This window comes from Quercus suber, unplaced genomic scaffold (genome assembly GCF_002906115.3).
Source record: "Quercus suber isolate HL8 unplaced genomic scaffold, Cork oak 2.0 scaffold_890, whole genome shotgun sequence".
Taxonomy (NCBI): Eukaryota; Viridiplantae; Streptophyta; class Magnoliopsida; order Fagales; family Fagaceae; genus Quercus; species Quercus suber.
This window is the reverse complement of record NW_027070316.1, coordinates 76,408-148,496: the sequence shown is the minus strand read 5'-3', so window position 1 is coordinate 148,496 and position 72,089 is coordinate 76,408. Positions and strand designations below refer to the sequence as shown.

General features: G+C 36.0%; 3 protein-coding genes across 10 annotated transcripts; 1 reads left to right on the top strand and 2 right to left on the bottom strand.

The window, feature by feature from the left end:
* Positions 1–33,049: 33,049 nt before the first annotated feature.
* Positions 33,050–48,928, bottom strand: LOC112000316 (zinc finger BED domain-containing protein RICESLEEPER 1). Of its 3 annotated transcripts, none has more exons than XM_065768122.1 (4): positions 48,703–48,928; positions 33,540–35,537; positions 33,377–33,441; positions 33,050–33,262 (listed from the first exon to the last, which is right to left on the bottom strand). In XM_065768122.1, exons 1-3 carry the CDS (start codon positions 48,911–48,913, stop codon positions 33,386–33,388), a joined length of 2,265 nt encoding a protein of 754 aa, XP_065624194.1. In that variant the 5' UTR covers positions 48,914–48,928; the 3' UTR covers positions 33,050–33,262; positions 33,377–33,385. The 3 variants fall into 3 exon arrangements, with proteins under 3 accessions (XP_065624194.1, XP_065624195.1, XP_023888185.2); XM_065768123.1 differs by adding an exon at positions 39,404–39,484 and having other exon boundaries at positions 33,050–33,441; positions 48,703–48,816; XM_024032417.2 differs by having other exon boundaries at positions 33,050–33,441.
* An 84-nt stretch (positions 48,929–49,012) lies between these two features.
* Positions 49,013–58,654, top strand: LOC112000334 (NADH kinase). The gene is given in 8 exon segments (XM_024032444.2): positions 49,013–49,202; positions 56,463–56,649; positions 56,652–56,707; positions 56,857–56,937; positions 57,573–57,724; positions 57,834–57,853; positions 57,856–58,149; positions 58,152–58,654. Coding segments are annotated over 8 exon segments (957 nt in total). The 5' UTR covers positions 49,013–49,118; the 3' UTR covers positions 58,235–58,654.
* Positions 58,655–61,710: 3,056 nt separating this feature from the next.
* On the bottom strand, positions 61,711–67,068 carry LOC112000329 (E3 ubiquitin-protein ligase CCNB1IP1 homolog). Of its 6 annotated transcripts, XM_065768130.1 has the most exons (12): positions 66,758–67,068; positions 66,582–66,652; positions 66,399–66,472; positions 66,066–66,132; positions 64,534–64,608; positions 64,374–64,446; positions 63,993–64,038; positions 63,792–63,822; positions 63,431–63,690; positions 63,167–63,326; positions 62,181–62,451; positions 61,711–62,103 (listed from the first exon to the last, which is right to left on the bottom strand). In XM_065768130.1, exons 5-12 carry the CDS (start codon positions 64,601–64,603, stop codon positions 62,097–62,099), a joined length of 918 nt encoding a protein of 305 aa, XP_065624202.1. In that variant the 5' UTR covers positions 64,604–64,608; positions 66,066–66,132; positions 66,399–66,472; positions 66,582–66,652; positions 66,758–67,068; the 3' UTR covers positions 61,711–62,096. The 6 variants fall into 6 exon arrangements, with proteins under 6 accessions (XP_065624202.1, XP_065624201.1, XP_065624199.1 ...); XM_065768129.1 differs by lacking the exon at positions 66,582–66,652; XM_065768127.1 differs by lacking the exons at positions 66,066–66,132; positions 66,399–66,472; positions 66,582–66,652; positions 66,758–67,068 and having other exon boundaries at positions 64,534–64,615.
* Positions 67,069–72,089: the final 5,021 nt, after the last annotated feature.

The following is a 72,089-nucleotide window of genomic DNA, read 5'->3' as shown; positions in this document are numbered from 1 at the left end:
ATGATCAAGGTAACCATCTTGACGGCGTAATCTTTGTGAGTAACAAGCCTCTAGATGGGGTTGGGAGCAACGGGTCATTTCCTCATCATTAGACCCTTCCAACTCCATGATGAGGGGAAGGAGGCGATAGAGCCTTCTATTGTTACTCCCCAATTAGTGGACCCGTCTCTTTCTTCGATAGACGATCATCTATGGCGTTGGGTTTTCTCTTAAGTGTGGTTCTGGGGCCCACGTTAAGAGCTGATCCTGACACCTGCTTCTACTACTTATGAGTGACAGCTGCTTTCCTCACGAAAGCTTTCTGCCTGCCTATGTCCATCTTTGAAAAAGCAATAAGGTGAGTTATGCGGATAGGAGGAGTAAAAACAGAAGTAGATGGACAAAGGAACTTATGGTGACGGGATGAAGCGTGCAACCGTCAGGCTGTGGGCGTTAGCTTTAAACCACCATAAAATGCATGAAAGGTGTCGAGGGTGACTAGATCCTTCCTCTTCCTTTCTTCAGAGGAATCGCCTAAACTCTCTTAAGGAAATTCTACTGTTCGTCAGTTATCTCGGGACAGACTTGAGCTAAAAGACAAAAAGAGCAGAAAGTTAGGTACACAATTGAGGCTGACGGGGCAACAAAAAGGACACCGATGACTCACCAGACTCTTTGACAACACCCTAATTATTGTCAAACTTGATAGGCATGCTATCCCACTCTTCAGGCCTGCACACCTATTTCGTCCTCTTAACGAAGAAATACCTATTTTTCCCATTTCTATTAAAGTTTGGCAAGTCAGACACTAATCTAAATGACGACTTCCTAGCCAAAAAAAATGGTAATAAAAGTCGAAGTGATTTGTTGTAAGGCTTATAATAATAAAAGAACACGTCAAGCGCAAGCTAATAGTTCCCTCTACTTAGTTGACCCCATATCACCCTGGCACTTATAAAGATGCTCTAGGTGTTCGGGGCGATCTGGCTGATGAATACGTCGAGGTAGTTGGCAAGCTGACGGTGCAACTCCTTCAACAGTAATCTCAACCTAGCAGTAAACACAGCGTCATACATTCCCACGTCTATCGTCTTCCCTTGAATAACATCTGCAATATTTCATTATGCAACACTGATGCTTGAGGTGGTAGATAATTTGCAGTTGGTTCATTGTGATAACTTTTTTTTTCTCCCTCCAATCTTTCTCTTATCAATTTTTTTTCTTCCTCAGGTCAAAGCTGATTGATTGTGTTACGTGGAATCTACAACTGTATAGGAACCTTGCTCTTCTATAGTTTTAGAGTTAAGATGAGGACAGGTTCCATGTGCTTTTCCATCTTGTAAGTTCCTAGATGCAGAATCCCCACATTAGCTACTTTTTGGAGGGAAAGCTTCCACAAATTGAGTAGGAATAACAAAAATAGTTCTAGCTTTAGGCTACTTGGATCTAATATCTATGGGCTTGAGAGAGGTTACAATAGGAAATGGACTCGAAGTCTTGTATTTACAAATGCAGAGGAAGGAAATAAAACCACCTAGCAAAGCAAACCAAGCAACATTGGGCACGAAATTTTAGATTGAGTGGTTTCAAAAAGTGATACATTTAGTGTAAATAAGACAGAGATTAGTCAATTCCACAATACTGAATACTGTGAATCATAAGATTTACTTCCTATAGATTATTGAAATAAAACAAAAAAATATATATGACTACACAATAGAGAAATATAAGAGAAAAATTGATTACCTTCAAAAGAATAATCTATGGTATGATTGTTTTTATTGTGTATGTCTTAGTGTTTTGGATTTAAGTACTTATAGATGATTTACTTTTATTTATTTATTGTATGAATAGATGATTACATAATAATGGGTGAAAAGTTTCATAAATTCCATAACTTGGGTGTGCATATAATCTAATATATTTTTTTTGTTTATCACTACAAGGGTTGTTGTTAACAGATTTTCTCTATATCATTACAACTTTTTGGGGATTGTGAGCTTTCTCATTCTCCTTTTTTGTTTGGCAATTGAAATTTAGGGCCAAGATTAAGATTTGATGTCGTTTTTATGGGTTATGCCTTATGAATTGGTTTGGTTTTAGAATTTGAGATTCCTGTCTACTATTGATTATGCATTTTATTTGTTGTAGGTGGAATTTTGTTTTGTTTATATGTTGTGGCATGATTATTCACTACAACTTTTTCTTTTTTCTTTTGCAATTAAAAAGTTGGATTCAATGTCCCTTTTAAGGGCTATTATTTGACTAATATTTTTCTGACTTTCTGTTTCATAAAATACAACCATTTTTCTCTTTTAAACTTTTGGTTGTAAAATTTTCTCTAATCTCATGGTTTAATTCTAAATGTTCAATATGTGTGTAAAACATCTATGAATGTTCATACCCCCAATTTACAAATTACCAATACAAGCTTATAATTAAACAATGTATGTGCGGAATATGAAAATAAGCTAGAACAAAATTGGTAAAACAATCTACACTGAAACTAATCACAACCATAGCAATAATTAAAAGGCAAAGATTAAGGGAAGAGAGATGCAAACACAAAGACAACACATCGATGTGTTATTAAAGAGGAAACCGAAGTCCTCGACATAAGTTGGGATACATGAATGGTAGAAGACCCTCCAAGCCTAATCTACCTAGTGCACCTAAGCCTTCTAAGTTTCTTGCTCCAATAGGGTTACGCCGAATCTTGTCTTCTCTAGCTTACCAGATCTGGCAATCGCCCATTGTATCAACCAAAATGAATTGGTCCCTTCTTAACTGCTTCCCAAGCACCAAAAAGCCTCTCACAGATATGGGTATGGTGAGATAAGGATTTGGCTAATGTACTTCTCAAGGATGTAACAATGGAGAGGGTGAGAGTAAAGGAATTTGGCGAATCAAAAGATGAAGATTGTGAATGAGTTAATCTTGTTTTTCCTTAGGGTTTCTCTCTCAAAATTCTCTTTGGAAGCTCTCAACAATACGTGGGTATAAGGGTATTTATAGTGGGCTGTGTATGGAATGTGAAGAGTCAGTTTTGTAACAAATAGGGTGTTCTGACGACTTTAGCTTGTGACTGGAATGAGTTGCGAGTTTGAGTCGCGAGCTAACAGCCTGGCCAGACTGGAAGTTTTGTCCTGTAGTGCAACAGCTGGCGTGACTCTTCAGCTCCCCTACATGCTTCACATGTGTGCCACCTTTGGCAATTCGCCAGTTGCGAGCCAATCGAGGCCCTTCTTAAGTGCACACCCTTGAGCTTTTCTCCACACTCTCTCACACACTACCCTTACATGATTCTCACCTAAATACAGGGTTTCTAGATGCTAAATTACAAGCAAATTTGGCATAGAATAAAGCTAACAAAATGATTGAATAAATTCAACCTTACAATCTCCCCCTTTGGTTATTTCATGACAAAATCCTAAAAGAAACTCTAGACTTAACATGTGAGTTGGGAACAGTTGAACAAAACTCACACACGCCTAACTCTAGAATCTATGAAGCTCTTGAACCATACGAACAAGTATTTCCTGAAAACAACAACACAATACGATCATTGTACATAGAAAACTTGAAATGCATATAGAGCAAGCACAATGTGATCAAGCAAATAGGAATGAAACAATAAAGCATGGCTAGACCAAAAATAAACAATCACTATAAATAGTGACCACAATGAACATTCACATAAGGAATGAACATCCGAACATGCAAGCTAATAAGCTCAATGCAAAGTATCATTTGCATATCCAACACTTAACCGATACAACAACACAAGGAAATTATATCAAGGATATAAAATCCAACAAAGACATAAGAGTGATGTACTTAAAGAAATGCATGACATTAACAACAAGTACTAAGCTACAAAGCATGGGTACAAAATACAAGTACTGAATAAACAATTGAAATATATAAAACAAAGAACCAAAAACTTTAAATAGTACCAAAAGCTTTAAAACAGTAGGACAATGTAAATACCAAGAGTTAAAAAAAAATATAAACACGTAATCTGAAAAACAGAACAAGCCAAAGTAAAGTATGTGTGTATGTATCGGTTTCCTTCTTTTCACACAACTCCCCCTTTCAATATTCACACTTCCCATTCTTGTGTTGCTCTCCCCCTTGCTGTATTCTATCTCCAAACTATACAACGAGTTTGCTCTCCCCCTTTTTGGCACGAATAGCTAAAGGTTGTCCTTGAGTTTTTGTTGAATAGCATCTAACTATGTCTCAATGACTGTGAGACGCATTTGAACTTGATTGTTGGTGGAGTAGAGAACCTTTTCAAATCAAGAACTTCATACAGATCCTCAATCAAAGTGCTTATCCTGTCGGCTTGAGAGCTAGGATGTACAGGTTGAGTGCTACTTGTTTGCTTGAAGAGATATCATGGATAATGGTCGAAGACGTGCCAGTATTGTTCCATCTGTTGGTGGACGAACACCTTCAAGAACCATGATCTTCATGAGAAGACTACAAAAATGAAGACATGTTCGTGCTGCCATTCAAGCTGCTGTTTTCCCAATGGTCTGAAAAATGTGGGCATAGATGTCAATCAGAACTTTGGTGATGAGATCACATAGGAATTGAGCTTGGCCAAGGTTAATGAATAAAGTGTTCGAGAATGGATAAAGGTTGAAGAACATGATCAATTTGAGAGTCATCAGATCAGGTGCAAACTTTGCAATTCCAATGGACGTGCCTTTGGACGAAATCTCATGATCTAGCCTAAGAATTTGAAGAATATCTTGTACCTTAGGAAGTCTATCATCATATGGAGTGAGGTATACATTTGCTGGTCTATTGATTCGAAGAACCTTTGCAATGTAGTCTAGATTGATGCTGAACTCCTTTCCTTGTACCTAATACTTTAACTCAACTCTGATGTATGAACTCCTTAACCAATTCATTAATTGGGTCCTCGAAGTTCCCAAACAGATCAGCCCAATCTTTTGCTTCAAAGATCCTAGGGATAAATGTTGTTCTCAAGGTATCAAATTTTACAACCCTTTCTACCACAATAGGAGCATCTTCAAAAATGCTTGAGAAAGTCTGTGAATCGAGGGGAGTCCTGAATCTCTCATTGTTAGAAGCTTGAGACAAATGTCGAGTTCGTTTTGAAACAGGGGATAAGGGAACATCAGTTACAAGCTCTTTTCCTCGAGAGGAACGACAAGACATCTGCAAAATAACATACACACACTAGAGAACCAAGTGTAAAACCACAAAACACAAACACAAACTTGATTAGATCCAAGTTAGTCCATGAAATAAACACACATTTTTATTTAGAAAGACATATCACTCAAACATGGTACATGAACCAAGTGTGCAGCATTTAAGCAAGTATTTAAGCATGAGCAACACTGGTGTGTGTGGTGTGCAAAAGTGATGAATGTGCAGGCACAACTAAGCATAATGTAATCTATGAAATCCATAAAAACACATGTAACTGTCTTTGAGACAATTTACTATGAGCATGATCTGCACAACACAGTAATATCATGATATACTACTTAAAAAATGAGAAGCATACACAAAAACATGTATATCAAGCATCATATTCTCAAAGTCAACAATATCCATTTAACAAACTTAATCAAAATATCCAAACCATATTCAAAACTCATCAAAAACTCAAAATCCAAGAATTTAAGGATTATAAACATGAAATACTTTGAGAAAGATGAAGAACCCATACCTTTTCTTGAAGTTTGATGAAGAGATGATGAAGAAAATGATGGATTATTAAGTGAAACGCAGTGAGTTTGTGAAGAGATGAACAGACAAGATAATGAATAGTCAAAATGTTTGAGGAAAAATTGAAAAGATTTTAAAAACTGTCCTTAAAGTGCAAAACACGCGATTTTCGCGACTAAGTTAAGTTGCGAACAAGTCGCCAAACACCTATGAGACAAAAATCAAAAAATTTGTCTAAATATTTTTCATGACTGGAAGGTCCACTTACGAGGTAGTCATGAAGAGAGCCACGAAACTTCTAAGTACACCTTACGACTAGAGCTTCCACTCGTGAACAAGTTGCCAAACCGAGTCGCGTGAAATCTAAAAAACTAGTTTTTTTTTTTTTGAAAAATTTTCTAAGTCTTTTTCACGACTGAGACTTGACCCTCCAGTGAGTCGCGAAAACCTACTATGTAAGCTCACGACTGGGGCATGCGACTGGCTTAACCTGCGAGGCAAGTTGTCAGAATAGGGCTGCATAGTTTTTGAAATTTTTGACATTTTTCAAACCAAAATACTCTCCAAAAACGATTAAAACACTCAAAAATCTTTTTGTGTTTGATCAACATATAATTGAGCATGTGCAACACATTTAATCAAGTACAATCACACAAATGAATAAGTCATTCATTGAACATAGACATGTGTAATGTGTGTGAGTATAAAAAATGAGATACTCCTTAGTCTAATGTGAAGCTTCAATGATCAATTCAACCAAGACATTCACAATTAGCACTAGGAAAAGTAACCTATCTCAATTATATAAATATGCATATATGACCTCCCACAAAACTTGATAACATAACTTTGAAGTTTTTCATTTGACTCCATATATATCATATCATTTGATCTTTTTGAATCATTACATCTCATTTTGAGATCGATGCCTGAAATTTTAGACATTTCAATTTGATGAGTAAACCTTTGGCTTTTTGGGCATTATACATTTTATTTTAAATCACTTTCCCTTTTTCTTAGTCAAATACTAGTATGTGCAATGACTTTTGTAGCTCATTATCTCTTTTCATTTTGAGATTTACATTTGTTGAGCTCTTTAAGCAAAAATAAAAATAAAAAAATAAAAGAGTAGGAAGGTATATAGACACAAGTCTATGCAAGTTTCAAGTTCAACAAAACCATTGACTAATCATTCATGACAAGTTTGAAGATCTATTTACAACAGTCACATAGATGTCAAGATTTTTCCCACAATGATAAGAGTGCAAAAAGAACAAGTTACGCTCGTAAATACACAAAGCCATTAGCACAAAGGTACAAGGCAAAACATGCTAGTGACAATAAACAATAATATTGATCAAACATTTTGGATTTCTACTTTTTATATGTTTTTGGATTTTTGACACAAAAGCAATTAAAGATTGATAAAAAAAAAAAATGTAAAAACATTCAAAGCAAATAGCAAACAAACACAATTTTCAACACATGCTGGAACAATCACAAAAAGCATACAACCAATTAAAATCACAAAACATAGGAAGTATTAATGCATGGTGTTAGGTTCTAAGTACTTAGGAACTAATGCATTAGAACTCTAATCTGTATTGTTGGCAAACCATGATCAAAACAAGTTTTTAGTCTTGTTTTAGACTTACTCAAAGTATGTGTTTTATGTAAACTTGGAATCGAGCTACTGTAGAATTCATTGTGCAATTCGATTTGGCTCGATCGATCGAGAATTAGACTCGACCGATTGAAAGTCGGGCAAAATGTTTTTTCTATAGAATTTCCAACTCAGCCCTAAGCCCATATGACGTGTCGGGTTTTATGTTTTGCCCTAGGTATAAAAGGGAAACCCTAGCCACGTTTTTGAGGTTGCTCTATTTGTTGTGTGTGTGAATCTCTTGTGAGATTTGAGAGGTGGTTGCCTTCACACATGCTTAGGATTATCAAAAAGGAGATTTCATTAAGAGTTTGATGATCATTCAGTTGCTGCACTAAAGAGCTTAAAGATACACAAGCGAGAGTGCTTGTACTTGCTGGAGAATCCAAGAAAGAAGGAGTCTGTGGTCTCGAAGTTTTCACGTGGTTGTGTCAGTAAGTTTTCTACATGAGATAGCAATAGGATGTTAGTGGTCTAAGTCGCTATTATAAAACTTCGATTCTTTCATAGTGGATTTAGTTTTACCTTGAGGATAGCTAGGTTGAATCCTCCCCAGGTTTTTTACCGATTTGGTTTTCCTGGGTCATCATATCTTTGTGTTCTTTATATTCCACACTTTACATTGATATGATTATATAATTGTGTTACCTAGATCTAGAATTTGGACTAAGTAATAACTTGGCTTGTCAACTAGATTAATCCAATTGTGTTTTAAGGGATCTAAAAACAAAAAAAGTGGTATCAGAGCAGGTAGCTCTCTTGTTGTAGATCTTTTGATCTCTGAGCTAATCCTTGACCACTGTTATTATGGAATACAGACACTCTCTTGTTATTCCACCTCACTTTGATGGAAATAATTATACTTATTAGAAAGTATGGATGAAAAAATTCCTGAAATCAATTGATGAAAGAGTCTGGAACTCCGTTGAATACAGATGGGAGAAGCCCACTACTCCTGTTAGTGAGTGGCAAACTTCTCAAAAAGAAGCAGTCGCGTTCAATAGCAAAGCTATGAATGCTATCTTTAACACTGTTTCTATGGAGGAATTTAAGAGAATCTCTAATGTTGAGGTTGCTCACACTGCTTGGAATATCCTCCAGACTGTGCACGAAGGCACAAAGGTTGTCAAAATTAATAAGTTGCAGCAATTAACATCTAGATTTGAGAGCATTAGGATGTTTAATGATGAATCCTTTGATGAATTTTATCCTAAACTTAATGACATTGTTAATTCTACATACAACTTGCGTAAAATCTATGATCAACCTAAAATTGTTAGGAAGACTCTTAGATCTTTAATTGAAGATTTTAGACCCAAAGTGACTGCTATCAATGAAAGCAAGGATGTGAACTCCATCCCTATTGATGAACTTTAGGATCTCTTCAGTCCTATGAGTTGGACCTACCCAAAACTAGCAAAGCCAAATCAATGGCTCTTAAGTCAGTTGATGATATTGATGTTGGTGGATTTGATGATGACCTCTCTGCTACAGAGATTGCTTACCTTGCCAAAAATTTTAGGAATTTCCTTAGAAACAACAACAGAAGGGCAAGAGGTAAGAACACTGCTGAACCTAGAAATTTTAGAAAGAATGATCCCACTAAGGTTAACAACACTGAAAAACCTAGAGAAAAAGTAGGTCAATCTTCTAATAATTCTATGAGTCCTCAATGTTTCGGATGTCAAGGATATGGTCATATGAAATCTGAATATTCTACATACTTGAGGTCTAAGGGTAAGGCTATGGCTGTAACCCTTAGTGATAATGAAGTTTCCGATGATGAGTCTAGTTCTAATGAGGATGAAAACTTTATTACTTTCGCTACTACTGTTGTAGTCAATAAAAGCTTGTCTGTTAAAGAGAACCTTTTTTATGGGGAACTCTCTGAGGATGCAGATCTTCAAGAAGCTTATAATAAACTTTACAAAGTTGCTGCAAATGATGCAATGAATGTTGATCTTGGCTTGAAGAAAATTGCATCTCTTGAGCTTGATAAGAAAAATTTACTTGTCAAACTGTTTGATGCTAATGAACTTTTGAACAATGTGAAAACTGAGAATATGCTTTTACTTGATAAAGTTAAGAATTTGGAACTTGAACTATCTGTTGCTAGAGAACAATCTATTAGGTCTGCAAGTTCCAAACTTGGTCACATGCTGAGTGTTCAAAAGTCTCCCTCTGACAAAACTGGCTTAGGTTTTGTAGAAAGCATCTCTGTACCTGAACCCTATTTCACAAACTTTATTCCTTCTTCTTCCTCTGAACCCCCTATGAGTGAGGTTGTGAGTGAGACTATTAAACCTATAGAAGTCACACCTCCTAGGAAGATTAGGGTTGATCTGAAAGAGTCTAAACCTAAGGAGTCTACCCTTTCTAAGGACAAGTTGTATGGTAAGCCTACTTGGGTTTGTCATTTTTGTGAAAATTCTGGGCACATTCGTTCAAACTATTTCAAGTTGCAAGCTGCTAAGCAAGCAAATAAGCCAAAAGTGTATGTGCCTCAAGCACAAGATCCGATGGTACTTATTGGTGTATTGGTAAAAGCTCTTAACCTTTATTCCAATCATTGAGTTGGAAATCACTCTAATGTGAATAAGAACTCCAATGCTCGAGGTGCATCTAAAAAGTTTTTGATGCAAAAGGCTCAATCTAATTGAATTTTTTTTGACATAGTCCTTGTGTTTCATTGCTCTACCCTTTGTGACCATTGTTATTTGTTGTTTTTGTGTTTTCAGGACTTGCATTGCATTACATTCATACATTTCATTCTATGACTATTTTTGTTTCTTCTTTTCAAAATAAATAAATAAAAGAAAAGGAAAAAAGGGAAGCAAATTGTGTTTTGCATTATTTTCTTACATTTGAAATCAGGGTTGGCCAATTTATTTTTGCATAACATGTTTATGTACCTTGTTTAGCTTTGATGAGCTTATTTCTTGCACTTTACTAGTTTGAACTTTATAGTGCATGTTGTGTGGGAAAGATATTTATAGTTTTTGATCACTTTGTTTTGATCTTGAAGTCACATGCCTTTGATTGTCGGACTTGATCTTTTTGAGAAAGGCATAAATAACCATCTCACCACTGTTTGTTAGCCATTCATGAACACCTTAGTGCATATCGTAAGATTTTGTGCTTGAGAAAGTGTAACACATGCACCAAAAGAATATAAGGTGTAACCTCGGTTTAAATGCTAAAATTGGTATGTACATTATTGGACTATAATTAAATCAATCAAATAAAATTGGTGTGTACATTATCCCAGCTATTTTAATAAGTTTTTGATCAAATAAAATTGGTGTGTACAATATGAGGCAAATTAAGAAACTTACATGATTGCAAACTTTTATACTAGGAGATGTGGGAGTTATATGATATAACTCTTTAGGTGATAGTCTCTCTCAAATTTATGTGATGAATTTTGTAGAAATTGTGATTGATTTCTATTTACATATCACCTCACATGTATCTCAAACTTTTACTAGTTGCACCTACTACACAAGTTACTCTTTGCTAAAGTTTGTACATGTTATTGTGTGTGATTTTGGTTTGGCCAACCAAGTTTGAAGAATTTCTTGATTTTTATGCAAAATATGTTTGAAATTTGAGAATTTAAGGATAATTGACTGCAAATTTTTTTTGGAGAATCTAGGTTCAAAACATGTATTTTTTGAAAAGTATTTCATCTCATACTCATGCATTTTATTTATAAAAATCAATACTTTGAAGAGTTTCTGCGTAAAAAATACTGTGTTTTTCAAAAATCTGTTTTTTCTAGAATTTCGACCGATCGAACCTGTTTTTCGATCGATCAAAATTGCGATTAAAAATTTTGGCCAGCCTCTATCTGTTTCGATCAGTGCTCGATTGGTGTTGGATCAATCGAAGCATTTTCGACCGATCGAATCTATTTTTCGATCGATCGAAAATCGTGTAGAGAATTTTTTAAAAACTAATTTTCACATGTTCAAACTCACTTTTTCAAAAGTTTTTCAACTTTTTCTCTTTCTATACGACTCGGTCAAGGCTCCAATCCGATTTTTTTTCCTTGTTCTTCATTATTTTTGCAAGGTTTTTCTCTCTCAAGGCTAGTAAGACCTTTTTGCCCCTCCTTTTGCTTTTATTTTCAAGTTTCATGCATTAAATCATGCATTTTGGGTATAAATTCGAACCAATGGATTTTTGGGGTTTTTGATGATTCAAGCTTGTTTTCTCACAATTAATCATTGGGTTTTTGTTGCGGATGTTATAAACATGATCTATGGTGTTTAATTTGATCAATTTAATGTATTGTGAGAAATTGAAAATTCTAGGGCTTTAAGCTACCCAATTTGGGGATTTTGTTCAAATTGAGTTTAATTGATGAAATTGGCTTGTTGGATTGATTAATTTGATCATTATAAAATATTTTCTAACTTGAGTAATGATCAATTGGTCAATTTAGTACAAATTGAACAAGTGGTTTTTCCAAATTTTTGGGTTTTTGTTATAAACTCTATGCTTAAGCCAATTTTGTGATTCTAAACTTAAATTGAACTTGTTATCACTGCATTAGAGCATGCATCATGACATTTATCTATTCATGCATCATATAGATTAATATTTCAATATTTTTGTTGTGCTAACTTGCAGTTTGCCCTTAGTTTTTTTCTTTTTGTTCTTTTGGTTCTTTCTCTTCTATCTTTGTCCTTACCCTAGCACAATGCCTAGGAGGACTAGAGCCCATAGGACATCCTCATCTTCTTCTGCTCCTTCCTCTGTGGGCACTTTGTTTCAGAGTGAGAAAAGTTGAGAGCTTTATGAGACACTAAACCTTAAGAGAAAGATTTAGGCTGAGCATAAGGTTTTGTTAGATGAGCTTGATCCTGCCATTAGGGCAAACTTTGAGTGTCGGGGCTAGTTGCCACTTTTGGATATTGATTATCCTCCTCCAACTACCCTGATTAGAGAGTTCTACTCGAACCTCTCTATCCACATTTATGATTCCAACACTTTGGTAAAGAGTTGGATACGAGGTATAGAGTACACCATTACTCCTAGAGTAGTGGTTGATGCTTTTGGGGTACTTGTGGTCCAGCATCCTGTCTATCCTTATGATGGATCTCCTCCCTTGGATGACATCATGTCTTACATCACTGGGTCTTCTATCCAGTGGAGTTCTGATCCTCGGATCACTACTATTGAGCTCATCGAGTTACCCTATCTTTTCTTTAGGATAGCTTGTCATTCTTTGTGGCCTATCTCTCATCTGCACGCCATTCCTTTAGAGTGATGTGCATTTTTGTATGCTCTTGTTACGGATGCTCCTATTAGTTTTCCTCATCTATTTCTTCATTCTTTGAACGAAGTTCATAGGAGTTCCTCTACCGCTCATGCTCTCTTTCATCCTACTTTCATTCATAGGATTTTGTTGTTTTTAGGTTTAGATGACTTCCTCGCTTCTGAGCCCGTAAACATTATTGCTCCCATAGGTGCCACTTTTCTTAGGTGGAGGGATGCTCAGATGAGAGAGAGCTCTAACTTTTACAGTTACTACTTCTGGTGAGGTGTTTGTTGATCCTGTTGGTGCTGTTGCTACTGTTGTTCCTCCATCATCTACTTCATATGACTTTGACATTCATCGTACATTGGAGACTGTCCTGACCGTTTAGGCGGCTCATGGTCAGATTTTGGTGGACATGTTTGATGAGCTCCATACTTTACGAGCAGATTTGGTGCATCTTAGACATTCGCCTTCACCACCTCCATTTGATGATGGATTCTGATTGCCCTTTGGCATTTCGTCACAAAATGGGGGAGTACATTTGGACACTTGTAGAGGCTTTTTGTAGTTAGGGGAAGAGATTTTGTTTGTTGGAACTTGTGGAGTTTAGATTGTATCTAGGTGCTTCACTGTGTATGTATCCTTTTTGGCTCTTGATGTATTGTTTTTAGGCTATTCATGTTAGGGGGAGATACATTGTTATCTATGTTTCTTGTTTCACTGCTCATTCGTTTATATTTATGAGTTATTCATGATATATGTCTTGGTTTTGTGTTTTGTGAAGTCAAGAATTTATTTTTTTTTACTTGTATTTTCCACACATGCGTTTATGCGTTTGTTGAGTATTTCAGGAAATATACAGGTTGATTCAGTCGTGCTGCTGTTTACACTTGCAACTGATGGATAGTAGTTAGGTTGGATTATTTTGTAATGGGCATTATTTTTGTAAAGGGCTTTTACTTGTAACTTTGAGCATTGTGTTTGTGTTTTGTCACGGATTGCCAAAGGGGGAGTTTGTTAGGTTCTAAGTACTTAGGAACCAATATATTAGAACTCTAATTTGTATTTGTTGGCAAACCATGATCAAAATAGGTTTTTAGTTTTGTTTTAGACTTGCTCAAAGTAGGAATCGAGCTGCTGCAAAATTCATTGTGCAATTCGGTCTGGCTCAATCAATCGAGAATTAGACTCAACTGATCGAAAGTCAGGCATAATGTTTTTTCTACAGAATTTTCAACTCAGCCCTAAGCCCATATGACGTGTAGGGTTTTATGTTTTGCCCTAAGTATAAAAGGGAAACCCTAGCCACGTTTTTTAGGTTCTTTTATTTGCTCTGTGTGTGTGAATCTCTTATGAGATCTGAGAGGTGGTTGCCTTCACACATGCTTACGATTATCAAGAATGAGATTTCATTGAGAGCTTGATGATCATTCAGTTGCTGCACTAAAGAGCTTAAAGATACACAAGCAGAAGTGCTTGTACTTGCTGGAGAATCCAAGAAAGAAGGAGTCCGTAGTCTCGGAGCTTGCACATGGTCATGTCAGTAAGTTTTCTACATGAGGTAGCAATAGGATGTTAGTGGTCTAAGTCACTATTATAAAACTTCGTTTCTTTCATAGTGGATTTAGTTTTACCTTGAGAATAGCTAGGTTAAATCCTCTCCAAGTTTTTTACTGGTTTAGTTTTCCTTGGTCATCATATCTTTGTGTTCTTTATATTCCGCACTTTACATTGATACGATTATATGATTGTGTTAACTTAGATCTGGAATTTGGCCAAGTAATAACTTGGCTTGTTAACTAGGTTAATCCAATTGTGTTTTAAAGGGTCTAACAACAAACACATGGACATGTTGTAATGCTTACGCATGAGCACCCATCTTCACTCACACGACACTTGCATTTGGGGTGATATCCTTAGAGGATTGGGTACTATTGTTCTGACTTTCAAACCTTTTTGTGAAGCTTGTCAAATAGGTGGTGAAAGCATCAATCATCTTCATTACATCCCTCATTCCGGGATCACCTTTTTAACCTTTTGATTGCTTAGTAGTCCAATTCCCTTTGCCATGTCTTGGTCCTCTCGACCTTTGGGCACTTGAATTCTTCAATGCTTGAAGCTTATGACAATTGGGCCTGGTGTGTCCTGGAATTCCACAATGATGGTAGAAGTGTTGAGTTCTAGGACCTCTTTGTGACTTTGGGAGTGAGTTTCCTTTACCCTTAGGTTTGACCACAGATTGGTTAGGAGGCTTAGTCATAAACCGTTGGTTAGTCACATTCCTTTTCTTCTCAGCCTTCACTTTCTCAATAGTAGTGGTGACTACCATTGGTTCCTTGGCTTTCATAAACTTCATTTCCTTGGATGTATTTGTAGCTGAACTACTCTCTCCGGTGTATCCCAATCTGCTTCTGTCGGTGAATGGTTTTTGATGAGCAAGTACATCATCAAGCTTTCTGGAGGAAACCTGCTCTACTTTATCATTCGCTTGAATCACCTCAAGCTCGAGGAATTTGATTTTTGAATAAGCTTCGATTAACTCTCCGTTCAACGTCTCCATTTCACATTTGGTCTCCTTGTATTGCACTAGAAGACTTCTATAATCCTTATTTGCCCTCTTCATCTTTTTAATGGCTGTGTTAGCCACTTTTGCATATTCACCGGTCTTCTCAAGGAGGGAATTGTAGGTCTCTTGCAGTCCCACTATTCCTTTATCTTCCTCATCATCAGATTCCTCTACTATCCCTATTAACCCCAATTTAGTGTGCTTACCAAGCTCTTCCACTAATGCACCCAAATCATCTAAAGACTCTACTAGAGCAATGGTCATGAATGCAGAGAAGTTTCCCTCTCCATCACAGCTTTCATTTGAATCTGAATTAGAGGAGTCGAAATCACTAAGAGTGGTGGCATCCACCTTGCCTTTCCTTCTTAAATAATTAGGAAACTCTTTCTTGAGATGTCCATGTCCATTGCATTCGAAGCATGTGATTCCTTGAGAGGATTGAGACTCCTTCCCATTGTTAGGACATATGTGTTTTCACTTACTAAGAACATATGTCACTTATTTATGTAAATTGGCTAATCCTTTGACAAAACGCACTCTACTTGTAATTGGGTAGTTCTAGGTGTTTTTAATACTTCAAGAAACAAGGTTTCAAGGTCAAGTGTTGAAGTCATCAAGTCTGTCTAAGAAAAAGCAAGTTGAAGTGCAATTTCATTAAAGCTCGACACCTACTCGATAGCTACCTCGACACCTACTATCTGTCGAGATTTAAAATTTCAAATTTTTTGATCTAATTTTCTTGGGATCCGTGAATATGTTTTTGGGTCTTCTTTTCTCCAAACCCTAAACATATAAAAGGATTGTTTTAAGAGCCGTCTAGTGTGACACAAGTTGCAAAACTCATTGAGCAATCTCTATTTAAGAAAATTGTGATCAAAAAACGAAATTCTTGACCTAGTTCATCTTCTTTGAAGAAGTTGCTGTGTATTTGTACCATAGGGTTTTGTGACCAAGCATCTTCCTGATCTTCATCGTGTAGGATGAACTGAAGAACTTTGTAGCCAACCTTTCTTCCTTAAGTTGGTGTTTTGAAGTCGCGTACTGGGATCCGCGCATTGGTTAGTCACGTACTTGGGAGCCATGCATCAAAGGTGGGAATTGTCGCTACAGATCAAGTCCAATTGGGTATTGGAATAAGGGTTCAACTGTAGGTTGGTAAGGTACTTGGGATTTCTTTACTTGTAACCGCTTGATTTGATAGTAGTGAAGTTTCGGGAGTGGTGACCTGAAAATCACCCGGTGGGGTTTTTGCCGTTAGGGTTTTCCCCATTCGTAAACAAATCACTGTGTCATTTAATTTCCGCTGCATATTTAGTTATTTGGTGATTTGTTTGTGCTTCCACATATTTGCATGCTAAATTGATTAATTAATAACTTGGCTAATTAATTAATTGGTTTAATCACAATGGGTCATTCAGATTGTGGCCTATCAAGTGGTATCAGAACAGGCATACTCTGATTAGGTTTAATCTTTGCTGTGTTGATCCATTAACCCCTGCTTGTCATGGATAGAGGACAGTCATTAATTATACCTCCTTTATTTGATGGCACTAACAATGCATACTGGAAAGTATGTATGAGAGCTTTCTTGCAGTCTTTAGATGAGAATGTGTAGCAGGCTGTAGAGATTGGCTGGACCAGGCCAAAAGAAGAACCGGCCGATTGGGATGACGTAAAGATCAAGGTGGCTAACTTCAACAGCAGAGCGTTAAATTCCCTATTTAGCGCAGTCACCAATAAGGAGTTCACGAAGATATCCTCAACTGAAACTGCTAAGAAGGTTTGGACCATCCTTCAGACAACCTATGAAGGAACAAAGGCTGTCAAAGATTCAAAATTTCAGAGGCTCACTACAAGCTTTGAAGAAATTAAGATGGAAAAGGATGAGTCGTTTGATGAGTTCTATGCCAAGTTAAAGGACATAGTGAACTCAGCCTTCAATCTTGTGAAAACCATCCCTGAACTCAAGGTTGTAAGGAAGGTGCTCAGATCTCTACCTGAGAGATTCCATGCCAAGATTACAGCAATAGAAGAATCAAAGGACATTGACAACATTCCTTTGACTGAGCTGGTTGGAAACTTGCAAACTTACAAGCTAGGACTATCTAGGATTGGCAAAATTAGTAAAGGCAAGAGCATGGCCTTGAAGGCAAAGAGCAGTGATACAGATGAGTCTTCCGATGATGAAGATTCTAAGATGAAGTCCTACATTACAAGGTAGTTTAAGAAGTTTATGAAGAATGACAATGGGAGGAACTTCGACAAGGACCGTAGACAATCCAGTTCTTCTCAGTTTAAGAACCAAGACAAAGGGAAGAAGGACACTAAGGATGGTGGTCAGTACACTGTTCCGGCTGGACCAAAGTTCTTCGGATGTCATGGATTCAGTCGCATGAAGCATGAATGCCCAACATATCTCAAGAGCATTGGGAAGAGTAAGGCACTTGCTGCAACCTTGAGTGACACTGAGCCCGAAGATGATTCCGACAATAAGGATGACGGAATCTTAAATGCCTTCACTGCCACAGTCAATCCTACTGAAGGGATTGTTGAAGAAGTGGATGAAGAAGAAGAATTGGTAGAGTCCAAATTTGAGAAAATGGATGATCAAGATGATATCCACTCAGCCTATGAGAAGCTTTACAAGCTCTCTGAGAAGCATGAGAAATTGTATAGGCTGGCCACCAAGAAGCTCAGTGATGTGGATCTTGATCATGAAGCGTTGTCCACAAAGGTTGATGAGGCGAATCAAACTATTGGAGCACTGAGATTTGAGAACAACTTTTTGGTTGAGAAGACCAAGAAGCTTGAAGCTGAGCTGTTTCAAGTTAAAGCTCAATTGGAGAGGACTTCAAGTGAAAAGCTTGATGAGATGCTGAGCAATCAGAAAACTGCTTCAAATCGAACAGTCTTAGGGTATGGTCTTTCTTTCTCTAATACTGCTTCTACTAGTAACACTGTTTTTGTTTCTGCTGCTAATAACACTAAAATTGAGAACACTGATGTCAAAATTGAATTAGCTAGTGAGAACTTAGACAAGGGTAAATCTATCTTAGGAGCACCCCCTAAACAAGATAAGAAAGATGCTAAAAACCCTAGGGCTAAGAAGGCTAACTCTCAAAAGCCTAAACAAAAGAAGCGGCATCTTTGTCATCATTGTGGAGCTGCCGATCATACTCAACCAATTGTTACCAAATTGTTATAAGTGGCTAGCCACTCAACAGAGCAACGACATAAGAGCATCTGGAAGCCAAAATTAGCTTCAATCCTCTCTTGCTCCTATTGGAGATCTTCTGAAAGCCCTCATGTTCATTTCGAACTTGAACGGTTTCAATTCTTCCCACTCACCGTCTGTTCAAGGATTTAATCAAAGGAAAGGTTCTTCCAAGTTGTGGAAGAAAAAGGACCCTAAGTGATTTCATCACTTTCTTTTCCCTTCTTGCTTTTCTTGTTTGTTGCATTGCTTGTGTGTGTTGCATTTTTGTTGAGTCAGTCTAGTTTTATGATTTGTTTTGTTTAACATGTTTTTGTGTGTTTACTTTCAGTTTTGTTTACTTTTGTTTTTAAAAAAATGAAAAATCAGAAAAATACAAAAACAGTGTGTGTTTTGTGTACTTTGGTACTTGTGTACCTTGAATGGTCATTGAAACAAAGTTTCTAAACTTTGTATCTCTTGTAGCTTAGATGAGCATCTCTATGCACAACTAAGCAAGTGAGCTTTATGGCTCTTGTTTGTGATGAGTAAGATTAAGTTATCTCTTAAAGCTTAACACTCATATCACTCTTTTTGACGGGTAGGACTAGAAAATCCTAAGAGAAAGGCATAAATAACCATCTCACCACTGTTGCTTGCCAATCATAAATGACACCTATATGCTTCGGCATAGTAAAAGTACAGTGTCAAAGACATTTGTATGTTTCGGCATAGCAAAAGTGCGATGTCAAATGCTTAACATCTTGGGTATTTCTTTTCTCTCTTTTATATGCCCATGTATGGTATGCTAAAATAAAAAAAAATATGCAAAGAAAATAAAAGGCAAAAAGATAAAAAATGCTTTAAATATGGTTGCAAGCGTGTATTCTAGGAGATGTGGGAGTTATAGGATGTACCTCGAAGGTGATAGTCCCCATCAAACAGTTATGATTGTGTGTGAGTTAAAGTTATTTTCTCATATCTCAAATCATCATAACATGTATACACATATGCAATCTTGCGATGTTTTTCACACACAACACGCAATATTCTTTGCTATTTTTGATACATGTGCAGGTACAATGTGATTTGGCCATCACAAAGGTTCTACATGTGCTAATGTATGCTCGTTAAACTGTCTTAACTTGTTTTTGAAAAATAAAATTGGTTAGACTTGTTTAGTGTGTGTGTGTGTGTGTGTGTGTGTGTGTGTGTGTGTGTGTGTGTGTGTGTGTGTGTGTGTGTGTGTGTGTGTGTTTTTGAGGATCCATGTGCTTAAATTCTTGTTGAGAGATGATTTTGAAAGTTTTATATGTTGAGTGGATCATTGGTTAAGGTGTATGTTGGATTGCATTCATATCTGTGTTTTTCTCTTCTCGAAAAACTGCTTTTAACTGCTGGCTCGACACCCCCTCGACACCTCCTCGATACCTGGTCATCTGTCGAGCTTCTCAAGCCTTTTCTTATCGCAATCTCGACACCTGTCTTGACACCTGGTGGATCGATCGAGAAAGTTTCTGTCTCCTCGACACCTTCTCGACACCTTGTTGATCGATCGAGTTTCTGATCTTTGAAATTTGATCTTGCACCTCGATACCTCTAGATACCTCCATCTGTCGAAGGCCAAATTCTCGACACCTTCCTCGACAGCTTCCTCAATACCTCTCGACACCTCAGCTGTCGAGAATTACTAAGGTGTCTATAAAAGGGCCTGTCGCGATTTTTCACTCATTTCCTCGATCTCTCTCGATCTGTCTGATGGCTTTTCATCTCCCAACCAATTTTCTCTCACTCAAATCTTCAAACCCTCTTCCATTTCGGTCTTCCCTTGATTTCTATCACTTGGTAAATTCATTTTTCCCTTCCTTTTCATGCATTGCATGTTTTGAAACCTAGGTTTTGGGATTTTTTGAAATTTTTGGGGTTTTTCAAAATTGATGAGTTTTTATTGAAATTTTGGGTTGGGTTTTCACTTAAATACTTTTAAAATGTCATACATTGCATTCCATATGCATTAGAATGATATTTACATGCATTTAGATGTGTGCTATATGTTTATGTGCTGGTAGGATTGGATTGGGCTGAGCCCATGATGCCTTTTTGATTTGCATGTCACATGCTCATACATTCCCACGCATACGTTCTTTTTGTTCATCATATTTGCTCTATTTGAACTGTGTTGGGACTTTTTTGATTGTCTCCCTCTCTATCTCTTTTTCATTCTTTTACGTTAGTAGTGTCTATGACACCCAAACGTAAATCCACTCTTATTCGGAACCCTCTGCTTCTGGAGCTTCCTCTTCTTCTGACTCTGCTCCTCTTAACCTTCGGTTCCGTGATGGAGATGCCCACAAGGCATTTACGTAGAACTTTTCTCGACGAGGTGTTCATTCGGAACGCCAAGTCATTCTGGTGAACTTCGCCGATACTGACCTTCCCTCTGTCATTCACAGTAGGGGATGGGGGTCACTGTGTGACATCCCGGTCACTTGTCCTCTCGTGCTGATTCAGGAGTTTTACTCCAACATGCACGGGATAGATCGTTCAGTACCTCTCTTTTTCACTCACGTTTGAGGTACGCGCATCCCTGTCACACCGCAGCTAGTTGCGAATGTGCTTAAGGTTCCTAGGATAGAGTTTCCTGACTATCCTTCTTGTGAGCGTCTGAGGACTATGTCCAAAGATAAGCGCATCTCTGCCCTTTGTCAGCGCCCTGCTGATTGGGGTGAGCATCAGTACACATCATGTAGACCTTTTGCTAAAGGTCCTAGATTCCTGAACATGGTGATGACGTTTGTACTTCATCCTCTCTTTCACTACAACTCTATCACAGAGCCTCGTGCTCGATTTTTGTTATCTCTTCTTGAGCATCTCACTATAGATTTTCCTTCTCATTTTATTCTTTCTATCATAGATGTTCATCTTAATTCGGCGTCCCGTGATAAGCTCATCTTTCCTTCTGCTATCACGAGGATCTTACGCCATTTTTCCATTCCCTTTCCTGTGTCCGACCACTTCACACACATATCTACCATAGATGTTGCTACTGTAAAACGTAGTAAGGCTCAGTTTAGGTCGCGACAGACAGATTCCACTCCTCCCTCCCATTCGGCTCCATCCAGATCTACTCCATCTAAATCAGCTCCATCTACATCCACTCATTCTTCCTCTACGGGCGATGTATCTCTAGGAGACATTATGGCGCAGCTGCAGCGCATGGACACTCGCCTTAATACACTCTCTGCTGAGTTGTATCAGGTGAATGTTCATGTTGGTTGTATTACACGACGGCAGGCGACCATGGGTGGTTTTGCTCTAGAGGCTACTCCTTCACCACCTACTCCGGCAGCTTCAAATTCTAAGGATTCTGATGATGATGATGATGATGATGGAGATGCTAACTCTACTGATGAGATGTCTACATGACACTCTACCCTTTGTCACTCGTGACAAAAAGGGGAAGTAGTTTTGTGTTATGAGAGTAGTCATCTTAGGGTGAGAGTTAGTATAGGACATTTTGATAGGGGGAGTGTTGATATTCTTGAGGGATGTAGCGAGGTTTTTATGTATCTTTTCTTTTCTATTCTTTATAGATACATTGATCTTGTATATGAGGTCCTTTGACCATTTTTACATACATTGTACTTATACTTCTTTATATATGTGGATGTATATTTCTTTCACCTCTCTCTTCATGTGTTGTTTTTTCTCTATCTTTATACACATGTTCATTATATTTGTATGTAATCTATTATTTCTGTTTCACACAAGATACCTTGATGAGTTTCGTTTAAAATGTTTCAGAAATACAGGTTGTTAAAATCTACTTGCCATAAACTCTCTTCTTGCAAAGTTTTTCAAGAGTTTGTGTTAAGATAGATTTTATTGTATTCAACAAGTGAATATGAGTTTAGTGATTTATGACTTCTCTCATATGTTCATTTGCTTGTTGTAGTTTTGTCACAGATTGCCAAAGGGGGAGATTGTTAGGACATATGTATTTTCACTTATTAAGAACATATGTCACTTATTTATATAAATTGGTTAATCCTTTAACAAAACACACTCTAGTTGTAATTGGGTAGTTCTAGGTGTTTTTAATACTTCAAGAAACAAGGTTTCAAGGTCAAGTGTTGAAGTCATCAAGTCTGTCCAAGAAAAAGCAAGCTAAAGTGCAATTTCATTAAAGCTCGACACCTGCTCGATAGCTACCTCGACACCTACTATCTGTCGAGATTTAAAATTTCAGATTTTCTGATCTGATTTTCTTGGGATCCGTGAATATGTTTTTGGGCCTTCTTTTCTCCAAACCCTAAACATATAAAAGGATTGTCTTAAGAGCCGTCTAGTATGACACAAGTTGCAAACTCATTGAGCAATCTCTGTTCAAGCAAATTGTGATCAAAAGACGAAGTTCTTGACCTAGTTCATCTTCTCTGAAGAAGTTGTTGTGTATTTGCACCATAGGGTTTCGTGACCAAGCATCTTCTTGATCTTCATCGTGTAGGATGAACTGAAGAACTTTGCAGCCAACCTTTCTTTCTTAAGTTGGTGTTTTGAAGTTGCATACTAGGATCCGTGCATTAGTTAGTCACGTACTTGGGAGTCGTGCATCAAAGGTGGGAACTGTCGCTACAGATCAAGTCCAATTGGGTATTGGGATAAGGGTTCAACTGTAGGTTGGTAAGGTACTTGGGATTCCTTTACTTGTAACCGCTTGATTTGATAATGGTGGAGTTTCGGGAGTGGTGACCTGAAAATCACCCAGTAGGGTTTTTGCCGTTAGGGTTTTCCCCATTCGTAAACAAATCACCGTGTCATTTAATTTTCGCTGCATATTTAGTTATTTGGTGATTTGTTTGTGCTTCCACATATTTGCATGCTAAATTGATTAATTAATAACTTGGCTAATTAATTAATTTGTTTAATCACAAGGGGTCATTCAGATTGTGGCTTATCACCCATCTTTCCTCTTAAAGTTCTTTTTCTCATTTCCAAAACTTGAGAATTTTTCCTTCTCAGCAAATTGTTCATTCTTCTTGAACTTCAAGAACTTTCAAAAATTCTTCATAAGATATGCTACATCTTTATCGAACTCATCCTCATCTGATGAGTCATGAGCTTCTACCCTCTCATTAATCGTCTTAAAGAGTAAGGGATTTGCTCTTCCTTTGTGATGGCAACGATAGCTCATAAGTTTGAAGTGAGTCAATTAGTTCTTGAACTTTGATATCATCAAGATCTTTGCTTTCTTCAATTGCTGTAACTTTTGCACAGAAGCTCTCTAACAATGATCGAAGGATTTTCTTCACTATCTTTAAGTCCTCTGTTTTCTCACTCAAGTTGAACTTGCCAATAACCACCTCATTCAGCTTGCTATAGAATGAGTCAAACGACTCGTCATCACTCATTTTCAGCTCTTCAAATCGAGTGGTTAGCATTTGCAACTTAGTATCCTTCACTTTCTTGGTTCCTTCATACGTGGTCTCCAATATTTGCTACACCTCCTTGGCAATTGTAATGTGGGATATTTTGTGAAACTCATTTAGATGAACACCACAAAAAATAGCATTAAGTGTTTTGTTGTTTGCATTTGCTGCCGCAAGAACTGCCCTATCCTATATGGATTTAGCAGTCTCCGGCCTAGTCCATCCTACATCTACTACATTCCAAACAGTTTTGTTAAGTTGAATTTAATCAATCATTGTATTGGCTTTATTCTGTGTCAAATTTGCTTGTATTTTAATAATTAGTAACCCTCTATTTAGGTGAGAATTATGTAAGGGGAGTGAGTGAGAAAGTGTGAAGAAATGCTTAAGATTGTACAAGATGCAGGGATTCGCAGTTGGGACCCACGGGTGACTCGCGACTGACAAGCCGCCAAATGCAACACACGAGTGAAGCATGCAAGAAGATGCACAGTCACGCTAGCTAGAGCACTACAGGACAAAAAGTACAGCCTGGCCGTTCTGTTATCTCGTGGCTTAAACTCGCGACTTAGCCAAGTCGTGAGGCCAAGCCGCCAGACCACTCTGTTTGGGAAAAACTATCTCTTTGCATTCCCTTCTCACCCAAGTATAAATACTCAAACTCACGAAATGTAGAGATCTTCTAGAGAGAATTTTAAGAGAGAAACCCTAGAGAAAAACAAGATTGATTCATCCACAATCTTCACATAGAGACTCTTCAAATTCCTCTACTCTCATCCTCTCTATTGTTACATCCTTGAGAGGTTCTTACCTAAATCCTTTTCTCACCATTCCCACATCTGTGAGAAAGCTTTTTGGTGCTTTGGGAAGCAGTTAAGAAGGGACTAATGGTTATTGGTTGATGTTATGGGTTATAGCAGAATCCGGTAAGTTAAAAAAAACAAAGATTCGGCGTAACCTCGTTGGAGCAAGAAGCTTGGAGGGCTTAGGTACCTGGGTAGATTAGGCTTGGAGAGTCTATTGCTGTTCATGTATCCCAACTTCATTTTCTAGTGGATTATTGACCGCTTGAAGGGCGGCGGAGAGGTTTTATACCGAGGGCTTCGGTTTCCTTTTTGATAACACATCGTTGTGTTGTCCTTGTATTTGCATCTCTCTTCCCTTAATCTTTACCATTTAATTTCTGTTGTGAATGTGATTTTAATTGGTTTAGATTGTTTATCAATTCTGGTATAAGCTTGTTATCATTTTTCGCACATACATTGTTTGATATAAAGTTTGAATTGGTATTTTGTTATTTAGGAGTCTAAACATTCATAGTGTTTTATACACTATTTGAACATTCAAGTTTCATCAATTGAACACAAGAATTCCCTCATCCGGACTTTCCAAAAGCATAGTTGCTATCATCAAAATATGGTGGAGCTTTTAGAGAATGAAATCGATCCATCTCAATGGGGTCAAGGATCACACTTACGTAATTAAACCACAGCTATTGCACTCGCTCTGATACCAATTGAATGTTCAATATGTGTGCAAAACACCTATGAACGTTCAGATCCTTAATTTACAAATTACCAATACAAGTTTATAATCAAACAATGTATGTGTGGAATATGAAAGTAAGCTAGAACAGAATTGGTAAAACAATCTAAACTAAAATTAATCACAACCACAACATTAATTAAAAGGCAAAGATTAAGGGAAGAGAGATGCAAACACAAAGACAATAAAACGATGTGTTATCGAAGAGAAAACCGAAGTCCTCAGCGTAAAACCTCTCTGTCGCCCTCCAAACGGTCAATAATTCATTAGAGAATAAAGTTGGGATACATGAATAGCATAAGACCATCCAAGTCTAATCTACCTAGTGCACCTAAGCCCTCCAAGCTTCTTGTTCCAACAAGGTTACGCCGAACCTTGTCTTCTCTAGCTTACTAGATCCCACAATCGCCCATTGCATCTACCAAAATGAATTGGTCCCTTCTTAACTACTTCCCAAGCACCAAAAAGCCTTCTCACAAATATGGATATGGTGAGATAAAGATTTGGCTAACGTACCTCTCAAGGGCATAACAATGGAGAGGGTGAGAGTAGAGGTGATGTGCATAAAATATATACAATAAAGTACTCACATATCTATATATTTAGCTTTACTTTTATGTTATTTTGTTACTGATTATATAATATCTTTGTGTTAAAAGTAACAAGGGCTTTACATGCAAAGTGGGGCTAGGAAAATTAAATTCAAGTCCAATTGGAGCAAGAAATCAAAGGAAATTTACACCAAATCCAAGTCCAATTCGGATTAGGATTCCAGCCTGCACATCAGTTAGTATTTTTGGCATAACTTTCAACTCAGATATCCAATCGAGTTGATTCAAGTTGGACTGGAAAGTTAACTTAAAGGGATACAACTTTGTAGTTACCAAAAGTCTGAATTCTGAATTTAAATGGGCCAAAATCGTTGGCTAAATGAAGCCTAAAAATTTGGGATTTTCTCAAAACCGGAATTCAACTTGTAATAGGATTCCTTGACCTATTTAAAGGCTCTTTAGGGTAAAAAGATGAGGAGAGAAACCTGAGAGGAAAAGGAGGCGCCGCATAGAAGAGTTTTCTTTTGAGAGTCTTTCAAAAGAGGAGTATCTGAGGACAAAGGCGAGAGTTTCATGTTGATCAACCAATTCGGATGAAAGACATAAGTTTTATTTGTTTTCTTTTCAACTTGTAATAGGATTCCTTGACCTATTTAAAGGCTCTTTAGGGTAAAAAGAAGAGGAGAGAAACCTGAGAGGAAAAGGAGGCGCCGCATAGAAGAGTTTTCTTTTGAGAGTCTTTCAAAAGAGGAGTATCTGAGGACAAAGGCGAGAGTTTCATGTTGATCAACCAATTCGGATGAAAGACATAAGTTTTATTTGTTTTCTTTTCAATTTTATTATGAACTAAATTTTATTTTCTAGAGCGTTGATGTAGTCTAGCAATGAACACACAATTTATTTTCTAAGTTATTTTATTTTTATTATTTCCATGATTGAGTGTTTAATTCTTATTCTTAATGCTTACTTTTTTTCTTTATGAATTATTGTTTGATCAATTGAATTACAATGAGACCGAGAGGTGATTTGTTATTTTAGTTCTAGAATTAAACACCATTAGTTGAGCGAAAGTAGAGATGCTTTATCGCGATTAATGTGATTTTTCAGAAAATTCAAAGTACGTAATGAGTCTCCAATTAATTAAATTCACATAGAGATATGGAATTGTTATTTGAAGATATTTTTGATATTATTCGAGAGAAAATATTGAATACTTGAGGAATTTTTAATCATCAACGGGAGATTATTAGAATTTAATAATTAGAAAGAATAAATTGTGTGAGATTTTTTAGGTGAAATCAACTGCTCTAGATCCATTCTTATCATATTTTTACACTGTTAGAGTTTTATACTTTGTTAATTCTTTTTATTCATAGATTTATTTTTATTAAATAGTTTAATTTAATTTAGATAGTAGAACATTCCATTTGTTTTCGAATTTTCAAATAGTAATTTATTTAGTGAATTTTGGTATTCAATAACATAGTTAAATCCTTGTGGGTTCGACATTCGTTTTCTAAAAACACTTTACTACTTGTTACGATTCTGTGCGCTTGCAGATTATTTTACGTGAACAAGAGGAATTTGGAGAATCAAAAGATGAAGATTGTGGATGAGTTAATCTTGTTTTTCTTTAGGGTTTTTCTCTCAAAATTCTCTCTGGAAGCTCTCAACAATACATGGATATAAGAGTATTTATAGTGGGGTGTATATGGAATGCGAAGAGTTAGTTTTGTAACAAACAGGGTGTTTAGGCGACTTGAGCTCGCGAGCTAATGGGCTTGCCATACTGAAAGTTTTATCCTGTAGTGCAACAGCTAGCGTGACTCTTCAGCTCCCCTGCATGCTTCACACATGACACACACACACACATTGAATCATTAAAATCACTATTATTTCCATGGACGTAATTCACTCTGCCATTAAACTCAAACCCAGAGGATGTTTAATGGGCCTTTTGGACTTATGGTTATCTATAGGAATTGGTGACCATCACCATGGAAAAAGATATACAGTCTTCCAAACTTAAGACTATCACCATTCCCATCTCTTAAGAAAAAGGAAAAGAAAGGCATGATTGTTTTGTTCTTATCTTTTTTTTTTCTTTTTCTTTTTTTAAAAAAACATTGACAAATACCCATAACCAATTAACCCAAGTAGTCTAAACAAAAGCAAACCAAATGTGACACAAATATCCTAAAGAAAGCATATTCTAACCAATACCTTATCAAAACAAAATCTAACCTAGAAACAAAAATCAAAGATTTAAAATCAATCTGACTAGAATACCCAAATTCTCTCTGCCCAATTGATTCATCTCTCCGTCTGAGTTTTTATTTAACATTTGATGAAAATTTATGCTTCAAATGGTACAACTGACGAAACAATACAATGTCTCGCTTTTTAATCGTCAATGTGGCTGAAAGTTAGATAGGTGTAGGGCAAAGTTTCTGCTTTTATATAGAGTATTAGATATTAAATTAGATATGATATATGAGATATATATATATATATAATTCAAATTTAATTTCAAAAAGGCACCTTCTCATAAAAACTCAAACAAAAGAAACAGAAATATAGTGGAAAAGTTACTAAGGTTTATAGTACCATAGACCAAAGTCAAGGAAATAAAAGTTGTGCGCAAAATTGCATATAACTTCTTCTTCTTCTTCTTCTTTTTAATTATAACTGTGTACAAGTAAGTGAATAACTTGATCTTCAATCTAATTTTTCTTAACACATACATAAGACACAATGGTAATCAACAGTAAACAGTTCACCAATTGATTTTTTTTTTTTTTTAAATTATTTTACACCTTCTCTCCATCCTTTCAATAGTCACTGCAACTGCCATACGATCTGTTGCACTACTGCTCTAACACATCTCTTCTCTGCAGCATTATTTTGTAAAATTTGAAAGTTTAGAGTGTAATTATGGTTTTTTTGGTTTTCTGTATTGTAATCTATTATGATTATAGTTTCATAACATAATTGAGAGCATTTACATACCATACACAAATGATGCATGTTTTTTTTTTATAATGATGTCCACAAAGAACACAATAGAAGGATGATTCTTTCATGGACCAATCTAATTACAATTCTAATATCATAACATGATTGAGAGCACTAATAGAACATACACCGATATATATATATATATACACATTGCAGGGATATCCATGTGACTATAACATGATCCATAACATGAATTGTTGAAACATTTCATTAGTTAATATAAAGACATAATACATAAGCTAAGACATAGGCAGCAAGAACATTAAAAAATCTTATCAAATTAATATGAAATTGAAGTATTCTAAACATAATATACAAAGTTTGGGAAAAATGATTTGGCAATTTTTCTGATATTTGAATCTTAAAACTTTCTCGTGTTAAAGCCAAAAACAGTTCTAATTATAAGATATCACATTAAGGAATCATGAATGAAAAGAGAAGAAAAGATACCAAGTGTCAAACTTGAAGACAACTACTATAAAAATAAAAAATAAAAATAAAAATAAAAAGAGTCAGCAGTTAAACATCTTACACTTCTAAAGTGATTGAGCTAAGGAGGCATCCAATATAAAATTTCTTCATTGATTCCCACTAGCTTTCAAAAAGTGACCATTCAGAAACAACAAACCCAAAAAAAAAAAAAATTTAAAATAAAAATCTGGTGTGGCTTTGATTATTAAAGAATTGTGTTTTGAGTGATAGAACAAATCTTCATGTTAATCTGAATGGGAAAGCAAATTCAAAATAAAAGTGACCCAAATGGGCAAAATCGATTCTAGATACTTAAAACCAATTTAAGCCAAGTCAAATACCCTAAACAAAACAACTTCTAACCAAAATCCCTTAAACCCAAATCTAACCCATTTGTTTAAACTAATTAAACAAAACTACTCCTAATTGAAAAACCTAGATCATAACAGCATCCCTCAAAGAGATCCACGTTAATGCTTCTAAAATACCTAGATAAGGAAAAAGCCCAATTGCCATTTTTTATTCCTACCCTTTTCGTGTGGCTTATATTTTTTAGTAGAATAATCTATTGCTCTATTTTTAATCAGACACATTAAATAGATACCCACACATCAATTTAACCAAATACCCAAAACAAAACCAAATCTAACTCAAATACCTTAATAAAAAATATAACCCAGAAAGTTAAATAAAAAAAAGAATCCAGCCAAATTATAAAAAACTGATCATAATTAATGCACAAACTAAAAAGTAAAGAGAAAACTAACTGGTAGAGAAATTGAAAGACGTTCTCTAATTGCAAACTATGGATACATGGGCAATGGAAGTTATTTATTTGTTTATTTCCTTTTAATCAGGTTGATTGGGATTGAGGCTTTACTTCCAACCGCTTGATGTTTTAAGTGGGGCTTTTCCTAGCGATATATGGGTGGAGGTTGGGCTGATGGAAAGAGAACACAATGGTTAGGGTTTTTGATTTTAAGAAAGACAGAGAGAACAGCTGAATTTGTCAAAGGAAAAGGAGAATTGAAACGAAAGAGACTATGTCTGCAGTTCTGGTGGTCGAAGTATGGCGAGGGGACTGGCGGATGTAGGATCGCCTCTCTCTTTTTCTGTTTCTTTCACCATGTCTTCATCGCCTCTCTCTTTTCTTGTTTCTTTCTCTGTGTCTTCATAGCCTCTCTCTCGGATTCATCGCCTTTCAATTTCTATTTATGTGTACTCTTTAATTTTAATTGGTTGTTTTTTGTTATTTATAATGAGAGGATTTTACATGGTGTTGTATCGTTACCAAACAATGTAATTTATCGCCTTTTAACTGGAATGTGACTGAATTTTAGATAGTCACTATCATTATAATTAAATGTTTTATAATCTTCATACTCCATGAATTTTAAAAATCTAATGAACGGTTCTACTTCTCATATAATTTTTTTGTTGTGCAAATCATTAGCCAATAAATATATGATAATTGTAAGAAACGTTACAAATAAAATCACAAAAAAAAATGATAAAACTAATTAGTCACTATCATTATTGAATAGTAGTCTCTATTTTTATGCATCTAAGAAAGTGAAATGTATGAAGTTTACTTAAGGTATATGTAAAGATCCACATTAAAAATATATATATATGTAAATGTTTTTTTATTATTTAAAAAAAGGTATATATAAGGTTTTTATTAACTTAAAACAATGAAAAACCAATTGTTAATAACTACAACAATCACTACTACATAAATCGCACACAAACACTACATTTAATATCCCATACATTTTATAAATTACAATCTAAATCCATTATACAACTACACAATAAAAGCAAGAACATAAAACATGAATTACCTTTTGAATTACAACTTGAAATTTTCACAATTATTGGAAGAGAATTGCCAAAGTTTTTAAGCAACATTAAGACCAGGTAAATAATTTTTAATTTTCAACATCTATAGAATCAAAGATTGTCCATAGTATTTCAATTTCAAACGGTTTATTGTGAAGTAAAATATTTCTGAAAAATATTTTCCTATTTTCAAGTGTTTCTAGGCAAAATATAGTCAAACTTGTAAAATATTTTTCGTTGACCACAAAATATTTTTCGTTGACCACAAAATCCTTTATAAAAAGTTGTAAAATGTTTTACTTTTGAAAATTTGGTAAAATATTTTCCAAAAACAAGTTGGTTTCCCCTTCCCCATTTGGTCACTAAGTCACTGGTCTGATGGTCGGAGACATCGCTCTGGCGACCAATGCTGGTAGTCTAGTGGTTGGGGACTTCACTCCAAAAACCGATTATGGTGGTTGTGGCCGGAGACTTTGCTCCAGTGACTGGTGATAACAGTTTAATGGTCAAAGACTCTACTTCGACGACAAGTGTCATCAGTCCAGTGTTTGGTGACTATGTTCCACGACCAATGTTGGCAGTCCAGTGTCTATAGACTCTGCTTTAGTGATCAATGCCAACAATCCAATGGTAGATGACTCTGCTTCGGGGTGTGTTGGCAGTCTGGTGGCAAGATACCTCTCATTGGCAAACGATGATGGCGGCTTAATGGCTAGAGACAATCTGGTGGCCAAAGATGTCGCATCACAATTGATGCCAAATGTCTAGTAACTAAAGACGTTTTGTTGACCAAAGTTGGCAGTTCAGTCATCGAAGATACCTCTTTGATAGTGATTGTCAACAGTTTGGTCGCATGAGCCATTACTCTAACTTTCGGTTCTAGCAGTCTAGTCACCAAACTTGCTTGAAAATTTTATTTGTCATACCAAATACCTAAAATTATTTTACTAAAAATGTTTTACATGTAAAATATTTTACGTTTGAAAATATTTTACTTCAAAACAAATGTAGTACAAATTTCTCATTTACCATTTGTTACAAGTAAAATAACCCATGCTTATATATTAAAAAATCGCATGCATGTTCCACGTGCTAATGGAGTGTCGACATTCAACTTCTATGATAAAAGCATACAATATCCACAATATTTCTTTTTCTTTTTCTTTTCTTTTTTGAGAAGACCACAATATTTCCTTTGATTACTATTACTATTGGTACCAGAGAATCCCCATTTAACATTTGTTATATGAATTGAATGACGAGGGAAAACAACAATTGTTATCGATTATAAATCAACCAAATGGAAAACAACTGCTCCAAAACAGTCAGCAAATCGTTCGACATGCAACTTTTGAATTAAACACATTTTACATCCCAAATAACCAAGCACGCAAAAATATTGGAGTAAGTCATTGTGATTGTAAATGCCCCTTTATGGAAATGAAGAATTATATGTAACATGCAAAATGTGTTCGATTGACTAGGAGATGTACAAATTAGTCAACTGACTATGATAGAATTAATGTTTTAAAAATTAAATAAAACAATTCTACAATAATAAAAAATTATGTTGTGATAATGATTATGAAATGCATTACTCTTCATTAAATTTAGTAGTAATAATAATAATAATAATAATAATAATAATAATAAAACGACCCTAAAAAAATTATCATGCGCAATGTGCGGGTCCGCGACTAGTTTCAATAAAAAGGGAGAGGATACACATCGTAAAAGCAAGAGCTCACCTGGAGAAATATATGGAAGGGGTGAAGAAGCTTTTCTTTGGAGAGAGAGAGAGAGGGTCCCTCTAATTTAAGCATAATTGTAAGGATCTAATTGCTCTCATAAAATGTACATTGCTTCTTAATAAACAACTAAAAGTACTCAGCAATTTATCTAATTGTGACATATGAACATTCAAAAGAAATATAGATTTGATTAACACCACATGAGCTTCTAGAATAAGGCCCGAGTGTAAACAAAACAATCAGTTGCTATCATATCAGCTGAACGGTTCCATTAACCTTGCATGACAATACCATCGAACCAAAAATAAGTTGATTGCACTTACATAGTTGACACCACAAAAGTAGATATTTTGGGGAGAATGCATGATTACAAAACCAACAGAAACATACCTAGACAAATTAACTTGGTTCAATGAGAAGCGGTAGGGGAGAAAGGCTTGAGGATGAATTGACATCTGATACAGGAGAATAGAAGATTAATAGAAATAAACTACCAATTAAAATGGATCAAAGTAAAATTCAAATATGCATAGTTAAAATTTGGTGCACATACCCCCTGGTTCCATCCGCAACCAATCTTGTGTGCATATCAAAGCCTGTCGAGTATTTGCATCCAACGAACTTCTACAATGATCAAGCACTCTACCTCCAATGTTAAATGCCGATTCAGGTGCCACAGTCGACATAGGAGTCCCAAGAACATCACGTGCCATCATGGACAGGATAGGGTACCTTGGCATATGAACTTTCCACCAATTCAATATGTTGAAATCACAATTACGAGGAAATACTGGTTCCTCTAAATATTTATCCAAGTCCGATATTGCATTTTGACTCTGAGAAGTCTCGTGAAGAAATTTGTCAAAACCCTTTAGTCTATCTCTAGTGTCATTACTAGTACTAGGTAAGCTGCTACCAGGCAAAGCTGAACCTTGATCAACCAATGTTGAGCAGATAGAGTATGCATTGAAAAGTTCCTTTATACCATCAGAAACTTCCTTGATACGATCCAAAGCAGTACTACCATAAATCTGAGAATAGTAATATTCAACTAACTTCATTTTGAATCGAGGATCTAAGATTGCTGCTACTGCCAAAGCCAAACTGCACTTGCTCCAATATTTATCAAACTTGGCCTTCATCTTCACTGCCATGGAACTAAGAAAATTATCTGGGCTCTTGCACCATTCTATCAATTGGATGTGAACATCACATACCTCAGGAAAATACATATTCGCGGTTGGGAATTTGTTGCCAGAAAATACATTAGTGATTTCAAGAAAAAGTTTTAAGTAACCAGTAACAGAACTAGCCCATTCCCACTCTCTATCAGTTAGAGCTGAAATGTAGTCAGGATCGTGCTCTTGCAAGAGAGAAAATGCACCCCTGTATTCTAAGGCTGTTTCAAGCATGAGATATGTTGAGTTCCATCGAATTGGACAATCGAAAAGCAAGTTTTTCTCACTGTTGATTCCAACTTCTTGTGAAATCTCATTAAACTTTCCTTGTGTTACCTGTGAACTTTTAACATATTTGACACTTGCTCTAATCTTTTGGGTCACCTCTCGCAATGCTTCCATAGCATCTTGAACAATTGAGTTTAAAACATGTGCAGCAGATCGCACATCATACAACTGACCGGTACTCAAAAGAGGCCTTTTATGAGAGATTTGTTCTTTAATTCTTATGACGATGTCATCATCCGTGGAACAATTATCAAATGTCAAGGAAAACAACTTACGGTCAACATCCCAGTCCATCAGGCACTTATTAATCACTTCAGAAAGCATGTCTTCAGTATGAGAAGAATCAAGTGTGACAAAACTCAGAATCTTTTTCTGCAGTTTCCAATCCTCATCAATATAATGTGCTGTCAAACACAAGTACTCATCATTTTCTGGTGAAGACCACATTTCAACGGAAAGGTTAATTCTGCCATGCAATTTATTTATAGTCTCGTACACTTTCAGTTTCTCTTTCCCATAAATTTCCATACAAGCTTGCTCAACAGAACTATTTGGCACAACCTCAAACAACGGCTGAAGATTCTTGACAAATACTTTGAATCCAACATGGTCAACCATGGCCAATGGGTAACCATGTACTATAATCATGCGAGCAAGATCAATCCGACTCCTCTCTTGGTCAAACCTACCACTTCCAAGGTTAAAAATTTCATCCTTTTTCTGTTCCTGATCAAATTTCAAAATTGTTGGCTTAATATAGTCATCTTTTCTCTGTCCTTCATCAAAACTGATATTTGCAAGGCTCACAGTTGTATCTTTTTTCCTTCTCTTTGCTGCAAGTAGTTGAGACACATCAATTGTTGATGATCTTTTTAGACATCGCATCAAGTGGTTTCTTAGATGTGTCGTTCCACTATTACTTGATCCACTGAGTCTCTTGTTACAATGTATACAAACAGCATAACAAATGTCAGCCTTTCTGACCCTCTCAAAGTGATTCCAAACAACAGATGTCAACCTCTTTGGTTTCTTCACAGCTAAATCATTTGATATTTCCATCACATAGGTTTGAGTTTTACTGAAGTCTGCACAATGTAGTGGATACAAATAAGCAAATACTCCTAGCACATAAATCTTATAAACCTTGAATATTTTGTGATTCTTTTGAAAAACAATAAATTTCTTTAAAGATGAACCCATGATTAGAATGCTCTATTTCAAAGAGATGCAAGTGGTTGAACCACCCAAATTACAATAGAAAATCACTTCAGAATAAATTGCAGGACTAAGCAAAGCACATGAGTAAATTCTACCTAAATCCATCATTTTATAATCCAGCTGGAGAAACCGATGTACTGGATACTTGACAGGAGCAAACCAAAAATCAAACCGTCAATCAATTAATTCCTTAATAATCTTCACTGACAGTTTCACCAAAAATTAAATTTGACAATTGTCATTGACAATTTTGAAAACGTCCTCAATACCTTGTAGAGTAGAATCTTTTTAAATTCTCTCTCTCTCCCTATTCCATTCTTGTAGAGTAGAATCCTTTTAAATTTTTTTTCTCTCTCCCTTTTCAATTCTTGTTCTTCGATCCATTGAGAGAGCCACCCTTGGAGAGTAAACCACACCGATACACGACCCCACCCAGACACTTAGCCAAAACAGCAACTTCCAGCTTATCCAAAGTTTCTTTCATAGCTGATAAGTCTTCCAGCCCTGCTTCTATTGAATTAACCTTTTCACATAAATAGTTCAAAGTCTTCTTTGATTGTTCATAATCTTGAGAAAAAGACTTAAATTAGGACTCTAATTCTACGTTAGTCACCATTATCTCTTATGAAAAAATTTGTCTAGCAGTTGGCAGAACAAAATTTTAACAGTAAACTTTTTTTTTTCTTTTATCTCTTAGGGTTATGAGGTTGTGTTAAGAATAAAAAGGTGGTTTGATGAGTTATTTGAGAACTATTTGGTAGAAGTTAGTATGTGGAAATTTAGGGTTTTGATGGATAAAGAAATGGCTTGATTTGGGGTTGAAAAGAAGAAGAATTAGAGAAGCTTTTATGATGCTCAGAGGCTGTATGAACAGTATCCGTAAACAGTAGCTTAGAGAAAGAAAAGAAGAAGCAAAGCAGAGAACGAAATGAACACACAAAAGCCAACATGCCTCTATGCTTAAAACATTCAATAATTTTATTAATCAACTCTCCCTCCTCACATACTGCCCAGGTGTGGTTTTCCAAAGAAATGGAGGCAATGTATTTCTTTTTAAATCTCCATTGTATGCTTTCTGTCTTAGTTAACAGAAGTCAGTGTGGCTTTTTGGAGAGCACCAAAGGATTACATCAGGGTGATCTGTTGTTCCCTTTGCTTTTTGTAATAGTCATGAAGGCATTGAGTAGAATGGTGGATAAGGCGACAGGATGTCTTTTTGTCCAGATTTAAAGTTGACAATAGGAAGAACAATGACCTCATAATTTCTCACCTTCTATTTGCAGATGATACACTGATTTTCTGTGAAGCTGAATCAAGATAGAGTTGGCATCTGCAATTTCTGTTTAATTACCTATTAAAAAAATAAAAAATAAAAAATTCTGTTTACTTGGTTCAAGCTATTTTGGGTCTGAAAGTTTATGTGGGCAAATCAGGCCTGGCTCCTGTAGGGGATTTCAGATGTGACAAATTTGGCAGGATTGGTAAATATTTTGGGGGTGCAAAACGGCTTCTTTCAAAAGGTTTCTCTCCAAACTAATTTGGAGAAGAACCCTTAAAAACTCTTCCTACATCTTTTTATTGGATGTGAATTTTAAAAATCTAACTGTTAAATTACATGTTTTTATTATATTCTTTATGCTTGCAAAATTTTAAGAAGATCAAAGATTAATAACTATGTCATCAATGACATGTTTAAATTTCAAGTTTTTGTGATAAAATATTATGCATAAAAAATAAGTTCATTGATTGAATGATAAATAACATCCAATTTGATCGAAATTTGACATGCGTGTTAAAAACATAAAGAACATGCAATCCAACACACCATATTTTTAAAATTCACATCCAATAAAAAGATATAGAAGGAGTAAACCTTATCCCTAATGAAATATTTAGGCCTTGCTTTGGTGCCAAGTTCAAAGCAAGAACTATTTGGAATTTTGTTTTGGAAATGATGGAGAGGAGATTAGCAAGATGGAAATGGATGTATTTGTCAAAGGGAGGTAGACTTACCCTGCTCAAAAGTACTCTTACAATTTTACCAACATATTTTTGGTCTTTGTTTCCAATTCTTGCAGATGTATCCAATCAAATAGATTATAGCGAGATTTTCTTTGGAAAGGCTTGGGTGAGGAATCCAAATCCCACTTGGTGAATTGGGACAAAATTCATACTCCATACCAAATTGGGAAACTAGCAATTCAAAACCTCTATTTATTTAATAAAGCTTTATTAGGGAAACGGTTGTGACAGTATGGTGAGGAAAGGGGGCATTGTGGAGGTGGGTAGTAGATCAGAAGTATGAACCCATTGGGGGTGGTTGGTGCACGAAAGATGACAAAAGGCCGTGTGGGGTTAGTTTGTGGAAGTATATTCAAGAGGGGAGGACTAAATTTTCTCAATTCATTAAGTTTGAGGAAGGTGATGGTACAAGAACAAAGTTATGGCTTGATACCTGGTGTGGTGGTGAACCCCTTAGGGAGTCGTTCCATGAGTTATTTAGAATTGCTAGGATAAGGAAGCTCTGGTAGTGGATCATTTGAGATATCACAATGAGTCTGTCCATTAGGAATTCCATTGAAGTACAGGGTTTTGGAGATGATAAACTAAGTTGGAAACCATCTACTTAAAAAGGTTTTGAGGTTTGTTCCTATTATAGAGTTTTAGCCCATTGAGAAGATGTGACATTCCCTTGGAAAGGCATTCGAAAGCCTAATGTTTGGGGGAAAAAGTGGGCAAATAGAAAATGAGGAAGGAAAAGTGGGGGAGAAAACTTCCATTTTCCACTATTTGGTAAGTGGCAGAAAATGGTGGGTCTCGAGTGTTTTCCACCAAAAACCAATCTCGCCAATTTGGAGAGAAAATACGGAGGATATGGGGGCTTGAAAAGAAAATTACACAAATGCCCAATCTCTCCAAATCAACAACCCACACATGGCCACATTATGTTGCTTCTTTTCCTTCATCCTGCTTTCTTTTATATCTTTGTCTTTTCTTCTTATTTTCTATATAATTATTTAAAAAAATGATTTATTGATAGGGGCATAAAAGTACAATTATACTATCTTTTCCATTCTCTCATTTTTCTTCTCAATCAAACAAAAGAATTTTATATTAGTTTTCCATCTTTCCACTTTTTCATCCTCCCAACCAAATATACATGGTGGAAAAATAAAATCTTTTTCTATACTCTCACTCTTCAGTCCTCCCCACATTTCCATCCTCCAAACCAAACAAGACCTAAAGTCCCAACAAGGACAGCATTCTTTCTTTGGGCTGCCTCATTGTGAAAAATAAATATAGCAAATAATTTGAGGAAGTGCAACATTGTCCTCATGAGCTGGTGTTCATTGTGGAAGAGGGCTGGAGAGAGTGGATCATCTGTTGCTTCATTTCCCTATTGCTAAGGAGATACGGAATATGGTTTTTGCTCTTTTTATGGTTAAGTGGGTGATGCTAATGAGGGTGGTGGATTTACTAGCAACTTGGCAAGGTTATTTTGAATGGAGAGAGCGGTCAGCACCAGATTTGAAATTGCATTTTACAAAAACTTTGTTCCAGTGGTCATCAGCTCCAGGGAAGTTTTCTTTCTCAAACTTTTTGGAGTTCCTAGATCATTGTACTTTTAAAATTTAGCTATTCTTACATCTAGTATGCCTCCTGTGTACGAGTTTCTAATAAAACTATTTTTTAATATATAAGTAAGAATAATTTTATTGAAAACAGTGGTTACCTTAAGGCCACTGTTTATGGTCTCAGGATTACCACGGGCCACCTTCATGAGCCACTAGAATTCACCGTCAATGGCCAGCAGCTGCCATGGCAATGATGAACCACCATTAATTACAGATACACTTCCTACTATGTGCGTTTGTTACAGCCTAATTAATAAATTAAGCCAATATATTTTCTTTAGGCACAGCCTTTTACAGTCTCACTTCTTTTTAGGTACAGCTTTTAGTCAACCCTAGCTTATTTTTATCTCACCAAAATAAGCTATACCAAACACACATTAATTTTACTGTTAGTGACAAACTATCAGCAATGAAGCATAGCAATTCTTTTAAATTGAATTCAATCCAGGATGGAATAAGTTGTTTTATATCTAATCCAATCTGCTATACCAACCAATACCAAACACACCCAGAAGCCCCTACAAGTCACCTTTCTACATGAGAACAAAAACTTCTTGACTCTAAGGTTGCCTATAAAAAATGAAACAAAAACTCCATTGGCTCAAAAACCTAACGGTGCATGATGTAATGTAGTCTCTAATAATGAAAATATTCCCACCGCCGCAGCCAGCTAAATGACAAGCATGTCCCATATTATCACTTCAGCCATTGTTGCCAAAGGAGTTATGCAGGAATAACATGAGTTTCACATGACAAGTCCTCAACAATTTTTATATTTCCAACAGTTCTCTCACCTAAAAAGTTGCAAATGCCATACCAAAGAAAAACTTTCGTAATCTCTCCACATTTTGGGAGTACCAGGCATTAACAAAAATTTCAATCCTCCTACACCTTTTCTTTCTATTAATAGGCAAGTACAACTCATGCAAGCATGCACATATATTGGATTCAACCTTTGATCTCACCCTCTACTTATTATTTACAGTGGGAGGAGATGCCATATGGTTTAAAAATTATAGATGCAAAAAATCCAATCCCACTACAAGTTATAATATCTTAATATAAGCATTAATATCTCTATTATTATTAATGATTTCTGTTTATCCCTTCCCTACTGACTAGTATGAGAATACATTATAACAATTAAAGCACTCTACATCAAAGCTAGCCAAGAGATTAAAAATAAAAAATAAAAACTTTTGGCAATCATATTATGTTCTAATCTTCCTGAATGTTACTATTTTCAGAAAACAGATAGTCTATGCAACCAAATACACCAATAATCACCTTGATGGATTACTTCATGTTAGTATACCCCCTATGACTGGCTGTGTTTAGTGTACAGTTCACACAATACTTGAAGAGTCAGAAAATGAAATAAGGATCATGGAAGAAATAAAAGACACTATTTACATTTCATATATCAATTCATCACAAGCCAATGCATATTTGGCTTTTGCATTTATGAGGCAGGCATAAGAAGATCATTCTAGGTTATTATCAGTTACCATAATAACAGTAAGCATACAAGTCTTAAACGAGCAGAATTTTGACAAAGAGGTTGGATGCACAGTCATAGACCTTCACTATTGGCCTATAGCTATGCTTAAGTTGTTTATATCCAAAAAGATGCCAAAAGATCTTGAGCGCACAATAAATAACTTCCCATGTTCCCCCACAACTTGTTTACACAGTCAAAACATACAAGCACACAAGCAGTCATTCCTTTCTCACCACTGTCAATCAATAAGGTCAATAATGCATACGATAAGATAACTTCACGCCACACATGATATGCATGCACTATGGTCACAAGAACCAATCATCCACAATAGGCCCATCCCTCACTAATTAAACACCAACATAGTAAGCATGAACATAATAATATCAATGAAAAGGCAACAGAGGAAATAATCCTGCTTGAGCACAAAGTTAAAAATGAGGCAACTAAGAAATACATATCATAACATGTATGTAAAACAATCACAATGTAAGAATGTGCTCTAGAACACAAGCCAGTGAGCTATGGCTCAAATGGCACTTCCCCTTCCCACAAGGGTAGATGGAGGAGGACAAGGTTGTAAATTCAAAACCTATTGAGTGCATGTGTAACTTACCAATAAAAAAAACACTCTAGAACACTATTCTTTTTTTTCTTTTTTTTTTCTTTTTTTATTATAAGTAAAAAAGCCTTATTAGAAATAGGAATTACATGGTCCTTTATACACAAGTAATGTACTCAGGTACCTACACAAGCACTCTAGAACACTATTCTAAAGGAAGCCAAATTTTAACAGGCAAAAACATTGTTAGTTTAGTTGCTCATGGACATATAATAAAAGCAATAAAATAAAAAATAAAAAAATTTATCAATGTCAAGGAAAAAAATTAAAACAAATAGGTCACAAGAAACCAATGATCTCTAGCTCAAATAGCACATCCTCCCTTCATATGAATGGTGAAGGGTAAGGTCATGAGTTCGAAACCCACCATATGCAACATGTGTTTGTATCTTACCAAAAAAAAAAAAGCAAATTACAGCAATCTCCCTTGAGATTTATCAAAACAACCCCCCCCCCCAATTTTTTACCAAAGATACTCCCCTTGAGGTTTCTACAATGTAACAAATAAGTCCACTCTTGACTTTTCAAATGAAATTTTATTAAAATAAAATAAAATAAAAACCTAGACTATGGACGAAATGACACTCCCCTCCCTTGAGGTTTGTATAAATGACACTCCCCCTCAAGGTTTGTTTTTTTTTTTTTTTAATAAGTAACGAAAATATTTATAAAAAAAATAAAACTAGTTACAACAGGGTGTACTTAAGGATAAATACAAACAACTCTCAAACTAAAATACTCAACCAAATCTAAAAGAGTAAAAACAAGGAGAAGGGTGAAAATCTACATTCCAATCTAACAAGGTATGGAGGAAGAAGGCTTCAACATTGAGGATAGACCATTCACAACCCTCAAAACTTCTAGCATTCAGCTCTCGCCAAAGGCACCATTACTACGCAATGTGCACAGCCTTCCAAAAGGCTATATTTCTATGCCTTCCAAACGATCCTTGCCAAGCTGTGAACAAATAAATAAATCTCTTTGGCATAACCCATTGGAGCCCAAATAAACAGAACAACATTGTCCACAGCTCATAAACTTATAGGCAATTGTTTTCATACTTAGCCTCAATAACCCTCGTCCAAAGATGTACCCTCTCAATCCCATATCTCCACAACCGTTTCTCTAATAAAGCTTGATTGAATATTCTCAAGTTTCTTATACCCAATTCCCATGCCGAACCGGCCCCTCGAGATTATACAAACGAGTAGAAATATTTTGATAAAAAAGGAATATTTTGTTAGAAGTAAATATGTGAGAGAGCATGGACTTATCTGTTGCATTATAGAAATGTGAGGACTGTCATTTATACAAACTTGAGGCACATCAAACCAACAAAAGCAATTTTTAAAAAATTAATTTATCCATAACAATTTATACCATTGTGGAAATTCATCATAACAAAATATATGAACCCTAAATGAGACTAATTTAGTGATGTAGTAAATAGAATCAAACAAAGAATGATCCATTTATGGTATTAAATATCTTGATCAGTTATGAATATCTTGATCACTTGTTGAATCAACCGAAAGATGGGTTGTACCGTGCCCAGGAGTCAAAACAAGCCCACCTTTAGTATTGGACCACTGAGACTCTTCTTGCCCAGAAAAAACCACAGGTCCATCTTCATTATTGGACCCTCCACTATCTTCAGATTGATAGTGAGTTTCCCATCCTCAGGTTTAAAAATTCTTAAAGCCAAATTTCAATATTCAACTTAAAAAATAAATGCACATGTGAGTCTACCACTTATAACAGAAAAATTAACGGTAAAATAGCCATGAATCACATTTCAACCCAATTGACTACCAAATTTTTCAAAATTCCTTGAATTCCTTTGGTTCCCATAATTAAGCATGTTTTGCCCATTCTGGCCACCACTGGCTGCCAAACCAACACTGCCAGCATTTTCTAGAGTCATCCCGACCAACAGCCTTAGTTCTTCACAGGATAAGAAATTGCCTAACTCTTTCTGAAACGAAGACCAGCTAGAATGGTTAGAGCTTTCTAGTATCACACAACCTCAACAAGCTCGACCGTAATAAACCACTAATAACCACAAAGAGGCCAGCCTTATTCGATCTACCACAAAATTCCAACAACTTATTATTTTCCTGGAGTCGCTTACAAAGGAATCATTCCCCAGAACCCAATCACGTATATCGGCAAAACAAGAAAGAATCCATTCCATGCCTTTACATCCTACCCAAATAGAACTCATGACATTACCCTCATGAGAAAATGAATCAGACTGCCCACCATCAAAAGAAAGAGAGAAAATTTTTGCATTAATATGAAAAGATCCCTTGCTGCTTCCATGATCAAACAAAGATGTCGGTGGATAAAGTATGAGGATGATTTGGTGGAAATATTTGGTGGGGATAGAGGAGCAGCAGATAAGAATGTAGGTTTAGGCACTAAAGGAGGGCTAGGCAGTGAAGGTGATTGTGAAGGAAAATTAGGCAGAGAAGAGAAGGGTTAGACAACTGAGGTGGTGGGAGTGGGATAGGCAATGTTGAAGTAGAGGAATAAAAATGGGGGCATGGGAGAAAACCAAAAGGTGGTGGAAACTGTGGTGGGAACAAGAAATAAAAAGGAGAGGGTGAAGGAATATGTGAAGGTGGTAGGAGGAAAAAGAGATGGAGGTGGTGTTGGCTGGGGGTGAGCATGGAGGTGGGGTGGATGAGGCAGCACAAGAAGTCATCTAGTCATCAATAGTCACCATTGGATTTAAAAAAATAATAATTGTATTCTAAAACATCATTTAATAGCCACGGAGTCACTTTAGTATCCATTATTGCTCTTAAATTGATATATGTTTAACAATATATATATATATATATGTATGTATGTATGTATATGTATATGTATTTATGAAAAATAAATGCTTAACAACATATAAAAATAAATTTTTTTTTTTTTTTTTTTTGGATAAGTAACAAAAATATATATATCAGAAAAAAGGAGTCACCCAAGTATACAGGAAATATACCGGGGTGAAATAATCAATTACAAAAATTGCATAAATCTAATAAATCAACAATAGAAAAGGACAGATTCCTCAAGGCAGTCAGCTAGTCCAATAAATGTTTGGAAAAAGAATAATTTGAGATCAGGCATAAAATGCTCAATATCTTCAAAACTTCTGCTATTTCTTTCCCTCCAAAAGCACCACATCAAACAATGTGGGATAATCATCCAAATGTGACCATTTCGATGACAACCAAATTGATTTGCCAGCAAGCTAGAAGTCACCCAAAAATAAATAAAAAATACATTTAATAATTAATTAATATACGTATCCCCACCATGTCGTAACCTATTTTTTCAAAAATTGCCGTATTGTCATGTCGTACTTGTACCTGTGTCCATGCTTCCTAGAATCCCTCTCTCACTGTTACTTCCTTAATGGAATATTCCATTTTTAGGAAAAGATTCCTATTCATTTATACAAACCTCAAGAGGGAAGTATCATTCCATCCATAGTTTGGGTGGGAATTTTTTTTTTTTTTTAAATGAAATATTTCAGTAGGAAAATCAGCTATGGCCTTCTTTGTCACATTTATACATACCTCAATAGAGTTATGTCATTTTGTCCAATATTTTCTTTTGGTTGGGTGTCATTTTGTAAAACCTCAAGTGAGCTTGATAGAAGTTACCCAACTTTTTTTTTATGTATAATCCATGATATAGACCAAGGTCAACTACCCTAAACCCATGATAAATGCCTAAACTTGATGAAATTTGCATCAAGCAACAAGCAAAAAAACTCAAGAATATTAGAACTTCAAAACAATTTTTTTTTTTTTTTTTCAATCCATGTAATGTAGGTAGAAGTACCAAAAATACAGATGTCAAGAAGACACAAGAAAGATACATGCAGGAATTCAAATTAGTTGAAAGGGAACTGATCAAGCCAAACCTAATTAGTTACCATTATGGCTTAATTGAGCTATGTTGCATTGGAGCTCGATTAGACCTACAAGCTACATAATGGGACGTAGATCTCTCCTGTCATTTAAATTCTTCCAATCCTTTTCTAAGACTAAGACACATTTTAATCACATGTATGTAAGTTTGAAAAATCCCTTAATGCTACCTTCATTGCTTTAATTCCTAAAAAGAATGAAGCCTCTAATATTAGAGATTTCTGGCCTATTAGCTTGGTGGGGAGTGTGCATAAAATCTTGGCTAAGGTTTTAGCAAATCGTTTGAGAGTGGTTTTAGATCAGTTGATCTCTGAGACTCAGAATAGCTTTGTGGGTGGGAGGCAAATCCTTGACTCGATTCTTATTGCGAATGAGTGTGTGGATAGCAGAGGGAAGAGTAGGGTTCTTGGAGTTATTTGTAAACTTGATATTGAGAAGGCCTACGATCATGTGAATTGGGAGGCTTTACTGGATTTGTTGAATAGAATGAGTTTTGGAGTGAAGTGGTGTAAGTGGATCCGTACTTGTATATCCACGTTCAATTCTATGTTTTGATTAATGGGTCTCCAGTTGATATTTTTGGTAATTCAAGGGGTTTAAGACAAGGGGATCTGCTATCTCCTATGCTGTTTTTGATTTTGATGGACGTGCTCAGTAGGATGCTGAGAAGAGTGGAGGGAGCTAGCTTGATCCGTGGTTTTAAAGTTGAGGGTAGGAAGGGTGGTGGGAAAGTGTTTCACATCTATTGTTTGCAGATGATACCATCCTATTTTGTGATGCAAATGTGAGGCAAATTCTTCATATTCGGTTGTTGTTACTCAGTTTTCAGGCGGTAACAGGTTTGAAGGTTAATGTGCACAAGAGTGAAATGGTTCCAATAGGGGAGGTTGATGATGTGCATGCCTTGGCTGAAATTTTGGGCTGTAGAGTTGGAACTTTGCCTATGTCTTATCTTGGTATGCCGTTGGGGGCTTCGCACAACTTCCCTTCAATTTGAAATCCCATTTTGGAAAAAATTGAGCGGAAATTAGCTGGGTGGAAGAAGTTGTATTTGTCTAAAGGGCGTTGATTGATGTTACTCAAGAGTACGTTATCTAGTCTTCCTACCTATTTTTTATCTCTATTCACCATTCCTACTTATGTGGCTAATAAAATTGAAAAGTTGCAAAGAGATTTTCTATGGGGTGATAGCAAGACTCATCTGATACGATGGGATAAAGTTCATGCGCCTATAGCTAGCGGTGGCTTGGAGATAAGAAAACTTACTACTTTCAATAAGGCTTCATTGGGAAATGGTTGTGGTGGTTTGGGAAGGAAGAGGATCGGTTATGGAGGAGGGTGGTAGCTTCAAATATGGGGAAGAATTGGGAGGGGGGGGGGGGGGGGGGGGGAAGGGATGGAACTCAAAGCTAGGTAGGGGAGTTCATGGGTGTGGCTTATGGAGAGATATTCGTATGGGATGGGAGGATTTTAGCAAAAATTGTCAGTTTGTTGTTGGTTTGGGGAATAAAGTGAGATTTTGGCAAGATGGGTAGTATAGGGATCAACTTTTCTAATTGGCTTTCGCAAGGCTATATGGTATTGCCATTGATAAGGAGGCATCTGTAGAAGCTTTTTTGTCAAGGCAGGGGGCGGAAGATAGAAGAATTTGGGATGTTCGTTTTATTCGAGAACTTAATGATTGGGAGATGGATGAAGGGCTGCATTTTCTTCGTATATTGGGAGCTAATACTCCTCCACTAGATGTTGGAGACCAGATGAGATGGAAGTTGAAATCTAATGGGGAGTTTGACATCTGATCATATTATACAAATTGCGGGATTCTCCCTCAATTTTCTTTCCTTGGAAAGGTATATGGAGAGTAAAGGCACCTAGACGGGTTTCTTTTTTTGTTTGATGTGTAGCTTGGAATAAGATCCTAACTGGTGATAACTTGAGATTGAGCGGATTGGATTTTGTAGATTGGGGCATTATGTGCCGACATTGTGGAGAGATGGTAGATCACTTACTTCTTCATTGTTAGATGGCTCATCAGTTGTGGAGCTTTGCCTTAATAACTTCTGGTTTGTCTTGGGTTATACCTAGATCGATCTCAGATTTGCTTTTTGGCTGGTGAAATTGGTTGGGAAAGCATTTGTCTTAGATATGGAACTTAGTTCCGTTGTTTATCCTATGGTGTATTTGGAAGGAACGAAATCGGTGGACTTTTAAGGATTTGGATAATTTTGGTGATCAGATGCTTGCTTCTTTTAGTGAGACTCTTTTTGATTGGTCTCGGGCATGGGGACTCACGACTAGTGATTTTCTCCCTTCTTTTCTTAGTTCTCTTTCTCTTTTGTAATTATATGTTGTATGGTTTTCTTTTTTGTTTTCTCTCTGTTTTGTTCTTCTTATATTTTCTAGGTTTGCTCTATGTTTTTCATGCATAGAGTAGCTATTCGTATATCTAACATTCTTACTTATCAAAAAAAAAAAAAAAAAGAGCATGAATTTAGATCATAACACGTAGAGCTAGGTAGACACAACACCCCCTTTCCAAAAAATAAACAGAGAGAGAGAGAGAGCCTACACTCCACCGGTGTGATTTCACATAAATCACAAATGAAAAAAGTGTCCCAATTAACCCTAACCCAATATGCATGCTTTCAAGTGATTTTATAATGACATAACAGGTCAATGAGCTCTAGCTCAAAAGGCAACCTAGGACAATGAGTGTAACTTGCCAAATAAAAAAAATGTGTATAAATATACACACACACAGGGGATCAGAACTTCAACAAGATTCTCCAGATTCATAAACCACGAACAAATTCGGATTGTGAACAAAAAAAAAAAAAAAAGAAAAAAACATATTTAAGAAAGAGAGGAGAAGAAGAAAGACAGAAATTCATATTATCAAAACACGGTAGTAATTTTTCACCAAAAAAAGAAAAAAAATAACGATTCTAATTTCAAATCCAAGCTTCCTAATAACCATGCGTGTTGAACCTCTCATAATTCGGATCAAAACCTCAAAAAAAATTATGCTTACCTAAGTTGCTAACCTTAAAAAACAAATTATCCTCCAATTTTCATAAACAAAATCCAAAACTCAGATAAAAGCATTCACAAAACAAAACACAAAGGACCACAATCTTAGCTCCTAATTTCTCTACAGTCATAAATTCAGCATGTAAATCAAAATAATAATTTAAAAAAAAAAAAAAAAAGTGGGTCTACCAAACAAGCATCCAATTAACAAAATTCAATTAATATGAGAACTCAATAAAGAAAGAAAAAAAAAATTAATGGAGGTAAATGATAAAAATAAATAAATAAATAAAAAGGAAAATTGGGTCTTACAGAGGTAGAGGTAGTAGCAGAAGCTGTGTCCTGTAACCTGTGTGCAGAGTTTGGGGGAAGAGTCCGAAGGGAGGTCCGGGTTGGAATGTGAGACAACCTCAAAAGAGACATAACCCGATCTCTGAATATGGGTTGGACCCAGATTGGTTTTGGTTGGATGGGTCAACGCCTTATTTGGATAGGATTTGAGTCCGACTTGGGTTAGTTTCATGGGTTTTTTGTCTTTTTGATTTAAAAAAAAAAAAGACTCAGTGTTAACGCGTGGCTTCTTATAACTCGGTGGGTCGCACACAGATAGGACTCAATATTATACTAAAATAAAATAATCAAACAAAAAAAAGAAAGGGCAAAGCTCAAAAAAAGGGATAGTATTAGTATTTGTATGTATTGGAAGCAACTCTCACCATTTGATTGTGATGCCGAAGAAGCGACTGTTGTTGCTGTTGAAACCCTTCGACTTGCGCCAAACAAACGCTCATTCTCAGATCACCAACCCTCAGGTCATTCCTTTTTATTCACTTCAGTCTTTGTCTGATGCTTTGTTCATTTTCTTTTTCCAACTATTGCTTCGGCATTTGCCTTAGTACTCAAGTTGTTTGATAAATTGTCAAACTTGCTATTTTTACTTCACTGCTAAATCTCCATGCCTCGTTTAGTTTCTAAGAGCATTCTATTCAAAACCAACTGTTTTTTGCCTTTGATGCTGGGTAAGAACAAAATTATTTTATTAAAGGGTCAAGTTGTTTGGTAAAATTGGTTGATTAGGATTATTTTTTTTTAGTTTTATTATTGGTAATTTTTGCTGTTGGACTAATTTTTTTGGGCTGGTGTATATATATATATATGGTCGTTAAAATGAGGAAAACTCTAGAACTACAAACTTTTTTATAAATTACTGATGTGATAAGTGGTTCTTGGTAAGTAAAAAATAATGCAAGTAGTGGACCCAAATATGAACCAATAAAAAATTTCTAACTTAATAGTTTATAAAAATGTTGTAGAAAAATTTATGACTATAACAATACTCATAAAAGAATTAATGATATTGTTAAGGGGTGAAAATGTATTTTTATAAAACAAAATTGCTAAATAGGTAATAAGACTTTTATTAAAATAACTAAACATTGTGTTCATGATGAGGAACACTCTAAAGAAGAAACAAATACAAAAAGTTCAAGAACTAAAGCTAATAGATTGTAAGTGTTTAGAAATTGAAATACATTGCATAAAACCCAAATACGAGTCCACTGAAACAAAGTACTGAAGAGATGAGATTTTAAGAGGTCTAAGGGTCTCTCATTGTCTTCAAAGGTACAGTATTACATTCCTTCCAAACTAACCACGTTAAACATGCAAGGACCATATTCCATATTGTTGACAGAAGCTTTTCAAACCAATTTCTCCTAGAAAAAAGAAGAGAACTAAACGTTTTCAACATTACCCACTGAATCCCAAACACCTCAAAAACTCCACTCCATAAAGTGTGAGAAAACTTACAATAGAGTAGAAGATAATCCACAGATTCTCCATCACTACGACAGAAGCAACACTTATTAACCAGGGACTGAGCTCATTTTTTCCAAGCAAAAGAAGGGAACTAAATATTTTCGGCATTACCCAATGAATCTCAAATGCCTCAAAAAATTCACTCCATAAAGTGTGAGAGAACTTACAATAGTGTAGAAGATGATTCACAGATACCCCATCACTATGACACAAGCAACACTTATTAACCAAGGACTAACCTCATTTCTCCAAGAAAAAGAAGAGAACTAACCATTTTTGACATCACCCACTGAATCCCAAACACCTCAAAAACTTCAGTCCATAAAGCATGAGAAAACTTATAGTGGAGTGGAAGATGATCCATAGATTCCCCATCACAACAACACAAGCAACACCTATTAACCAGAGACTGACCTCATTTAACTAGATTATCAATAGTGAGTATCCTACCACTAGCTGCTATCCATAAAAATAAAATAAATAAATAAATAAATAAAAAATAACACCCATTTAGGCACCTTTACACACCAAATACACTTCCAAGGAAACACATTAGTGAGAGGATCAGACAACAACTTATAGTAAGCCTCTTCTCCATTTTTTCGACAATTGGATTCCATATCGATGAATTCTTACAATGAGCCCCCAGTGGCATAACTAAATAAGTTATAGGCAGGCTACCCACTCTACGTCAAAGTACACAAGCCAAGGCATTAAGATCCCCTACCTGACCTACTGGAACAATCTCACTTTTGCCAACATAAACTTTCAAGTCATCGGCGTGTGGTGCAAAAATAACACACACAAAAAAGCAGTCAACCTAACCAGTGAACAGCCAAGAAGGTCAATCAACCAAAAGCATTGTTTACACAAAAACATGATCTCAAGCGTTTAGAGTTTAGAGTTCAGATAAAGACACGGTCAAAGATGATGTTTAGAGTTTTAGATACAGGCGGATGCAGGAGGTTGATGATAGGAGGATTAGGTGAAAGAGACATACACATAATTATGAAGATAGAAAAAGAAAAAGTAGAGAGTGGAGGAGACGGAGAAGACAAATTTTAGAATATGAAAGATGATCTCATAATAATAATCGAAATCTAACTTATCAATAAATAATAATAATAATCGCTGACTAAGTTCATAGCATTTTTTTTTGGAACCCCCTCCCCAAACAAAAGAAAATTCCTCTCAATATATTGGCTATCAAATTACACCATAGACTTGTGTCTCTTTAGGAAATATCCATGGAGCTTGAGAGATTGTTTCCTTAAAGACTATCTGCAGGCTGCAGCTCTCTGTTTTGGCCACTATTACTTGTAAAGTTTGCAAGGCAGGAATATCTGACATACCTAGGGCCACATGGCCATTCTTTCTTCTAAACCATATATATATATATATGCACCTAATGGGTTTTAAACTCACAAGCCACAACCTCACAATCCACCCATTTTTACAGAAGAAGGAAGTGCCATTTGAGCTACAACTCATTGGCAACAAACTACTGTAATTGTGATAAAAACCTTTGTATTTTTTCAATACTGTTAGTAATGATTTAATGATTAAATTTACTACTTAAATTGTTGGTACTAGTGGTAGCTTATCATGCTATCATAGCAAGTTTTCTTTAGTTCGAACATTATCTCCACTCTACCTCTTGTTTAAAAAGTTAAAAATTTCACATTTTGCACCCCACTTATTAAAGGAGAGTCTAGGGCCACACATGAAAGTGGGTGTTAGAATAATAAAGATTAACTTCACACTTTCCTAACATATTAAGCTTTTGTTACTAGTGGTAGTTTATCAGTGATAGAACTTGTAGCAAAAGCATTAGGACCTATATGGGGTTCAATTTCAAAGGTGTCTCAGATGGGTTCTTTCAGCATTTGGACAGCAATGTCTTGAAAGATTTCAACGAAAGATAATCTTTGTAATCTTTGTAAGGGAATATATTATATCTTAGTTTGTTGCTGTGGAAAATATTTTTGTCAAGAAATGACTTTGTCACAACCCTAGGAAACACTAGTCACATTTGCGAAAAAGTATTTTGTATCAAATGATACCACGTCATCCATATCAAAATCCAATAAACGAGAAACGTGTGCAAAAATAACTATTCACTAACACGTCATTCAATTGTTAGTGAGTTAGTTATTTTTTGCTGACATGTCTGATACTTATTGGATTCTGATACCGCTGACATGATATAATTTGATACCAAATACCTTCTCCACATCTGCACTATGCTCTAAAAGAACTAGTCAAGTTACAAGGCTCCTTTTAATTGCTTGTATAACCCAATTCAACCTAATATGCATCCGATGTGAGATTCAACATACACTCATGCAACACATACACTTACATAATCTAATCCAATTCAAACAATATGGAATATCACAATCTCTCACATTTAAATCCCGGATGTCCTTGTTAGGACCTGCCCTCCAGCTACATAGTGTTACCATTTTTCTCGACCCGAGAAAGTGCTAGCTACATCTACAGTATGCTCCAAAAGGACTTGGGAATCTACAATTAGGGCTCCTAATTATCACTTTATTTTTTTTATAATTAATAAATTTTTTATTGATGTGAAAAAAATTCCATAAGTATACGAGATGAATAGCACATTAAGTTCCAAGATTACAATGATCTATAAAATCTAATAAGTTATCAAAAGGATATGCTCCTGTCGCCAACATCAACTCCAATGGTGTTCTACAACTCCAGTTCTAAGATAGACCGATCACACTCAAAATTTCCATCATTTCTTTCTCACCATATGCACTACATCAAGCAATGAGGGATAGCCTTCGAAATTGTGTTGTTTCTACATCTTCCAACTTGGCCTTTCCAACAAGCTAGAAAATCTGCAAAATCCTTAGGCATCACTGAATGAACTCTAAAAATAGCCCAAAAACCATATCCCATAGTTCTCTAACAAAAGAACAAGCTTAAGCAAATGAGGCCCGTCTTTCTTACATGTACAACAAAAACTCACCAAATAATATTTCTCCTCCTCTAATTATGCTCTCTTAAAATTCTCCCCAAAGATGCAGCCCAAACAAAGAAGGCAAAGAAACCTTGGTTTTCCAAATGCTCTTCCATGGAAACTTTACAGGTCCACCAGGGGCTAGAGCTCTATAGTAAGAGCTCACCTCAAAACATTTCTTACTAGCTAGCGTCCAACAGATTTTATCCTCCCCTTGACTTCGCATTGAAACCTGGTAGAGCAATTCCAAAAAGGTTGAGAGAATCCTGCACCACTTTAATAAAATTCAAAGCCCAATAAACTGAGTCATTATGAAATTCCATGTAATCTATGACTAAGACCTTCCTTATTTCGTGCTATCTAGAATAACTCAGGAAAAGATTCTCTTGAAGGCATATCACCACACCACACTTCTTCATCCCCTTATTATATATTTCCACATGCTCACCCCATAAGGCCCATTCACTGCATCAGTACAACAACCTCCCCGCACAGAACCATAGTAATTCTTGATCAAAGTAATTCTGCCTCATAATCACTATGTAGCCTAGTTGACCTACTAATCACCACATGTGAGTCTTAGCACATACCCAGTTGCCCACACACTTCACACTCATCCAATCTATCAAAACAATCTGGGTATCACAAGACTTGTTTTCTTTAGTTTGGTTACAACCTCGAAATGATCTCGAAATCATTTTCCATAATTTGGCTTGCATGGAAAATCATTAATATTTCCTGTAGGCATGGTGGTAGTGGAGATGTGGGGGGGGGGGGGNGGGGGGGGGGGGGGTGGGGGGGGGGGGGGGGGGGTTTGGCGCCGTGAAGCCGGTGTGAGAATGTGGCCAATGGTGGTTTGGTGGTGGTAATGTTGAAGTTAGTGTGGTAGCAGTGGTGGTGGCGCAAAGGAATGGAGGGTGAGAGCATAAGGGAATGGCCGAAAGTGGCTTCTCTAAAGCAAACAACATTCTCTGCCTCTTTTGGTTATTTTCTGTTAACTTCAGGAAATATTTTCCATAGCAACAAACACCAGAAAACGAAGAAAACATTTTGCTAGAAAATTTTATCATTGAAATAAACAATAGCATAATTATTGATATTCATTGTTCGGTGCCAAGATAGGTTTGGTCATTTGTGTTCTCATTATTTGGTGCCACATGGGTAATGCCATAAAAAGTGACTCAGCAATTCGTTTGTTGACAAGGGAAGTTTGGTCAGCATAAATGTAAAAATATCTGGAAAGTTAAGTCATGTGGACAATTTGGAGAGTAAAAGTATGATTTCGATGATGTTGAGTATCCTTGGCATGAAATTTAGTCTCCCTTTTTGAGTTCTTTAGATCTTGTTTTAGACAGTGTACAGTCCATGTCTTTCCTTAATTTTTTAAATCTTTTAAATTTGAGAATGTAATTCTTTCAGAGAAGCTCTGATATACTCTCCGTGTATATGAGTTTTACTTCTTTATTTGAAAATTTGTTTTACTGACCTAGTAAAAAATAGGACCTAATGTTACTTATCAAAAAAAGAAATAAAAATTATAAAAAATAAAATAAAATAAATAAAACCCATTTTGATCTAGTTTTCTGTCTCTAGATCAGAATTGTGTATTATTTGTTTGAAAACTGATTCCTAAAAGCCATTTGTTAGAACTGTGTGCCTGCTAGTTGAGTGAAACTTAGACTCAGGATTTGCTTGCAACACCTAACGGATAGGTTCTAACAACTCAATTAAACTCTTTGCTTCCAATAATTTAGTGCTCTAAATTTAAGACAGTAATATCCCATCTTTCTGATAATTTTGTATTTCTCTGCTTCTCCTAGAGGTATGTCAAATATTTTGAGCATGTCTTAACACACTTCAATGGAGAAATTCAGCCTGGACGTAGGTACACTTTTGATTTCTCTGTCACGCTTTGATATTTTACCCTCAAAGAGTTACTGAAATAAAAAATTGTACAGGTGCATGCTTAGAGGATTTCGGCTACACAGGTGTCCTTTTTGGATTAGGCCATCCATTACCGTCTCTAATCATAATGGTATGCTTTCCAGCTGTTTCTCATCATATTCATCCTTACGTAATTAATGTTGAGATGTCTCATTTATCCTGTATCATGGTGTACAAGAACCTCTATCTTGTATGTATATAAGTTTGTTACTTTATACCTTCGTCATTTCTTAAACGAGTTCAATCATTTTTTTTTGATAAGTAAAAATTTTATTGATCTCAAAAAATGGAGCACCCTAGTACACAGGGAGTGTACAAGGGATCAAACAATCAAGAACAAAAATTACAAGAATCTAAGAAATCAAGAAAGGATGAAAAGGATTGGTTCTGCAATGCAGCCAACCAATCCATTAAAGTGCTAAAGAAAAATAGCTTCAAGTCTGATGTGGATCTCTCCTTATCTTCAAAGCACTGACTATTTCTCTCCCTCCAAAGGCACCACAATAAGCAATGGGGAACCATAAGCCATATAGACCCATTTCGATGACGGCCAAAACTGCCTTGCCAACATGCTAGAAGCCCCACTACAGACTGCGGCATAACCCAGCTCACTCCAAACAACCCGAACACCATAGCCCACATATCCATTGCAACCGGACAATGAAGAAAAAGATGATCAACCGATTCCCCATTACACTTGCACATGTAGCACCAGTCTAATATCCAAACCTTCCTTCTTCGTAAATTGTCAATCGTTAAGCATTTCCCTAAAGCAGCAGTCCAAACAAAGAAAGCTACTCGAGAAGGTATCTTCTGCTTCCAAATGCTTTTCCAAGGAAAACAATAGTCATTAGAGCCCATTAAGAGATTGTAATAATCCCTAACCGTGAAGCCTTCTCTCTAACAGATTTCCAGCACATCTTACCATGCTAATCGGCCTCTGGAACAATAGTCCTTTAATGTCAAAATTAAATTTTTAAATTATGGAAAATGTGATATGAGGATGACCATTTCCAAACTTTCTACAGTTTAAAGTTTTGACATATATTGGCTTGCACACCAGCTTCTTTTTTTTTTTTTTTTTCTTTGTTGTGGAGGGTGCATTTTCAGTGCGTCAAGAATGTATATTCAAATCAAGTTTCAATACTTGCTTGATACCCATTCTCTTGATTGAGAAACTTGTGGTTAGGAGATTAATGTTATGCTTGATTTTTGTGAACTTTCTGGTTTAGCTATGTTCTCTTTTGTCTCACCTTATACTTTAGTGTTTTTGTCAATTTCTTTCGGCATTGTGATTTAGTTACTTTTGAAGACATTGCAGATGTTACATCACTTGGAGAACAGGCGTAAGGAGCACATGAATACCATAAAATTTTGTCAGAATATTCTGCAACAAAAGCCAGTTGATTGGGAACCCATATTACGTAACAATCTATCACAGCCTATCTGTAACGTGGACCTGGTTATTACAGTTGGTGGTGATGGCACTCTTTTGCAGGCCAGCCATTTCATGATGATTCAGTTCCAGTTGTCGGAGTGAATTCTGATCCCACACAAATTGAAGAGGTTAGTTTGATTCTGCTTAAGCTACCTTCATATCAAGCATGTGTTTCCATGGGTTCTTTTTGTCATTCTCAAATAAACAGATAACAGTTTCCAGGGCAGAGATCTATCCCTATGAGGAAATTTTATTTGACATATTTTCTTCGGTATAGGTAGAACAGTTTAGCAACGAGTTTGATGCTAATAGAAGCACAGGCCATCTTTGTGCAGCAACAGTCAACAACTTTCAACAGGTAAGACAAGCTCACTGCTTTGACAAAATATAATTGGTATTTCACCTCCCTTGTTTTAGAGTGTATTGGAAGCAGCTTTTAAGGGAATAATGAAGCTTCAATACAAACTTTAATGTATGTTCAAATTTTTAGTTTAATTTGCTTCAAAGGAGGTTAGTGTTCAACTGCAATGGCATGCGGTATGGTGTTTAAGGCATCCACAGAGATAGGTATGTCTGGTGTTCAAGTCATATATTCCTGAACAAAGATGAACACTAAGGCACTGTAAAAATAATAATTTTTTTTTTTTTTAACTTGCTCACTAGGTCTTGAACTCACAACCTCACCTTGCACATTGCTCTTATAGGAGGAGGAGGTCTCATGCGTATATGCCACTTCCATAGATAAGACACTTACATAAATATGCTTCATTAGTTAGAATCAACATTTCTACCTTTTTCCGTTAATACTTAAAAGCATCTTATACCTATGATTTGAATATCTGGAGTTATCAATATATTCATGGCAGAATTGGACCTCAGATTGTAGATTCTGATTTTGAAAATTCTGCATTGTTTTCAGCATAAAGCACAAATATCTTTTGATAACAGGAAAATTTCTGGTTATGTTATATACATGTTAGTACTTTCTTTCAGGTGCTTGATGACATCCTTGAGGGTCGTAAGGTTCCTTCCAAATTATCGAGGATATCAGTACATGTAAAGTCACACCTGCTGTCAACATATGCTCTTAATGATATCTTAATTGCACATCCATGTCCAGCAACACTCTCTCGGTTCTCATTCAAGTAAGGGTACCATTGTTTTGGGGGGTGGTTTGGGGCGGGGCACAGGAAAAAAAAAACACTTTTTTTCCTCTCTCTCTCCAAAATAATTAAAAGAAATGTCTATCTGCAGAATTAAGAGGGAGAACCAGCCATTTTCCCTATGGTAAACTGTCGATCAAGTGGTCTCAGAGTTTCAACAGCTTCTGGTTCAACTGCTGCAATGCTCTCAGCTGGTGGATTTCCGATGCCCATTTTATCTCAGGATCTCCAGTATATGGTAAGAGAACCAATTTTTCCTGGAGCAGCCTCTAGTTTGGTGCATGGATTAGTCAAATCTGATCAGTATATTGAGACCACATGGTTCTCTAAAGAGGGTATGATATACATTGATGGTTCTCATGTTTGCTATTCTGTCCAAAATGGGGATACCATTGAAATATCTTCTAAACCCCAATTCTGCAAGTATTTTTGCCTCACCAATTATTATCACAGAACTATACACAGAAACATGAGTTGCATGTGCAAGACTAAAACATGGGTTGGAGACCTAAGCTACAAGTACTTAGCACTACAAGATCCTGGATTGCTAAGAGAACCTGTTTTAATCCCATAGATCTGGCTTTTCTTCACATTATTGGAGCCATTGCACGGTATATAGTCCCGACTCTGTTAATATTCCTCTAGTGGACAATATTGGGCCAATTTTAGTTCCCTCTTGAGATGGAAAGATGCTTTGGCTAGGCAGTGGGCACCCCCTTCAACGTGAGGCTGCTTTTTGGAAGCATTGAAATCTGGACTTTGAGTTATTTTTCTGTAAATTAGGGCTGATCTCTGTGGCATGGTCTGGACCTTGGAGCCTTGCCACATCTACCATGTCCGACATGAAAATTTATTCAGTTTGCTCTTACTCTAGTAAATTTAAAATAAGATAAAATAAAAATCTTTTTTTTTTTTCTTAGTGTTAAATGGATTTGATTATTGATGTTGAGTTTTTATATTCATAATGAAATTGTCTCCTTTAATTGATGAATGTGCCATCCAGGAAAAAAAAAAATTCCCAGTAAATCTGTAGGGTTGATGAACCATGAAATGTTGCATTCAGTCCAATACAATTACTTGGAATTTTTGAAGAAACCAAATAATGTATAAAGACAAATCAAATAGTACAACCAAACTTTCATGAGTTTTAAACTTCAATCTATTAAATGCTATAAAACCAAAGATTGTGTTTGCAGCTAGTTGGTTTGTACAGTTTTTGAGTCTTTGTAAGGTATCCTATTCATTAATGTGATGGGATTGCATGCATGGTTGTCAAAATCGCGATTTAGATCGTAGATCGTGGGATCGCATAATTTTACGATTCCACCTTACCAAAATGTTTAGGATCGCACTAGGATCGTAAAAATAGTGTTTCATATGTAGAATCATGTAGGATCCTACCGATTTTACCAAAAACATAAATTTTTGGTTTTTTTTTTTTTTTTTTTTTATGGGATAAATTTTTTGTTTTAATAAAGTTGTAAGGGTTTTATTTTTTCATGATGTGATGGTATGACTTTTTATTTTCTTTTCTTTTTATAAAATTATATTAACCTAAGCAAATGTTTTCTAGTTTCTAGTTTACTTGTAATCAAAATGAAGAAATGCTTCATGTCTAAGTAAAGAATTTCATGTTGGCTTTGCTGCCTTTTAAGCTATAATGTTGTTAAATTTGTTTGATCAATACACAAATTTGTGTTCTAATATTACTAGAATATTATATATATATATATATATATATATATATATATTATCAGTTATGCTTGTATTTGTATATTGATTTTTTTGAACACGCTTTTTAATTGTTGCTAAGTGGCATAACTTGAATAGTTGAGTGTAAAATTGTATCTTGATGTCTTTTGCAGCTCTAGTATACAAATATATAATGTTTACATAGATGATGAAATGGATGATGATGATTAGGAATTTAGGATAATGGTTATATAAACTTTAGAATGGGAATAATTAAATGTTCACTTCACTTTAATATTCATCTTATTTTTGGATTTCATATTGTAGTTAGCTAGTTTCCATTGCTAACTTATTTTGCATTTTAAACTTGGAACTTAAAACTTGGAAAATATTTTCTCTATGTCTTGATAAATATTTGGTATTTGGTTGCTAATTAAACATTTATTAAACTTTTTAGATACATTGGGTCAAAACTTAAATATATTTATTTCATTAGTATAGATTTAGCGATGTATGACATGCAAATTACATCATATGATGCAAATCTTAGTTTTTTTATAGATGAATCTATAATTTATGTGATTATTCAACATACAAAATTACTATCAATGTGTTTTTTGCTTTAAATCTGAAAATATGTAAGATCTTACGATTCACGATCCGATTTTACGATCTACGATTTCACTTACTTTTAATGATCCTACGTAGAATCTTGATTTTGACAACCATAGTTGCATGAGAAATATGCAATTGAACAAATATACTACTGAAGAAATTCCTACCCTAACAATATGATGCTGGGATTAAAACAAAAATTAGGAAAACAATAAAGAAAGAAAAGGGGGCCCATGTTCTAGCTCAAATAGCAAGAGGGTATTGTTTCGCTGTAAGAACTACATATTTCGGAATTTAGATTTTAGATGGCACATGATGGTTGGTTGAAAATTGTTGCAATTTCAGACATTTGATAATCTGGGCAGCTTTTGATCAAATATATGTACATCTCTTTTATTTTTTTAATTAGCGTTACAGTTTGTTTGCTAGGTCAGTCCCAACCTAATTCACCCTCTGCTCAATGTAATGAAAAAACTGCCATTTTTTGTTTTTGTTTTTTCTTTTTTAAAACGCTATTTGTATCACGTATGCAGCCCTAAAAATGCTAATTTTTGGCTCTTGGTTTTGATGGAAAATCAACACTCAAATTGTTCAAATCACCTAAAAAAGAAACCATTCACTTCAAAAAAAAAACCATTACCTACCAAATACAAAACAAGCAGGAAGGACAAATAGAGAATGAATAAGAAAAATGGGGGGGGGGGGGGGGGGGCACTCTAAACAAGTCTCGATTTAGGTGTATGCTACAATATGTTTAAGTGTCAATTTGTAATTAGATTACAATACTTGCACATGAGACCACCAAAAGTATTTAGTGAAAAAGTGGATTTGAGTACACCAATCACTAATTGACACTTATGTTCTACTTGTTTTGAAATAAAATATTTTCAAACGTAAAAATTTGTAATTAGATTACAATACTTGCACATGAGACCACCAAAAGTATTTAGTGAAAAAGTGGATTTGAATACACCAATCACTAATTGACACTTATGTCCTACTTGTTTTGAAATAAAATATTTTCAAACGTAAAATTATAGGTAAAAATTTTTACGTGTAAAACATTTTCAAAAAAATATTTTTAAATGTTTAGTATGACAAGTAAATTTTTTCAAACAAACCACCAAAACCGATAGCTCAGCCATTGGACCCGTTAGTGCTAGAGGAATGGTGGCTTCGACAACCACTGTTGAAGTGGTGTCTACATCCACTAGATTGCCAACACAAGTGGCTAGAACGATGACTTTGGTTATTGAACATTTGGCACCTATTGGCGAAAACGGTGTCTCCAATGACTTGACCCTTGACACCAATCGTCAGAGTAGCAACTTCGACCGCTTAACCACCAGCACTAGCTACCTAATCTACTAGACCGGTTACCTAGCTACCATATAGGGTGAGAGAAGCCTTTGTGTATTTGTAAAACATTTTACCAAAATTTAGAAGGTAAACCATTTTACAACTTTTATAAAGCATTTTTCAGTCAACAGAAAATTTTTTTCAAGTTTAATCTTTGACCACATTTTACCTGCAAACAAACATCTAAAAATGAGAAAACATTTTTCAAAAAATATTTTACTTCAAAACAAATAGAGCATTACACATGAATTTGGGTGTCCCTAGAGTTTTCCTTGTACAATTAGACAAAATGGAGTGCATCATTAATATCAGCCCAATAACTGGGGAACATAAAGTATTAAAATGTTGTAAAACTTATTTGACAAAAAGAATTGTAAAGGGAGACTGCTTCCCATGATTAGGGATCAAATTATTGCCTACGGTGTCCAGACTCCCCAAATGTTTGGAGATCAATCAACATTTCTAATTAACAGGCAGCTGCTTAACCCAAAGGAAGCTCACAATACTCTACATAGCATATCAGCAAAGGAAACAGAAACTACAATAGAACATTATATGCTGGTTCATGTTCCTTTTGCAACTTTACATTTTTGTTTTTTCCTTTTTGGGTCAAAATGAGGACAATGATTGAAACTGATTATCCAACATCTCTAAGATCTGGCAAATGGCAAGTCCCTCAACTTCAGGCTTAAAACCTATAAAACATAGAATTCATTAAATGTCAGAAGTAGGTATCAAAGTAACACTTGGTAGATTGCAATCAAACACTCACGTGAACATCTGAGGGCGGTTACGAGAGAGCTGAGGCCTCTTAATTGGGGAGAGTATCAAGTTCCTTAAAGTCATTGAGGGGTGGTTACTAGCTCCAGCTCCAAAAACAGGGTGAGCAGCAACCCTTCTGGTACCAGCATCCACTGAGATGACTGGTTGTTTCACTGGTGAGCCAACAGAGATATCAAAGGGACCCGAGTTTGAGCTATTCTGTCTCGCTGGCCATACATCCTCTCTAGGCCCTGGAGTGTCAGGAGTGAAAAGCGACCGATCTGCAAGAAATAAGTCAACCAATTTTCGAGATATTTAAGCAAAAATGCATTGAAAAGTGAAAATTTTCAAATATTATAAGAAAACTTCTTTTCTGGTGTTCTTTGCCACATTTAGAGAATCCACTTAGATGTGCTGCTCAAGTATTTGCTGTATTTTGCTTGTGCAGCAGAATGGATGCAAGAGATCACGCATTCTTTGCTTAGTCTGGAGTAATCTATCACCTATGACTGATAGGAATGCTAGAATCAATGGAGAAGAATATGCTCTAAAGGCCAACTGGTGCAAAAAGTGCTTTTGATGTAAGAGGCAGATTATCTTGTGCAAGAATGCCGGAAACATCATTCAAAATAGAGTTTTCTGCAGTCTTTGGTGATACCTTTTTGATGTCTTTACTCTTTGATGGTTGATGTTAGGATTGGTTTTATTTGTAAAGTTTGAGTTGTGGGTCAAGCATCATTTTTTGCTGACTTCTTGCTTGTTCTTGTTCCAGGTGGAAACTGCTCTTTGCTGCTTCTTGTTTTTAGCTTGGGTTTGCTCTGGGTTTGGGGTCAGTTTGGCATTTTTTTGTTGAGTAATCTGGACCTAAATTTGTGTTTTGTTGCTTATGCAACTTGTTAAGCTATGTTTTGATCAATTCAGTTTTCATTCATCAAAAGTAAGAAAATTTCTTTTCTGGTGACAATAAAAAAATTTATTTAAAAAAAAAAGAATTACCTTTTCTGATAGGGTCTCTATTATCCATCATGTTGGCAGGGTTAGCAAACAAATCAGGCTCGTTTCTTGAATAAAAGTTGGCTGCAGGTTGGATGGCTGCTCGTTTGACTGACTCGTACTCACCCCTCAATTGGTCATACATTTCATCTAGTTTTCTCTTCTGCCTGGTATTAAAATAATATTTTGTATAAGGTCAAATACCAAATTACCTAAATATAGTATCAATAATTGGTATCATTGGGCAAGGACAATGTAATAATTAACTGGCCTGGATTTCTCTGAGAATTTATCCTGGAGCTCCTGCTTGTCCTTTGACAAGCTCTCAATCTCTTGCTCCATCATTTGGCACCTCTTAGCCATTTTCTGGTATGCAGTATGCACCTGCTCCAGCTTTTCTGTGAACTTTTCTTGCAATGCTTCACATTTCTGCCGGCACTGAGCAACTATTCTGTTCATCTTGCACTGCCATTCCAATTCCTTTTGCCCGATATAGAACATCACACTTCTGTATGAACTTTTCATCACTGAGTTTGTTCAAGGAAAGATGCATAGCCAACATATCCTCAATAACATTTAACAAGACACAACTCTTTCTCATTAATGGAAAATTTTGATCAAAGGATACATATCTGTGGAGACATTCCAACCATGGCCATCTGCAACAGAATATGTTGAAAATATTAGCAACGAGCATTTGGTAAACAAGGAAAAAGGAAAAGGAAGAGTGAGGAGCTTGGTTGGAATTCATCAAATATTGAATAAAGAGATTGAGAGGATTGGAACAGGTGTACATAGACAAAAAAATTACAGAGATACGATTGCTTACATTTGTCCATTCATCATTTGGATTGATATCCAAAGGCTTCATAAGACTGACAAGTGGAAAACCATAATAAGGTAAGAGGAAATAAGATTATACATATGTAAGTTGGAAACAAGAATAAGCAGTCCATGACACTCCTAATGATAAGCTAGGTACTTATATTATCAATAACAAATGTAATGATATTGCAGCATGCTCGTTGTGGTTCCCATTGAATTCCTTGAACGTGTTACTAAGGGGAAATAAATCTAGATTGGGCCACTAATTCCTAAAGATGACCTAACTCAGTCTATTCAGTAACTATGCCTGTGCAGATGCGTTCCAGTTCATTTAAGCAATTGATTTTATGAAGAATAAAATATTGAAACCACATTAAAATATTACCTTTTAGATAGCACTTGGTCACAAATGGGACACGCTCCATCATTACTGAGGATCTTGCTGGCATCATCCGTGCCTTTTACACTGTTAAGGAATTGTTATGCAAAAGTGCCAAAAGGAAAAATAAGAACAAAAGGTAAATTTTCTTTATGTATCCAGATACATAAAAGGTGACCACATGTGGTGGAAATGGCTCGCCCTTCCAGTTCTCGCCAGCACGCATTGCATCTCATTTCAACTGTCATATATAATCTTTAAGTTAGTGCCATATATGGGGATTCATATGACCTGTTAAGAATTTAAAATAAATAAATAAAAACAGGGCAGAGATCAAATAAAAGTTATGCCCCTCCTCTTCTAAGTTCCACAAGAGAGCCAGCAAGTGTTGTTTCAAAATAAGCAAAGAAAAGCAAAAGCTATGTCCCACTAAAGCGAGCTTTAATCATCAATGTCTTCGATTGCAAACTTGGGAACAGCATAAAACAGCAATGGTAACAACTACAAGGAGGTGTTCATCCACTTAAAGGTTCATCATAGAAGCAGACACAATAACACATTTAAAATTTGTAACTGTCAATGCTAGACAGTTGAGCACTTAAATTAAAAAGATGCAAGAAAATCAAATTGCTGCAGGACCCTTTTTGGTCAAAAAGTAGGTAACTGGATTTTTTTTTTTTTTTTTTTTTTGTTCTTTTATTTTATTTTCTTTTTATTACGTGCCTAAATTACAAATTTTAGATTTAGAGCCTCTCAAACTCAGTAATAACTTGCAATGTCAGGATAAAAACAGATTTTAAGGCTCACAAAATTCCACCAGAAAATTCAGAAATTGCAAATCATGCATGCATATAAGTACATGATGTATTGAGGTGTTTTAGGAAAGAACTTCAGCAAAGATGAACTCTGATGGCAATATTTTGCCCCAAATTCTAGGCCAGCATAGAATTTGAAATCTTATACAATGCCACAGTTGTAAATAATTCTAAATGAAAAACTTGTCTCCACCTTCATTTACCCTACTAAACTTCACATGAAAGTAGTACTGCCTCCTCTATCATTGAAAATTCCATTGTTACTATAATACACAATTATTATTGGTAAGTTACACATACACGTGGGTTGAAACCATGACTGCAGCCTTCACCTTGCTTGTACAAAAGGGAGGAAACATATGAACTTGAACACATTGGAAAATTTTATTTATGTAAGTTATAAGAATTTAACTAGAAGACTTTCTTTACACATGAATTCTCCAAAAAGATATCTTCCCAAGAACAATCCATATGGCCTTCCACAACCATACTTTGGAAAATAACAACTAAAGTCTCACTTGTTAGAAGGTAACTAATTCCTTTTAAAGCTTTTTTCTATCTCAATGAAACCTGATCCACTATAACTGACATTGGTAACAATTTTCATTAAAGCAAGTCTAACTATAAATAAATATACCCTTAGCATTATCAGGTTATACAAACCCAAACCACAACCAATAAGTCTCAAAATTGAATGAATCACATATGTGGACATTAGCAGAATTTCTAAGCAAACAGTTTGCTTTTCTTCTCCATAAAAGGTTTTGAATCAATCTACGATTTTTTTTTTTTTTCATTATTATTAAAAGATTAGAAAATTATAGTTGAAGAGAACTAAAATAAATAACAGAATGCAATGGAAAAACAATCGACATGAAAATACCTCAGAATGCCCTCAGAACAATCAAGCTGGAGATTCCTTATTCAGGGAAGTCTTTAGGGATATTGTCCTATAATGGCAATGTGAAAATTAATATCAGTGAGGTGTGGATATATATATATATATATATATATATAAAATCTCATTCAAATTCGTCATCAATTCTAAACTGAGAGAGCAGCTGTATTCTATTAAATGAGCAATTTATATTTTTTTCAGGTCCTAAACGGCAAATAATCCTTGCTTCAGGAGTTCAAACTATTTTGTTTTCCTACTTTTTCTCAGAAACCAAGTGCTATAAAATAGAGTCAGTATGCTTGTAATTTAGAGCTATACCTGAAAACTTGACAGAAAATTGTGCACCGAAAACTCAACGCCCTTGCTTCTCAATCAAATGCTTAGAATTATTTCTGAAAATTCATACAAAAAAACGAGGATCACCAGATTCATTAAATTCGAGGAAGAACAACAAAATATTAGCAAAATGAAATTAAAAGATCAAAATACAAGTGAACTGACTATGATTCTCAGCTAATATCGAACTTCAAACTCTGAAAATAATTATGAAAGACTAAGAAAGCTTTAAAATTCTGCGAATGTGGCGGAATAAACAGTCAAGAACTTCCTGTACGATCAACAATGAAACAAAAAATCCGAAAGCAATAGAAGGAAGTAGAGAATTCAAGCGGTTTTACCTCTGAAACACTCTTTCTGTCTGTCTTTGAGATTTGTTGCTGAAAGCAGAAAAAGAAATTCCGAATTTTTGTTTTGGTTTAGTTGAGCTTGTTTGGATCGAAGAAAAGGAGGAGAGAAATTTGTGTAAATGATGAGACGCAGCGAAACCCTAGGGATGAAGATTTGGCGCGAAAAGTTCTTGCTCTGAGTCTGAGAGAATCTCTCGGTTGTGGATTCGAAATTTTCAATAGGAAGGGAGGGAGGAAATGGCTTTACGTGCTCTCACTGACACTGTATGTCTCAAACTTTTGCAGCAAAACCAACCATGTTTTAAGTTTAAAAGTTTAAACCGAGTTGGGCCCAGTTTTTGCGGTAGATTTCTGGTCTAAGCCCATTTAAGAGGGGAATGGGCAGACTAACAATGTAAAGAGCAAGTATGTAATAAGTTAGGCAATAATTTGAAAAATTAAGAAAAATAACATCTCCAGTTTTAGAAACTCGAGATTTATATTAAAACTCGAGTCCCACCGACTCGCTTTGCAAGTGTTCTTGGACTGAAAATGCCACATGGAACTCGAGTTTCGAGTTCCATGCAAAAAAAAAAATTGGTTTGATTGCTCTATAGTGCCATTTTTAAGTCCTATGGTGACGTTTTAAAGCCCTATAGCGGCGTTTTTTTGCAAAAATTTTTTACAAGTGGTCAATACCAGGTTCAGGGAGCCCTATAGTGACGTTTTTAAGCCCTATAGCGGCATTTTCCTGCAAAATTTTTTTATAACTCCATTTTTAAGCCCTATAGTGACGTTTTTAAGAACTATAGCGGCGTTTATGGAACTTGAGTCTTTAAAACTCGATTTCCACATGGATTTTTTTCACATCACACCCATCCGCTTACAAATCGAGACTTAAAAACTCGATTTTTGTCTTGGAACTGAGTTTTAGACACTCGAGATGTTAGTTTTCCACATTCTTTTCTAATATGACAACTAACTAAATTTTTTAATATTTATTGTTATTTAGAAAAAAAAAATTCCCCATTTAAGGATAGGATTGGATATACTCCTCGTTAGAGCATTCGTAGCAGTGGAGGCAAAATTTCAGCTATGTAGCTACACAAAAAGTCACTTTATCTATTTTACCTATACATGCTACAACAGTGGATCTATTTTAACTTTCAATACAATAAAATAACATCCACATCACAATAAAATAATATAACCACTACAATAAAATAATATATCTTACTACTAAAAAAACAACCGAACTACCATCAACCACAGCCAAAGCCACAACCACACCCACCACCACCACCACCACCACTGGCCACAACCAACACAACACAACATAGAAAAAAAAAACAAAAACAAAACCAAGGAACAAGCTACTGCCAAAGCCAAAATACACAAAACCCACTGTCAAAACCAAAATCATCCACCACCACCATAACCAAAATCCACAATCCTACTGTCAAAATCATCCACCACCACTACCATAGCCAAAATCAAACACCACCACCACACCCATATGAAAATACATAAAAAATAAAATAAAAAAATAAAAAATAAAAAAAACCTCAATCACAGCAAAGAGAATCGAGAGATGGGCGGCAGCGGTGGCTTGCGGCTAAGGCGAAGGATTGGGTCGACGAGCTGGGTTGGTCGAGAGAGGTAAGAGTGACTGAGAGAGAGAGGCACGGATTGGGCAATGGGGCTTGGGGTGGGTCGGCGAGCTTTGTCAGCGGAACAAATCAGCGATGAGGGAGTGGCCGGCGAGCTGAGGGATGAAGGAGATAAGGGAGTGGCCGGCGAGCTGAGGGATGAAGGAGTGGCCGGCTAAGGGATGATGGAGATGAGGGAGTGGCCGGCGAGCTGAGGGAGTGGCTGGCGAGCTGAGGGATGAGGGAGATGAGGGAGTGGCCGACGAGCTAGAGAGAAAAAAATTGAGGAAGAAAGAAGAAAGAGAAAAGCTGGAGAGAGAGAGAGAGAAAGAGAGAGAGAGAGAGAGAGAGAGAGAGAGAGAGAGAGAATAGGAAAAGGATATTTAATGAGAGAAGAGAGTGAAATGTAATAAAAATAATAATTTTTTTTTTTTTACCTGTGAGCTACAGTGCACATCTAAAGATAGATGCGCACTATAGCTTTGGACCTAAATCTTTTAGATTTAGCTCCACTGTTGTGTGGTGTTTTTTGTGATTTTGAGCTAAAAAAAAATACCATTATACCTATATAGCACCACTACTACAAATGCTCTTACTTATTGAGTATTGGCCTGAACAACACACTCTAGCATTACACCACAGCTAATCCATCGTGTTATTATCAAGGTTTTCAGACCCAGACCGTTCATTGAATTATAAAAGAGAGGTTCAAGATTTTTGAGGCCGAACTGAGATCAAATTGGAGTCGAACCGTGATAACGTCAAAATTAATTTAATAATTATTTAAATTATAAATAAATATATTAAAAAATAAAAATTGAAAATTTAACTAAAATAATCCAAAAAAAATATAAATAGTATTTTTTATAACATAACTTTCATAATAAAAATAAGAATTATTAAATTCTAAAAAAACATAAATAGCTATTGAGTTTTTAAATTACTTTTATGTCATGACAAAGTACACTTTAGTACCCAATAATTTTTATTTTATGAAACTCAATAAAATAGTTAAGAGACAAATTAGTTCATTTGCTCATGGCCAAGCCCATTTGACTGCGGATCATTTTTTTTCCCAACTCCCAAGCCCATTTGAATAGTCAATGTTCACCATTTATTATGAATTAAAAAAAAAAAAAAATCAAAAGCTAGATGAAGATGTCCATGCATTTAAAAATTGTTAAAGTTAAAAAATACAAAACCCAAGAAGGAAGTGCTTGATAGCAAGCAAGCATTATATGTTAGTAGTTGACAGCAAAGCAAATATAAGTGGTTGAGGCTAAAGCACGCAGTAACAAAGAACTACTGTTCAAAAGCAGCGAAGAAGTCTACAATATTTTTAGCAATACTTTCACAACAAAATTTATATGAAAAATTGTTACTAGTTTTAATTTGAACCTATTATTAAAATTATTTTTTTACTCACCAATATTAACTAATAACTATCTGTTACTTAAAATTTATTGTGAAATATGGTGAAAATATTGTGGAAACATTTTATTGTGATTTTTTATTCTTTTTCCTTTATTTCCTTACATCTTGTTGATGGTCATTTTGGAAGTCAAATGAGAAAGGAGCCCAAAGACATAGGCAGGAAATGAGTTGGTAAACAGATAGAAAAAACCATTAAGCCCTAGCAGTAGGAATAATGGGTCATAAGTCCATAAAATAAACAAATGGGTCTTGAGGAAGCAAATGGGTTTAAATGAGTCCGAAAAGAGAAATAGCAAATCCATAGGCAATATATGATGTAGAAAAGTGAAAATAGGCCACGGCAAGCCCGAAATAATGCAAGCAAAGAAAGTAAGGGGTTGATGGCAGCCCATGAACCCCAAGGATAAGAACAAGGTAATTGGGTCAGGGAAGCCGAATGAAGTTAGTAAAAGCCTATGGAAACACAGAGTTAGGAAAAGGGACAAGTAAGCCCAAGAAAAGCGAATGGGCTAAAAATGCCCAAGAGAAAACAAATGGGACACAAGAGCCCACAAGTAATGTGATGAAGAACCAATGGCCATACTAAGTCACTGGGGAAAAAATAAACTGCAGGCCTAAAGAGGTCCAGCAGGATTGGATCAAATAAATGTGATAGCAAGAATGACAGAATGACATGGTAGAAAATGATAGCAGTCAAAGGGGCGGACTGAAAGAAGGCAAAGCCCAACATCAAACAAAGCCCAGCACCTAAGGGGAGCTAGAAATCATAAAACAATCCGCATAAAAGGTCAAGAAAGGATGGTAGACTGTGCAGGCAAGCCTTCAAACCGCGAGCAGTAGGCAAATTTTGGATATACATGAAAGGGAGGCACATGCAAGGCCTAAACACCACCATCCTGTACCTAGGGCTGTCCACAGAAAACCGTTACCCAACCCACCCGCAAAAACCGTCCGATCCGGCCCGAGTTCCGACCGACCCGACGCCGGTGACGGTCGGCGGCGGGTTTCTGCCTCCAGAACCCGAAACCGGCGGGTCGGTTGGTGGGTTTTCCCTCCCAAAATCCGAAAAACCTGAACCGACCGGTGAAAACCCATAATTCGGTGAGAAACCCAGATCCTAGCAAGAAAAAACCAGATTCCGCTTGAGTAAACCCAGATTCCGGCGAGCAAAACCCAGATTCCGGCGTATTTGATCATTCCGACGAGTTTTGAGATGTTTTTTGGCTAGATCTTGACTAGATCCGTCGAGATTTCGCTAGATCTAGTTGAGTTCTTAGCTAGATCCAGCGAGATTTCGCCAGAGCTAGTCGAGATCTTGGCTATTTTCAACGAAAACTCAAAGGATTTGGCTGATTTTCATCATTTTCTAGCCGAATTTTCTTTCTTTTTGAGATCTCAACTCCGACCGAACCCGACCGCCGCTCGTTGATGCTCCAACCCGTCCGAACCGACTTCTTTGACGGTCGGCGGTGGGTTGAAAGTTTGCCCATCCGATCTGGTCGGGTCGGTTACGGGTTGGGCACAAACCAGACCCATGGACAGGCCTACCTGTACCCAACCAATATGGAACATGGTAGGGTCATGGGTCAGAGGTAGCAGGGTATGGTTTGGCGGTGGGGAGAGGGGAAAACCTATTCTACGGTTCCTGCTCAAGCTCTTTTGGGAGATACGTCTTGCTGGGATGACATACTACCCAAAAGAAGTAAGGTTGAGTTAGAACCACTAAGTGCATACCATGAGAGATAGAGAGAGAGAGCACCCACACTGTGGTAGGAAAGGGTGCCACGGCAAACTAATAAATAAAAATAGCTTTCCTTTGTTTGGAGATGGGAAGTGGCACATAGATGGACCTGTGGTGGTCGGCAAGTATACCCAGACCAGGTGGTTAAGGGCTAAAATAGTAAAATCTGGTCACGACAGGCACTATAAAGGGAGACCATTGCCGTGCCCAGATAGGGGGACCGAGAATCATAGTAACAACCATCTCTGAGGAACCATGAAATAGAAAACAAGTGTGAAGGAAAAAAAGAAAAGATAAGAGGAAAACTAAAACAAAAAAGAAGAAAGGAAAAAACAGAGAGTTAGATCGACAGGCATGCACCAATAGGTTTATTCCCTCTCTCCCTATCAAAATCATGCTCTTTGCCAAAAGCAAAAGGGTTTCCTCTGGCACCAACTATTCAGGTCTGTTTCCCTCAAATGATTAATTTCCATGGCAAGATTTTTCCTAGGAAATTAACTACGTTGAGAAGAAGCGGTCT

What these genes read in the sequence shown, in the direction of transcription:
- LOC112000329 (XM_065768127.1), bottom strand. Translation starts at nt 64,615, where the DNA reads ATGACAGTTGAAATGAGATGCAATGCGTGCTGGCGAGAACTGGAAGGG. An exon ending in CAAATGATGAATGGACAAAT is followed by an intron (nt 63,823 to 63,992) that starts GTAAGCAATCGT and finishes ATTCTGTTGCAG; the next exon opens with ATGGCCATGGTTGGAATGTC. An exon ending in TAGAGACCCTATCAGAAAAG is followed by an intron (nt 62,452 to 63,166) that starts GTAATTCTTTTT and finishes TATTTCTTGCAG; the next exon opens with ATCGGTCGCTTTTCACTCCT.
- LOC112000316 (XM_024032417.2), bottom strand. Translation starts at nt 48,913, where the DNA reads ATGAAACTAACCCAAGTCGGACTCAAATCCTATCCAAATAAGGCGTTG. An exon ending in CTGCTACTACCTCTACCTCT is followed by an intron (nt 35,538 to 48,702) that starts GTAAGACCCAAT and finishes TACATTGTGCAG; the next exon opens with ACTTCAGTAAAACTCAAACC. An exon ending in GTTGCGGATGGAACCAGGGG is followed by an intron (nt 33,442 to 33,539) that starts GTATGTGCACCA and finishes CTCCTGTATCAG; the next exon opens with ATGTCAATTCATCCTCAAGC.